This window comes from Lepus europaeus, chromosome 4 (assembly GCF_033115175.1).
Source record: "Lepus europaeus isolate LE1 chromosome 4, mLepTim1.pri, whole genome shotgun sequence".
Taxonomy (NCBI): Eukaryota; Metazoa; Chordata; class Mammalia; order Lagomorpha; family Leporidae; genus Lepus; species Lepus europaeus.
Genome location: NC_084830.1, coordinates 98,805,862 through 98,877,950, shown reverse-complemented (window position 1 = coordinate 98,877,950; position 72,089 = coordinate 98,805,862). Strand labels below are relative to the sequence as shown.

Genomic DNA, 72,089 nt, shown 5'->3' with positions numbered 1-72,089 from the left:
ATTTTATATGGTTGTGCTTAAGTTTACTGGTTAAACAAACTACACCATGTTAGATATTTAAGAGGTGTTTTCAAATACATGATTCTTAAAATTTATAGAAGGCATTGGACCTTCTGGTAAATGTTTTCTTAAGTTGTTATCTAATGGTTGAAACTGTTTGCTAAGTATTCATGTGATATTGCTATTGTCAGCAAGCGATCTAGGACTTGCTCCCTCATTTCTCTATTCTAAGCCCAACTTGTTCTTTCATTTCTCTATTCTCTTCAAGGTAGGAAACTAATTCTATTATGAAGGAATCTGTAGGATGCACAATTTAATCTTTAGACCTTATGAAAGAGATGGCTAACATTTTTCTGTAATAGCATAGCCAAAATAAGAACTTAAATAATAATCTCATAGCTAGATTTCCTTCACCATCAGCGAAGTATCAGTAAGTAGAAAAAACCTCCTATTCAGACCAAAGGGAAAGAAAGTTTTTAAGTTAGAATATAATTTTCCTCATGGGCATTGTCTACCTTAGAAAAACCACTACAGAACATGCCTGTGACTACAGACTTGTAGTTCAGGCCACCAAAGATTAGAGATGGGACTTGGGCACTCCCTTGACTTGCATCCTCTGGTCTGCTTTAACACAAACCAGGAGGAAAAGAAAGCTAGGCATCAGAATCAATGGGTGGCAGGCCTATTAATGGCTGATCTGTATAGTGATCTGCCCTCAAGGAGACCCAACAGGCCAGTCCACTGCAGTGGCTTTCAATGTGGTAAGCCTGGGCTTCAGCAGAAGTCAGCTTGTGAGGAGCCCTGGCAGCTCTGCCAAGAGTTGGATCACTGGAAATGGACCTGCCCTGGAGTCGAAGGATGCCCAGGTCAGAGCCACAGATCTTACTGGCTCTAAGCTGAAAAGCCCTTCACTCAGCCCAACTTCCAAAGTGACCACTGCAGCTGAAGATATGGTCAAGTAGGGTCAGCAACATTGCAGGCAGAACTGTAAATTTCTTGTTAGAGATGCCCCCTGCCTTTACCTGGCCAGCTCTCCTCCCAGGCCAGCTAATTAATGAAAGTCAACAGAGTGCCTTCCCCTAGGAGGTTCACACCTCCCTTAGGATATACCCCATGTGAAGAGATATATAGGTCTGGGCCTCTTAACTTATAAGGCCTAAAGCCCACCAGATTATTATCAAGCCCCTTCTATCAGGTTCTATTTGCCTCTCAATCAGAGAACTTAATTGTAGCTTAGACAGCGCCTTTCTTTGCTTCTCTAATAATGACTCTGTCCTTTGTTCCAGACCCTGTCTAGCATACTTGGGCCTCATTCCTTTGTAATCATAGCCTCTACTCTACCACCAATGGCTCTACTCCCAACCTGTGGGTACTGATGGTCCTCTTCCCCACTTAATGCTGTATAATTGTTCAAACCTGGTAAATGCAGCTCTTAGGATCATTGGTTACTATCCTCACTCTGTCTTTTATGACCTTGTCTAAATATGATCAGAGTCGGCAAACTTGGAAGGCTTCCATAGCCTTGGCAACTCATGTCGACAGCCTAGGGTGGTTACTGGCACCATAAATTAGAGTGTCAATTTGTTGGGTCAACAACAGGAGTCACTGTGCACTTGCTCCTCATGTGGGATCTCTGTCCTTAATGTGCTGTACATTTTGATTTAATGCTATAACTTGTACTCAAACAGTATGTTTCACTTTGTGTTTCTATGTGGGTGCAAACTGTTGCAACGTTTATACTAAATTGATCTTATGTATATAAAGAGAATTGAAAATGAATCTTGATGTGAATGGAAGGCGAGAGGGAGTTGAAGAGGTGAGGGTTGCGGGTGGGAGGGAAGTTATGGGAGGGGGAAGCCATTATAATCCATAGGCTGTACACTGGAAATTTATATTCATTAAATGAAAGTTAAAAAATTAACCAATTTTAAGTTAAAGACATATTGTGAATAAAAATGTTAGGAATAAGCAGAAAAAATGTAGGATATTGAAGTCCCCATCTATTGTGGAATTGTCAGGTTTTTCTTCAATTCTATGAGTTTTTGTTTAATATATTCCAATCCTATGTTAATAGAATTATGCTTATTTTAGATTATTATATCTTCTTGGTGGATATTTTTTTAAAAAATATTTATTTATTTACTTCTTTGAAAGGCAGCTACAGGGGAAGGGTAGAGAGACAGTGAGAATCTTTTCCATCTGCTGGTTCACTTCTCAAGTAGCCTTAATGACCGGGGCGGGGCCATGCAGAAGCCAGGAGCCAGGAACTCCATCTTGGTCTCCTACATGGGTGAAAAGGGCCCAAGTCCTTGGTCCTTCCTCCACTGCCTTCGTAGGCACATTAGCAGCAAGCTAATCTGGGACTCAAACTGGCTCTCTGATCTGGGGTGTGGATGTTGCAGGTAGAAGCTTAAGCCACTGCAACATAATGCCATTTTTTAAAAGACATTTATTTATTTGAAAGGCAGAGTTACAGAGAGGCAGAGGCAGAGAGGAAGAGAGAGCAGTCTTTCATCCTCTGGTTCACTCCCCAGATGGCCACAACAGCCAGAGGTAGGCCGATCTGAAGCCAGGATCCAGGAGCTTCCTCTGGTTCTCTCACACAGGTAACAGGGGCCCAAGGACTTTCCCAGGCCGTAGCAGAGAGCTATGTATGGGATGCCAGCACTGTAGGCGTTGACTTTACTCCCTATACCACAATGCCCGCTCTAGTGCCCCCTCACTTAATTATAATTTGCCCTTTCTTGTCTCACATAACAGTTGTTATTTTCAGGTTGGTTTTATGTAATACTGATGTAGCCACCCCTGGTCTCTCTTGGTTGCTATTTGCATGGATTATCTTTTCCATCCTTTCACTTTCAATTTTTTTTTGTGTTTTTTGGACTTAAAGTGACTGTTATAGACAGAATATATTTGATTCATGCTCTTTTAATACACTCTTGTGTCTCGTCTCTGCCTTTGGAATGGAAAGTTTAATACATTTATATTTAATTACGGATTATGATGTCTGTCATTTTATCTGTATATTTATACCTTTTTTCCCTTAATTTCTCCATTACTTCATTTTTTGTGTGAAAATTTATTCTCTAGTGTGCTGTTTTAAATCCTTGTTTCTTTTTCTTTTTCTCTTTTAGTTTTTTTTCTCTTAGCTGTTTACCTGGATTTTACAATTTATAATAACATAGTCTGAATTAATACCAACTTAACTGAAGTAACATACAAAAATTCTGACCTTGTAGAGCTCCAGATCTTTAGTTCCTATATTTTCACCTTTATGCATCATGAACCCATTATCACAGAGACGTAATTGCTGTTTTATGAATTTCCTTTTAAATAACATGAGGAAGAAAGACTTATAAACTGATAATTGCGACATTGCTTGCTTTTATATTTATATTCATATACTTGCCATTCTTTTTTATGCGTATGGATTTATGTTATCTAATTGCTATACATTTCATCCTGATAAAGTTTCTTTAGCATTTCGTGTAGGATATTTGTACTACTTATGAACTTGGTCAGCTTTTGTTTATCCAGGCATATCTTAATTTCTGTTTTATTCCTTCAGGATAGTTTTATTCAATATAGAATTCATGGTGGACCTTTCCCTCCAAGCACTTTACATGCAAGTATGTTATCCCAGTGCTTACTGGCCTCCATAGTTTCTGATCAGAAACCTATTGTCAGTCTTTAATGAGTATCCCTTTCATGTGACAAGTCACTTCTTTCTTGCTCCTTTCAAGATTCTGTCTTGGGCAGTCCTTCTTAGTGTGGATCTTTTTGTGTTTTATTTTGGTTAGTTTTTATCGAGCTTTTTGCATATTTATATTAATTTCTTTTATCAGAATTGTCAGCCATTTCTTCATATATTCTCTCTTCCCGCTTCTTCTCTCTTTTTGATCTAGCACTTTTATTATGTTGGTGTACTTGGTGTTATGTGGGTCTCAAGTTCTGTTTATTTCTCTTCACTCCTTTTCCTGTCTGCTTCCTTAGGAGAGATAATCTCAGTTGAATCTGTCTCCAAATCCACTGATTCTTCTTTCTTCAAATCTGCTGTCAAATCTGTCAGTGAATTTTCCTCTAGAATTTACATGTGGCTCATTTTTTTTTTTTATTTTTGACAGGCAGAGTGGACAGTGAGAGAGAGAGACAGAGAGAAAGGTCTTCCTTTGCCGTTGGTTCACCCTCCAATGGCCGCCGCGGTAGGCGCGCTGCGGCTGGCGCACCGTGCTGATCCGATGGCAGGAGCCAGGTGCTTCTCCTGGTCTCCCATGGGGTGCAGGGCCCAAGCACTTGGGCCATCCTCCACTGCACTCCCTGGCCACGGCAGAGAGCTGGCCTGGAAGAGGGGCAGCCGGGACAGAACCGGTGCCCCGACCGGGACTAGAACCCGGTGTGCCGGCGCTGCAAAGCGGAGGATTAGCCTAGTGAGCCACAGCGCCGGCCTGTGGCTCATTTTTTAAAATTTCTTTATTGATAGTTTATTTTGCAAATTGCTATTCCAGCTTCCTAGTTTTTAGTTCTTTGTGGTTTTATTTAATTCTTTGAGTATATTTAATATCATTTATTTAATACCTTTGTAAAGATTGGTATCTGGATTTTCTCTTTTATATAGGCTGTATTATCCTATTTCTTTGCATGTCTTCAAAAATTATATTGAGAACTAGATTCGGATATTACAGTGTGACAACTCTGGAAATTACATTCTCCATTTCCATGAGGTTTGCTGTTGCTGTTTGTAGTGTGATATTTTAGTGACCTTCCTGAACTATATTTTGAAATCTCCATTTTCTGTATTGCCACTGACATCTTTAACTTAGTGGTCCTTTAACTTAGTGGTTAATTAGTGCATTAATAGAATTTCTTGAAATGCCTGAAGACAGAAAAAAGAGAGAGTGGAGGGGAGGGAAGGAAAGAAGAAAAGAAGAAAAGAAAGAAAAAAAAGCAAATACAGAAAGGTAGAGGGAAAAATCTGAGGGAAAATAATACCTTCCCCATTTGCAGATTGGCTCTGTGTACAGGTGTGTTTTTCACATGTAGCCAGGATGTTTGTAACTGTCTTAACTTTGACTTCTTGCTTGCATGCATGGATCCTTAATGTCAGCCAGAGTTGAGTGCTTCAGATATTCTTAAGTCTTCTATGAGTTTTCTAGGTCATTCCTGTGGCCTTTTGATTCCTTTGTATATAAAGGAACTTTTATAAGCTTTTTTTTTACCTCATATCTCCTTTCCCAGTTTGTTCCTTTTATTGTATTTCATTCTGTGTATCTTGTCCTGACTGTTGTCCATTGCTCTAGGCTGCTGTGTCCCATACTTGCTCTTATAGATGTGTTGAGTAAATGCTGCATAAGAATTGTCACAGCTCTGGGATGGCTCAAGTTTTCTGAAAAGAAGTCAGACTCATGCCACAGTTTTTCAGGGAGTTACAAGACAGGTCCAAACGGAACAGCTCTTTGAGAATGAAGCACATGTTGATTCCCCCTAGAAGTAGCAACCTGCGCCAGGAGTGTGAGCTGCTATCCTCATGTAGGTGGGTAGTTTAAAACAGCACACCACAATGTTTTCTGAATGCAGTGTAGCAGGTGTTTCCTTCACTAGACTGCCTTGCATTGCTGGAAGTTCTTGACTTAATTTTAGACTTTCCCCATTTTGAAGTGAATATGTGATTCTTGCCCTATTCTACTCACAGGGTTACTGTGAGACTTTACTGAAAGAAATTAAAGTGATTTTTAGAATTACATTTTCATGTTGTATATACTGCCTATGTATTCTCCCATTGATTTCTCTTATTACTCTTGTACCTTTTTTGTGTATTTATTTGTGTGTGTGTGTTGACATCCAGTAATTGTGTTGATTTATTGTGGGCAGGGCTTATCATGTATCTTTTTGTTTCCTGTGTCTAAGCTATTGCAAGTTCTAGTTTGCTGAAATTAGTTTTTAATAATAAGAATGCATGGATTTCAAAAATTTTTGCCTCAAGGTAAACTTATGTTTGAATTCCATTGTCCATGTACTCTTTTTATTAATACAAAGAGAACGGATTTCTCCTATTTCATAGGTACATTTCTAAATAATTGTACTTCTCTCCCTCCCTCTCCTTCCCAGTATCTCTCCTTCCCTCCCATCTTTTCATTAATTTTTGTGAAAATGTGATTTCAACCCAATCTTAATTCACCACTAACCATAATATTCAACAATTAAAAAGTAGGAAGACAGGGCTAGCATTGTGCCATAATTGATTGAGTTGACACCTGCAATGCTGGGATCCCATATGCTCCACTTCTGATCCAATTCTCTGCTAATGTGCCTGGGAAAGCAGTAAAGGGTGGCCCAAGTCCCTCGGCTTCTGCACCCATATAGGAGACAATGATGAAGTTCCTGGTTCCTGGTTGCAGTCTGGCCCAGCCCCCGGCCTTTGCAGCCATTTGGGGATTGAACCAGTGGATGGAATAGATGGAAGTTTTCACTGTTCCTCCCCAACTCCCATAATTCCTCTTTTTAAATAGACATTTATAAATAATAAATAGAAAATAAGAAGTAGGAAGACCACAGTTCCACAGGAGTGTAAACAAGTGCTAAAAGCAACAATAATATCACAAGATATCTGTTTTGTTCTTGTATATATATTTTTGTATTCTGTATTAACTGCCATATATCAAAGAAAATATGATATTTGTCTTTTTGAGACTGGCTTATTTCATTTAGCATAATGGTTTCCAGTTGCATATATTTTGTTGCAAAAGACAGGATTTCATTCTTTTTTTATGGGCAAATGTGTATATATACCATATTGTGTATATACCATGTTTTCTTTATCCAGGCATCAGTTGATGGACATCTGTGTTGATTCTATATGTTAGCTATTGTGAATTCAGCTGCAATAAAGGTAGGGGTACAGATAACTCTTTCATATGCTGATATCATTTTGTTTGGGTAAATCTCAAATTGGGATAGCTGGGTCACTTGTAGATCAATTTTCAGATTTCTGAGGCATCTCCATGTCTTCTATTTTGAAATAGCTGACTAGGGTCTGGTGCTGTGGCGTAGTGGGTAAAGCCACTGCCTGCAGTGCCAGCATCCCATATGATTGCAGGTTCGAGTCCCAGCTGCTCCACTTCCTATCCAGCTCTCTGCTATGGCCTGGGAAAGCAGTAGAAGATGGTCCAAGTCCTTGGGCCCCTGCACCTCTGGGAGACCCAGAAGAAGCTCCTGGCTCCTGGCTCCTGGCTTCGGATCGGCACAGCTCTGGCCATTGTGGCCAACTGGGGAGTGAATGAGAGGATCAAAGTTCTCTCTCTCTCTCTCTCTCTCTCTCTCTCCTTTTCTCTCTACCTCTCCGTCTCTCTCTGTGTAACTCTGACTTTCAAGTAAAAATAAATAAATATTAAAAATAGCTAACTGGTAAAAAGTACTGAAATTCCATTAGCTTTTAGTATGAGAGCAGGTGCCTTTTGTTGTATAGATTGAGAACTTCTGTGCCTTATGGAGCCTCATTAGTGGTGAGCACCTGTTAGACTTGCATGTTTGTTGTGATACTGTTCCACAGTGTTTCCTAACAACATCAATCCATTAATGGCAGTTTTCTGATAGGTTGAACTAAAAGGACATGGAAAGGGGTGTCTTTCTCATTTGTGTAAAATTGTAGCCATATTAAGGATAAGGTCCTTGGGTTTAGACCAACCTGGTTTTGGATCTTATGGTAGTCATTTATAGATATATGGCATTACATGGTCTCTTCTTAATTTGTCTACAAAATGGGATTAATCATATTCATTATATTATAATGTAATGTATAGGACCTGGATGAGATAATGTGTATGATATGTTTGCTACAGTGTCTGGCACCTTCAGGTGCTCAGTGAATAATATGAATCATCATGCTTACTTTCACTGGAGCTGGTTACACTTTAGTAGCATATGATTAGATATGTTTCAAATGACTTGTAATTAGGGTAAAGATTTAATTGAAATACCAGCTTATCATATATTTTTTAAACTGATTGCTGTTAAGTTAAGGACTGCCTTGTTTTCTTCACACTTCCCTCCTCTGAGGTTAGCAGTGAACCACTAGCATAGATTTGGTCAGATAACTTAGAGGAAGTGAGAACAAATATTTGAATCTGTGACCTTTGAAGGGATTTTGATGGTGCTTGCTAGTGTGATCTTTGTATGGATTAAGTCATAGCCTCAGTTCATAGGTTGCTGTGCATCAACTATTTAACAGTGGGGAATCAGGAATGGGAAAGAACCAAGATGAATTCATTGTTCAGTTTTTTTTAATTATTTTTTTGAAAGGCAGAGCAACAGAGAGAGAAGGAGAGACAGAGACAGAGAAAGAGGTCTTTCACCTGCTGATTCACTCCCAAAATGGCCACAACACCTAAGGTTGGGCCAGACCGAAGCCAGGAGTCAGGAACTCCATCCAGGTCTCATGTGGGTGGCAGGTTCAACAACTTGGGCCATTTTCCGCTGCCTTCCTGGTTGCTTTAGCAGGAAGTTAGATCACAATTGGAGCAGCTAGGACTTGAACCAGCCTTCTGATACAGGATGCTGACATTGCAAGCAGCAGCTTAACCTGCTGCACCATAACACCGGCCCTCATTGTTCACATTTGAGTGGAAAATGATGAATAAAACTGGACCATGATTGTGATGTATTAGTGGTTTCCATTCATTTTTGAGTTTTAAAATCCTGGATTGAGTGAGAGTGGGGTTTGCAGGGTGATTGCAGGGTGATTGTAGCAAGCCTGGTATGGGCAGTTTTTGTACCATAGGGATTTTTCATTTCATGGCGAAAAAGAAGCGTCCAACTAATGGCATCCTGATCAGGAGTGCAGGTACAGCGGAAAATATTTCTGCCACTTTTCCTTTCAAGTGATGAAAATAAAACAGATCACCAAATTTCTGACATTGTTACATTAAAAAGCTCCAGATTGTTGAGAAGAGTGAAAACGGAGAGCCAAGTTAACAGATGCAGGATCCTAGTATCAAAATCTTTTAGTTGAGCTGTATTGAAGTAGTCCGGGTTGTTTGAACATTGCCTAGGTATTTGATGGTCCCCAAATTAGGTAATTATCCTATTGTAAATCCAAGCAGAATTGCATACTTCAGGATTTACTACTTAGGATATAATAATCTTCATTTTGAAATTATATGAAAGTTATATAAAATATGACAGCTGTTTCCTTATTTTCTCTGAGAGCAAAAGAACAACTTTAAATACATTTAAGCTGTTAGACCCTTCAGAGTTTTTCAGCTGAACACTTTGAAGCATTGGAATGGTTATGCCCTTTCCTTAAACTCTTCCCTGAGAGGAAAAGGTAGCATGGAGATAGCATAGATGTGGGCCTGAGATAGCATAGATGTGGGCCTATATAGTTAGAGTGATTATTTATGTTGCCTCTAACTTTATTCCACTAATGCTAAAATTACTTACGTATCAATCAGTAAACCAGGAAGTTCTGGAAGCTAGAACTTTTAGAACTTGCCGCATGTAGAACATACGTTATACATGAAATCCTGATTTCAGGAGGAAGAAGACAACAGAGGAAAGCAACATTTTACAAGATAACAGGGGTGGTGCTATTGAAAGTTAATTTGTGTCTTATTTCCAAGTGAATGTGTCAAAGAAAGCCACTAAGGCTAAGGTAATACAGAAGGTATCCCAGAGGGGGGATTGCTGAGGATTACATCATAGTGAGACTGAGGGAAGTTGAAATGACAGCCTGGGCAGAAAGCCAGATGTGGGCTAAGGAAATTTTTTTTTAACTTTTATTTAATGAATATAAATTTCCAGTGTACAGCTTATGGATTACAATGGCTTCCCCCTCCCATAACTTCCCTCCCAACCGCAACCCTCCCCTCTCCCGCTCCCTCTCACCTTCCATTCACATCAAGATTCATTTGCAATTCTCTTTATATACAGAAGATCAATTTAGTATAAACGTTGCAACAGTTTATACCCACATAGAAACACAAAGTGAAACATACTGTTTGAGTACAAGTTATAGCATTAAATCAAAATGTACAGCACATTAAGGACAGAGATCCCACATGAGGAGCAAGTGCACAGTGACTCCTGTTGTTGACCCAACAAATTGACACTCTAGCTTATGGTGCCAGTAACCACCCTAGGCTCTATCATGAGTTGCCAAGGCTATGGAAGCCTACCAAGTTCGCTGACTCTGATCATATTTAGACAAGGTCATAAAAGACAGGGTGAGGATAGTAACCAATGATCCTAAGAGCGGCATTTACCAGGTTTGAACAATTATACAGCATTAAGTGGGGAAGAGGACCATCAGTACACACAGGTTGGGAGTAGAGCCATTGGTGGTAGAGTAGAGGTTATGATTACAAAGGAATGAGGCCCAAGTATGCTAGACAGGGTCTGGAACAAAGGACAGAGTCATTATTAGAGAAGCAAAGAAAGGCGCTGTCTAAGCTACAATTAAGTTCTCTGATTGAGAGGCAAATAGAACCTGATAGAAGGGGCTTGATAATAATCTGGTGGGCTTTAGGCCTTGTAAGTTAAGAGGCCCAGACCTATCTATTTCTTCACATGGGGTATATCCTAAGGGAGGTGTGAACCTCCTAGGGGAAGGCACTCTGTTGACTTTGATGACTTGGCTGGCCTGGGAGGAAAGCTGGCCAGGTAAAGGCAGGGGGCATCTCTAACAAGAAATTTACAGTTCTGCCTGCAATGTTGCTGACCCTACTTGACCATATCTTCAGCTGCAGTGGTCACTTTGGAAGTTGGGCTGAGTGAAGGGCTTTTCAGCTTAGAGCCAGTAAGATCTGTGGCTCTGACCTGGGCATCCTTCGACTCCAGGGCAGGTCCATTTCCAGTGATCCAACTCTTGGCAGAGCTGCCAGGGCTCCTCACAAGCTGACTTCTGCTGAAGCCCAGGCTTACCACATTGAAAGCCACTGCAGTGGACTGGCCTGTTGGGTCTCCTTGAGGGCAGATCACTATACAGATCAGCCATTAATAGGCCTGCCACCCATTGCTTCTGATGCCTAGCTTTCTTTTCCTCCTGGTTTGTGTTAAAGCAGACAAGAGGATGCAAGTCAAGGGAGTGCCCAAGTCCCATCTCTAATCTTCGGTGGCCTGAACTACAAGTCTGTAGTCACAGGCATGTTCTGTAGTGGTTTTTCTAAGGTACACAATGCCCATGAGGAAAATTATATTCTCACTTAAAAACATTCTTTCCCTTTGGTCTGAAAGGGAGGTTTTTTCTACTTACTGTGTACTTTGCTGATGGCGAAGTGAATCTAGCTATGAGATTATTATTTAAGCTCTTATTTTGGCTATGCTATTACAGAAAAATGTTAGCCATCTCTTTTATAAGGTCTAAAGATTAAATTGTGCATCCTACAGATTCCTTCATAATAGAATTAGTTTCCTACCTTGAAGAGAATAGAGAAATGAAAGAACAAGTTGGGCTTAGAATAGAGAAATGAGGGAGCAAGTCCTAGATCGCTTGCTGACAATAGCAATATCACATGAATACTTAGCAAACAGTTTCAACCATTAGATAACAACTTAAGAAAACATTTACCAGAAGGTCCAATGCCTTCTATAAATTTTAAGAATCATGTATTTGAAAAAACCTCTTAAATATCTAACATGGTGTAGTTTGTTTAACCAGTAAACTTAAGCACAACCATATAAAATGTTTTTAGTTTCTTTCTACCAACAAGTATAAAACATATGATACACAGATTCAGGTCACACAAATTAAAATGTATCTTTGATTGATTTTAGCAGCTTACATTTATGGACAATCTTATCTATAAGCCAATTAAAATAAAACTGTTAATCATAAAATTTCCCCATGTGCATATACAATATGTACACATATATAAGTTAGCATAATAGACCAATATAGCAATTTTAATAATAGCTTTTAAAATCTTTAACTCTTTTTGTAGATTGCCAATTGATTTGAATAGCTTTTTGTTTTTAGTAATCTCAGTTAACCATACTTTCTCTCAGTTGGTACTGTTAATACATTATTGGCTTCATCTGTTTACAGAGCCATCCCAAAGTACTGAATACAATGGATGTGGCTGAAAAAATTCCATATAGGAACCTATCGGAGGACAGCTAAACACAGAACCAACAACGCTTTAGTTTTATGAGCAGCAAATCATATATAACTGTGGATGAGAAAAGACTTTAAGTTGCCATGTTTAAAACTATAAACTCATCAACCAACAAGAGGCACTTGCTTACTTCACAGTATTTTTGAAAGCACCTGTAGGATTTTACAAGTATTTAAGCCTTTAGGCCTCTGGGGCTTTCTCATTAAGATAACTATCATGTCTAGTAACACAAGATCATTAGACTTTTTAATTCTCAAACATTTGTATTAATAGCATTTTCCATTATAGAAACTTAAAATTTGGTACCACGTCACATCTTGACAGTACTTTTAATATATTCCAAATAGCCTGATTAGTTGGTGTCTCTATAAGATGAGAGACATAGGTCCTTCGATTTTTTCAGTTGGGACCAAACTGGAAAAACCAAAGTCCAAGATTTACTGGAAATTTTAGAGTCCAGATTGTTTGGAACTTTGATTTTTTGAATGCCTGTCAAGAATGCCAAGAAGGCTCAAAATCCAAAATATCTGGTTGAAATAAGATTCCTTAAAATCATGACATAACATAGACCCAATTTAATCATTGTTACAAGGTGATTATTCAAATCTTTGAAAATAATCACATATTTAAGGGGAGAGCGGCAAGATGGCAGAATAGGAAGGGAGCACACTATTAGTCCGGGGGAGAGACAGTTTAATAAAAGTGGAGATACTGCAGATTTAGGGAAGAGTAGGGGAAGAAACAGCAGAGGAAACTCTTCCGGAACTAGTGATTCACAGTGGACCTGCATGGAGAGCATGGGAGCCCAAGTGCGGGACACCAGTGGCAGACTCAACACACCAGCGCTGGAACGTGAGGTGAGCCAAACCTCCATAGCCCGAGACACCAGCACGCAAGCAGAAAGAGGAGACTAGATGGAACGAGGCTTGAAACACCATGGGGAAATGTTCACCAGGATAACTAGAAGTGAGAGGGGTAAAAAAAAAAGTGACCAATACGGACACAAGTTTCTCTCTCTCCGCTCACCTCTCAGAGGTGAGCAAGACAAAGAGCATGCGCCATTTTGGACATACGTCATAAGCAGGGCGACCTCAGGTCTGCAGCGGCCCTGAGCCTAGCAGAAAAACCTGACTCTGGGGGAGGGGTGAAATAACAGGAGATTAGGATCTAACTTGGCAACCCAGTGGGAGACTGTAGGAGAATTGGAGCCCACACGGAGGGCAGCACAGATTCCCTGTGTTGTCCTTGGGAAAGAGCTTCTGATCTCTGGCTCCTGTGGGTATATCATTTGCCTGCTAACTACCTCCAATTACGTTCAGCTGTGTGGAATTACTTCCCTTTTGAATCAAAAAAAAAAAGAAAGAAAGAGATTTACCACACCTAACCTAGGAGTGTCATCTTTGACATACCCTCAGCCCTGAGGAACCAAACAGAGCTCTCAGTCCACACTCATCTCAAGCCTCTAAAGCTCCACCGAAAGGAGACAGTCCACTTAATATAGAGCCATAGTGTAACAAGAAAAAACACCACAGTGAAGAAACCAAATATCTCCAACATGCCAAACAACAAACACAAAAACCGAGGTAACAAGAACAAGGAAGACACTATGAAGCCCCCAAATGAAAAAGACACCCCAATTCAAGATTATGAAGATGATGAGTTCGAAGAAATGCAAGAAGCGGATCTCAAAAAATTGATAAGAACATTAAGAAGTTCTCAAAAACAAATTCTTGAACTACAGAAATCCTTAATGGACAAGATAGAAAATCTCTCTCGTGAAAATGAAATATTAAGGAGGAATCAAAATGAAATGAAACAACTAGTGGAACAAGAAACTGTGATAGTGATGAGAAATCATAATGAAATGAAGAATTCAATAGATCAAATGACAAACACATTAGAGAGCCTTAAAAACAGAATGGGCGAAGCAGAAGAGAGAATATCAGACTTAGAAGACAGAGAACAGGAAAGGAAACAGGCAAACCAAAGAAAAGAAGAGGAAATTAAAAATCTAAAAAATATTGTCGGGAATCTACAGGATACTATTAAAAAACCCAACATTCGGGTTCTAGGAGTTCCTGAAGGCATGGAGAGGGAGAAAGGATTAGAAGGCATTTGCAGTGAGATACTAGCAGAAAATTTCCCAGGTTTGGAGAAGGACAGAGGCATCCTAGTACAGGAAGCTCATAGAACCCCTAGTAAACATGACCAAAAGAGATCCTCACCACGACATGTTGTAATCAAACTCACCACAGTGAAACATAAAGAAAAGATTCTAAAATGTGCAAGAGAGAAATGTCAGATTACTCTCAGAGGATCTCCAATTAGACTCACAGCAGACTTCTCATCAGAAACCCTACAAGCTAGAAGGGAATGGCGAGACATAGCCCAGGTACTAAGAGAGAAAAACTGCCAGCCCAGAATATTATATCCTGCAAAGCTCTCATTTGTGAATGAAGGAGATATAAAGACTTTTCATAGCAAACAGAAATTGAAAGAATTTGTTGCCACTCGTCCTGCCCTGCAAAAGATGCTTAAAGATGTGTTACACACAGAAACACAGAAACATTGTCACCAATATGAAAGAAGGTATTGGAAGGAAACCTCACAGCACAAGATCACAGGAAGCTCAATTTGACTTTGACATAGAATTAAACTCTGATGCTCTGTTAAAGCAATGTGTTAAAGTAATCTATTATGTTCTCTTGATGTCTGTTAAATTCTAATAGTTCAAAAACAGCTGAATTTTTATTAAGAGCTATGGGTTATTGAAATATGTGCTTATTTTCAAAGATTTGAATAATCACCTTGTAACAAGATCAAATTTGGTCTATGTTATGTCATGATTTTAAGGAATCTTATTTCAACCAGATATTTTGGATTTTGAGCCTTCTTGGCATTCTTGACAGGCATTCAAAAAATCAAAGTTCCAAACAATCTGGACTCTAAAATTTCCAGGAAATCCTGGACTTTGGTTTTTCCAGTTTGGGCCCAACTGAAAAAATCGAAGGTCCTATGTCTCTCCTCTTAAAGAGACACCAACTAATCAGGCTATTTGGATTATATTAAAAGTACTGTCAAGATGTGATGTGGTACCAAATTTTAAGTTTCTATAATGGAAAATGCTATTAATACAAATGTTTGAGAATTAAAAAGTCTAATGATCTTGTGTTACTAGACATGATAGTTATCTTAATGAGAAAGCCCCAGAGGCCTAAAGGCTTAAATACTTGTAAAATCCTACAGGTGCTTTCAAAAATACTGTGAAGTAAGCAAGTGCCTCTTGTTGGTTGATGAGTTTATAGTTTTAAACATGGCAACTTAAAGTCTTTTCTCATCCACAGTTATATATGATTTGCTGCTCATAAAACTAAAGCGTTGTTGGTTCTGTGTTTAGCTGTCCTCCGATAGGTTCCTATGGACTTTTTTCATCACTTCCCTTGTATTCAGTACTTTGGGATGGCTCTGTAAACAGATGAAGCCAATAATGTATTAACAGTACCAACTGAGAGAAAGTACGGTTATCTGAGGTTACTAAAAAAGCTATTCAAATCAATTGGCAATCTACAAAAAAGAGTTAAAGATTTTAAAAGCTATTATTAAAATTGCTATATTGGTCTATTATGCTAACTTATATATGTGTACATATTGTATGTCCACATGGGGAAATTTTATGATTAACAGTTTTATTTTAATTGGCTTATAGATAAGATTGTCCATAAATGTAAGCTGCTAAAATCAATCAAAGATACATTTTAATTTGTGTGACCTGAATCTGTGTATCATATGTTTTATACTTGTTGGTAGAAAGAAACTAAAAGCATTTTATATGGTTGTGCTTAAGTTTACTGGTTAAACAAACTACACCATGTTAGATATTTAAGAGGTGTTTCCAAATACATGATTCTTAAAATTTATAGAAGGCATTGGACCTTCTGGTAAATGTTTTCTTAAGTTGTTATCTAATGGTTGAAACTGTTTGCTAAGTATTCATGTGATATTGCTATTGTCAGCAAGCGATCTAGGACTTGCTCCCTCATTTCTCTATTCTAAGCCCAACTTGTTCTTTCATTTCTCTATTCTCTTCAAGGTAGGAAACTAATTCTATTATGAAGGAATCTGTAGGATGCACAATTTAATCTTTAGACCTTATAAAAGAGATGGCTAACATTTTTCTGTAATAGCATAGCCAAAATAAGAACTTAAATAATAATCTCATAGCTAGATTCACTTCGCCATCAGCGAAGTAAACAGTAAGTAGAAAAAACCTCCCTTTCAGACCAAAGGGAAAGAAAGTTTTTAAGTGAGAATATAATTTTCCTCATGGGCATTGTGTACCTTAGAAAAACCACTACAGAACATGCCTGTGACTACAGACTTGTAGTTCAGGCCACCGAAGATTAGAGATGGGACTTGGGCACTCCCTTGACTTGCATCCTCTTGTCTGCTTTAACACAAACCAGGAGGAAAAGAAAGCTAGGCATCAGAAGCAATGGGTGGCAGGCCTATTAATGGCTGATCTGTATAGTGATCTGCCCTCAAGGAGACCCAACAGGCCAGTCCACTGCAGTGGCTTTCAATGTGGTAAGCCTGGGCTTCAGCAGAAGTCAGCTTGTGAAGAGCCCTGGCAGCTCTGCCAAGAGTTGGATCACTGGAAATGGACCTGCCCTGGAGTCGAAGGATGCCCAGGTCAGAGCCACAGATCTTATTGGCTCTAAGCTGAAAAGCCCTTCACTCAGCCCAACTTCCAAAGTGACCACTGCAGCTGAGGTTATGGTCAAGTAGGGTCAGCAACATTACAGGCAGAACTGTAAATTTCTTGTTAGAGATGCCCCCTGCCTTTACCTGGCCAGCTTTCCTCCCAGGCCAGCCAAGTAATGAAAGTCAACAGAGTGCCTTCCCCTAGGAGGTTCACACCTCCCTTAGGCTATACCGCATATGAAGAGATATATAGGTATGGGCCTCTTAACTTACAAGGCCTAAAGCCAACCAGATTATTATCAAGCCCCTTCTACCAGGTTCTATTTGCCTCTGAATCAGAGAACTTAATTTTAGCTATTCAGCTCCTTTCTTAGCTCCTCTAATAATGACTCTGTCCTTTGTTCCAGACCCTGTCTAGCACACTTGGGCCTCATTCCTTTGTAATCATAACCTCTACTCTACCTCCAATGGCTCTACTCCCAACCTGTGGGTACTGATGGTCCTCTTCCCCACTTAATGCTGTATAATTGTTCAAACCTGGTAAATGCCACTCTTAGGATCCTCACCCTGTCTTTTATGACCTTGTCTAAATATGATCAGAGTCGGCAAACTTGGAAGGCTTCCGTAGCCTTGGCAACTCTTGATGACAGCCTAGGGTGAGTACTGTTGCCATAAACTAGAGTGTCAATTTGTTGGGTCAACAACAGGAGTCACTGTGCATTTGCTCCTCATGTGGGATCTCTGTCCTTAATGTGCTGTACATTTTGATTTGATGCTATAACTAGTACTTAAACAGTATGTTTCACTTTGTGTTGCTATGTGGGTGAAAACTGTTGAAATCTTTATACTAAATTGATCTTCTGTATATAAAGAGAATTGAAAATTAATCTTGATGGAAATGGAAGGGGAGAGGGAGCGGGAGAGGGGAGGGTTGCAGGTGGGAGGGAAGTTATGGGAGGGGGAAGCCATTGTAATCCATAAGCTGTACACTGGAAATTTATATTCATTAAATAAAAGTTAAAAAAATCACATATTTAAATAACCCAGAGCTCTTAATAAAAATTCAGCTGTTTTTGAACTATTAGAATTTAACAGACATCAAGAGAACATAATAGATTACTTTAACACATTGCTTTAACAGAGCATCAGAGTTTAATTCTATGTCAAAGACAAATTGAGCTTCCTGTGATCTTTTGCTGTGAGGTTTCCTTCCTTTACCTTCTTTCATATTGATGACCATGTTTCTGTGTTTCTGTGTGTAACACATCTTTAAGCATCTTTTGCAGGGCAGGACGAGTGGCAACAAATTCTTTCAATTTCTGTTTGCTATGAAAAGTCTTTATATCTCCTTCATTCACAAATGAGAGCTTTGCAGGATAGAATATTCTGGGCTGGCAGTTTTTCTCTCTTAGTACCTGGGCTATGTCTCGCCATTCCCTTCTAGCTTGTAGGGTTTCTGATGAGAAGTCTGCTGTGAGTCTAATTGGAGATCCTCTGAGAGTAATCTGACATTTCTCTCTTGCACATTTTAGGATCTTTTCTTTATGTTTCACTGTGGTGAGTTTGATTACAACATGTCGTGGTGAGGATCTCTTTTGGTCATGTTTACTAGGGGTTCTATGAGCTTCCTGTACTAGGATGCCTCTGTCCTTCTCCAAACCTGGGAAATTTTCTGCTAGTATCTCACTGTAAATGCCTGCTAATCCTTTCTCCCTCTCCATGCCTTCAGGAACTCCTAGAACCCGAATGTTGGGTTTTTTAATAGTATCCTGTAGATTCCCGACAATATTTTTTAGATTTCTAATTTCCTCTTCTTTTCTTTGGTTTGCCTGTATGAAAATGTTTTTGAACAGTAGTGTTTAGTATTTGTTCTGTCCCATTGTTATGGTTTTCTCCTTCAGGATCTGGGACTCAAATCAATTCTCCCACTTGGGTGGCACAGACCCCACTGCTTGAGGCATAACCTGTGCATTTTCAAGAAGCTGGTGTTGGAATTGGAGCCAAGGGTGGAACACGGGCACTCTGGTCTGATATGGGATGGTTTTCCCAACTGGTTGCTTAACCTCTGTGCCAAATGCCCATCCCCTGTATTTATTTTAATGTCATCTTTTCCTGAATTTGAGAAGGATTACAGACTTAGGGTATCTTGTGTACCTTATTGTTGCTGTTTTTTCCTTGCTGTTTGCGAAAACATGTCCACTTGTTTATATGTAGATACTCCCTGTCACCTGGTACAGGTGCGGTTCTTAGGCTGAGGTCTGCTCTGCTTCCCTGTGAGCCCTGGATGGCTAGGATCACAGGGCCGGCTTTCCCCCCTGGCTCCCCTCAGCTTCCTTCCTTGCAGATCCTGTTATTGTGTGAGACTTCACAGGGTTGGTAGTTTGTACTCACCTGCTTGATTTTGGAGTTTGTTGACTACTTGCAGGTGCTGTCTACATGCTTTTGGTTTTGTTGATCCAGGTGCTCTATCTTTATGTGAAGATTCAGAGAGTTACAAAAATGGCGCCTTTGCTGCTGTTACTGGATTACCAAATTGTCTGCTGTCATTTTCACATCTACTTAATGGAATTGACTTAGTTTTTTTTTCCTCTTAAAAATCACCTCAGAGAAAGAAGAATCGGGGTATAGAGTATCCATCCTTCCCAGGAGACGGGCCACTGCAGTGCAGAGGAGCAGGTATCAGGGCTGGAGCAGCAGCTGTCTCCCTCTTGGAATCATGGCGCAGGTGTGGAGAAGGAAATCAGGATACTTCTGGAACTCCGGTAAAGTAGCTATTGAAATAATATCCCTGAAATACTGAAAAAGAAATCCTGGATTCCTGCACATTTAGGCCATTGCAATTACATTTCTTTGGGATTCCCTTCTTTATTTTCTTTCAATGACACTGTAATTAATGCATAATTCCCTCCCCTCATTCCTTGAATTCCTTTAACAATTGTGGCAGATCAGTATTACTGCTTTATGTCATGCAGAACCTTTCTGCTTATTTGTAACTGAGATTACATTCGAGAATGTTCTCAGAAGTTGAAGCCATTTTGTGCACGCTAGTCTTCACAAGAACTATATTGATGAAATGACCAGATTATTCTGTGTTTTTTTTTCAAATTTATTTATTTATTTGGAAGACAGAGTTACAGAGAGGCAGAGGCAGAAAGAGAGAGTTCTGTCATACATTAGCACACTCCCCATATGGCTGGAGCTGAGCCATTCCAAAGCTAGAAGCCTGGAGCTTCTTCCAGATATTTCATGTGGGTACAAGGACCCAAGGATTTGAGCCATCCTCTGTTGCTCTCCTAGGCACATTTGCAGGGAGCTAATTTTGAAGTGGAGCAGCCAGAACTTGAACCCACACCCATATATGATGCTAGCACTGTAGGTGGTGGCTTTTACCTGCTACACCATTGTGCTGGACCTGGAATATTCTTCATTTTCTTTGTAAATTTATTTAAGGTGTACAAACTTCATGCATTTCACATATAGAAATTTAGGAACATAGTGATTCTTCCCACCCTACCCTCCTTCCTGCTTGCACTCCCATCATTCTTCCTCCTTTCTCTCATATACCCACTCTTAATTTTTAGAAAGAAATCTGTTTTCAGTTTCTTTTATATTCATAAAATTAACTCTACAGTAAGTAAAGAGTTCAACAAATATTATAAGGGGCAAAAAAAAGCAAAAAAACTGTTTCTCAGCCGTAGAAAGACCTGTAAACAAGGATATTCACAATATTTTTAGTAGCGATCTACTGTTAATTTTTGTCTATGTGGCAATGTACAGTCCTCATAGAGAATTTCTGTCATAAACTCTCAAGATAATTTGGGTACAGTAATTAAGATCTTCTAGGTAGTCAGTGTTGTAAAAATGAAGTTATTAACATGAATATTAACATGAAATGTTTCTATCAGTCTACTCTGTTTAGATTGTTGAAAATATAAAAAAATTATAAGTATATAAGGAGTATGTGCCTTAATAATCCTTAAATTGGTGCATATAAGTATAGGAAAACAATAATGTGTTAAAGGAGTGTGTAATTTAAGATTTGGATTATTATAAAAATCAGATTTTTTGCTCTTGTCACGTAAATTCCATCACTATTCTTATTTTGCCTGCAGTCATTGTTGACAGCTGAAAAGAAGACCATTACAGAAAAGTATCTTGAATTATCCCCTAGACCCAAGGAAGGTAATATCACTTTGATGATTTCTTGACACAGAAGGTACAGAATGATACCCATTTATGGTTGTTTTTCCTTTCTTTTAAAAATTACTAACAAGGTTTGGATAGACTGTATTTATTGTTAAAATAATTACAACAGTGTAAAAGGGTATTTTTGAGACCTCTTACCTCTGTCTTTGTCACCATATGCCCATTTTTCCTGTCCTTATGGATAAAAGCTTTTTCTGTGTGTCCTTCACTTCTATCCCAGAGCCCAGACTCATTACCCCAGGGTTTAAAAGCAGATATGGCTTGGGAAATGTAAGCTTATGAACTGTGTTACATAAGAACTGTACTGATTCAGGTTATGAAGTTTTTGGTGAATTCATTAGGAAAGTCTTTCCAGCTACAAATGGTAGGAAACTCTTGTTTCCCCCTAGTGTCTGAACAAATGAGGTTGACTGTATCTCCTGCAAGAAGACAGGCAGAAGGCCAGTCTTTTTTCCAAGTTGTACAGTCATAGTGTGGGCTTGGTCTTCATGGCTGTGAGGTGGTAACTAAATTCTCCAGGCTGAATCCATGGTGGGAGTGTAGGTGCTGAAGATTTTCTCCAAGTGAGCATTGCGTTTCCTTTGGAAAAGAATGCCTCTCGAACCTGTTACATGGGGTCACTACCAGTAAAGACAGGGAGTGAAATCAGAAATTTTTTATAGAGGTATGTTGTTGCCCAGATGAAATTGGTATTTATTAATAATAAAGAAGAGAGAGCGTGGATATCAGGTAGGCTGCTAGATCTGCTGCTGTGGGCAAGTAAGAACAGTGGGAACTTGAACTTCAGAGGTCCTGGTGTGTCCTGAGTATAATCTTGGGAAAACAAACTAAATACCCTGAGCTTCAATTTTTGTGACACAGAAATGGGTGTAGTTGTGTGTGCTTCATTGTGTTATTAAAGTAAGTGAGTTCAACAAAAATATAAAATACCTTGTTCAAACGTGTACTCTTAAGTACTAAATTGATGGCAGCAGCTTTAAGTCTGATGGTATTGAGAGCTAAATGAGAGCCTGCCTTGTGCAAAGTGACATAACTTTCTGTGACTAAGAGATCAAATATCCTAACTGTATTTTTTTAACTTTTATTTAATGAATATAAATTTCCAGTATACAGCTTATGGATTACAATGGCTTCCCCTTCCCATAATTTCCCTCCCACCCGCAACCCTCCCCTCTCCCGCTCCCTCTCCCTTTCCATTCACATCAAGATTCATTTTCAATTCTATTTATATACAGAAGATCAATTTAGTATAAATACTTCAACAGTTTGCACCCACATAGAAACACAAAGTGAAACATACTGTTTGAGTACTAGTTATAGCATTAAATCAAAATGTACAGTACATTAAGGACAGAGATCCCACATCAGGAGCAAGCGCACAGTGGCTCCTGTTGTTGACCCAACAAATTGACACTCTAGTTTATGGCGCCAGTAACCACCCTAGGCTGTCGTCATGAGTTGCCAAGGCTATGGAAGCCTTCCAAGTTCCCCGACTCTGATCATATTTAGACAAGGTCATAAAAGACAGGGTGAGGATAGTAACCAATGATCCTAAGAGTGGCCTTAACCAGGTCTGAACAATTATACAGCATTAAGTGGGGAAGAGGACCATCAGTACACACAGGTTGGGAGTAGAGCCATTGGTGGTAGAGTAGAGGTTATGATTACAAAGGAATGAGGCCCAAGTGGACTAGACAGGGTCTAGAACAAAGGACAGAGTCATTCTTAGAGGAGCTAAGAAAGGTGCTGTCTAAGCTACAAGTAATTTTTCTGATTGAGTTATTTCACTAATATTTAAGGAGATATCCTATGCCACTAAAGATATATATTTTTCTAAAATGTTTCTTTCAGTGCATAAAACACTATATTATAAAATAAGGCAGCATACATCTTTTTGTAATACTAGTCTACGAGGTGAATTTCAGGCTTTTATTTTTCTTCTTATTAGTGCCAAATACTATGATATTCAAAGATCAATTTATTTTTGATTTGTCAATCTTCATAACATATGGAGAAAACAGCATTTTTCTGTATATATGTATGACTTTGCGTGTTTTTTTTTTTTGAAATTTAAAGTAAGTAAAGTTGCTTTGAGAGAGAAAGAAATACTAAATAAGTTGCTACCTATGTTTAATTACTGAAGGATATTTTGGGCTAATTTTCCTGTGCCAGTGCATATTCACACCACTGTGCTGTTCTTTCTACCCTATGGAAGGGCCCTTATGTCCTGGCAGGCTGAAAGGGCTTGTGTGATTGTGCAATCTGTTTGTTTAGCAAGGTTGGGGAACAGCCTAGGAAATTGTTTGGTCTGGCCCTGCCAAGGCAACTGTAGGTGGGAATTAAAATTCAATAAATGTGTAGCAAACTAAGGTGATGATTTTGTATGGTCCATGAATGATGTTATAAGCAGCTAAATGGCCCTTGGCAGCAAAAATGTTCCCCACCCCTGATTTATAGCGCACACAGTTTGTATGGCAAGAAATTATTGTTGCTAATAATTTAATTAAGGCTTAGAAACAGAGATTGAAAGGAAAGGGATTCATGGCATTTTCTAAAGAGGCTCATTTTGAAAATAGTCACTCCTTGAGTATTAGTTAAAGACAGCCTAATAACCAGAATTACAGGATTCTGTATCACATGTAGGGTGAGCAAGTAACGTTTTCATTGGAACATACTTGGGAATTGTGTGTGAGGTCAGAGACAGGTCTCCATGTCTCTGTTTTCTCAGCTGTGCAGCACTGGAACAGAGACCACAGAAGAAGGAAGGAAGGAGAGGAGACAGAAGGGAAGAGAGTAAGAAGAGCCAGCACATGAATGCTGGAAAAGGATCTTGCCTGAAGGCTCAAAGAAGAAGGAAGAAGATAAACACTTGGGCTAATGAAGAATCTGGACCCTTTATAGATAGGGATTTTCTTTAAAAGGCAGAGCATCAAACAACAACAAAAGAGGGTATTTACCAGGAAAAGTGAAAATAGGAAAAATAGAAAAATAAAAGGAATTCTTATTTAATTTTTTCCCTAAAATTCCTTGTGTGTTATTTTCAGAAATCTTTGTGGGTTGAGGTCAGAACTTCCTGCCATTTGAAGACATTACTATGTTGTTACTGTTGCTTATTGACATGCTTTTCTCCCCCATGAACCATTGGGGTAGAACTATGATGGCTTGCTTCTCGGTTGCTCTTCTTTGTGTGTTGGGCAGAAGAGTTTCCACCAGTTGCTGGTTGTGGTAGTGATGTTCCATAGACACAGTGGCTTAATTAACAGAAACCTACATCTCACAGTTCCAGAGACCAAAGTGCAATCCAAAGTGGAAATGTGGCAGAATCTATTTCGGGCCTCCCTCCTTGACTTGTGGACATCTTCTCCTGTGTCTTTTCACATTGTTCTCCCTCTGTGCATATCTGTCTATTTCTAAATTTCCCCTCATTTTAAGGTGGGCTAGGGCCCACCCTGATGGTCTCACTAACAATTACCTCTAATGAGATCCCATCTCCAAATGAAGGCACAGTCTGAGGCACAGAATGCTAGGACCTCAGTGAATGCATTGGAGGGAACACATTTCAGCCTATGTGCTAGCACAATGGCTGGTACTCAGTGGGCAGGCAGAAATGTTTATAAATGTGTTATAACTGTGGTCATAATCCAGCCAAATGTCCTTCCTAGAATTCCACTGGAATTGGCCTTGCTCTCAAGGGCACACAAGTCCTTTTCAGACAGCAGAATGAGTTACTGACTAATAAATTGTTGGCATGGTGTTAACTATTTGATTTATACAGTTAAGTGCTTGTAACTTATGGGTTTATAAGTCTAGAGTCTTGGTCTGTGAAAATTTGAATGGCACAGCTATTATAAATCTGATCTCATTTAGTCGATGGTGTAGAAGTGCAGTCAGTTACATATTTTCTTAGAGTCCCACACTGAACCCGTGGTGAAAGAGACAGCAGGTCTTGAGCCACCTTAGGGGCTTTGCATAATGGTTAACAAAATGGACTCAGAAGGTACATCACACCACAGGAAGCATTGCAGTTGAGAACTGCTTTTTAACTCATGTCTCACAGTCTTGAAGCCATGACAATAAAGGTTGTTAAGTTAAATAAAAAGAGCAAAACTATAGCCAAAATTATACACCACACACACACACACACACACATACCAACCCTGTTTAAAACTCTGAAAAACTGAAGAAAATATTTTTAACTCATATCATGCACAAAAGCTGATTTTTCTAATAAAGAATCAGTAGAAATCAGTAAGGCGGTGCCTACATGTGTCAGAGATGGAAGAACTACTGGCTTCGATGCTGGCATCCCAAGAATGTTGGTTAGAGTCCCACTTGAGCCACTTCCTATCTGGCTCCCTGCTAATATGCCTGGGAAAGCAGCAGAAGACTACTGAAATCCATGGGAACCTGCCACCCCTGTGGGAGACCTGGAATCAGTTCCAGGCTCCTGATTTTGGCCTGGCCCAGCCCCAGCCATTGCAGACATTTGGGGACTGAACCTGGGGATGGAAGATCTCTTTCCTTCTCTCTTTCTCCACCTCTCTATCTATAACTCTGCCTTTCAAATAAATAAATAAATAAATAAATAAATAAATAAATCTTTTTAAAAAAGGAAGAAACTAGGGGGGATAGAGAGCTATTATAAAAATAAAGATTGTGAATAGACTATTTTCAGAAAAGCAAATGGAAGTGATTTTCACCATGTGAAGAAATGCTCAGCTTCAGCTTAATAGGAGAATTGCACAACAAAACTGTGCTGAGAGACCATATTTTGTTTCTGATCAGATCATCAGAAATCTTTCATTTCTGTTCATGTTCTGTTCATGTTTGATGAATTTCAAACCACATTTCAATTTGCTATAAATAAGATGAAAAATTAGACATTTATAATTCATGTTTTAGGGATGGGCATTGTGATGCAGGCATCCCATATGAGCACCAGTTCAAGTCTGCTCCAATCTAGCTTCCTGCTAATGTGCTTGGGAAAATACTTGTGTCCTTCTGACATGGTTTTGAAGTTTTTTTTTAAATTGTATATACTATACAAATGCTACTGTCTTTTTTAAAGATTTATTTTATTTACTTGAAAGAGTTACAGAGAGAGGTAGAGACAGAGAGAGAGAGAGAGAGAGAGAGAGAGAGAGAGAGAGAGAGAATCTTCCATCCTCTGGTCCACTCTGCAGATGGCTGCAACGGCCAAAGCTGCACCGATCTGAAGCCAGGAGCCAGGAACTTCTTCCGGGTCTCACACGCTGATGCAGGGGCCCAAGGACTTGGGCCATCCTCCACTGCTTTCCCAAGCCAAAGCAGAGATCTGGATCGGAAGAGAAGCAGCTAGACTAGAACAGGTGCCCATACGGGATACCAGCGCTTCAGGCCAGGGCGTTAACCCACTGTGCCACAGCGCAGGCCCCTGAAGTTTTCATCACTTAGATTTTTCATATCTTTTAAGTTTCCTGTATGTATTTTATTTTTTGCTACTGTTTTAAATTTGATTTCTGTGTTTCCTGCTACCTATGTGGAAGTTTCTTATTGTTGATAGTAGTGTTTCAATTGGCCTCTTGAATTTTTTATTAAAAATTTATTTATTTGTTTGAAAGTCAGAGCCTCTGAGTGGGAGGAAGGGGGAGAGAGAGAAAGAGAAAGATCAAACTTTCATCTGTTGGTTTACTCCCCGGATGGCTGGAATGGCCAGGGTTGAGCCAGGCTAAAGCCAATAGCAATGAGATTCTTCCAGAACTCCCATGTGAGTTTAGGGCCCAAGCACTTGGGCCATCTTCTGCTTTTCCCAGACCATTAGCAGGGAACTGGATTGGAAGTGGAGCAGCAAGGACACAGACTGACACCCAAGCGGCAGCTTTACCTGCTGTGCCTGAACACTGGCCCTGGTGTCTCGAATTTTGTATGATTCTTATGCTCTACAAATAGGGACAACTTTACTTCCTTTTTTATTTACTTTTGAGATGAATAATACTGAAAGAGGTGGAAAAGGTTTTTTCCAAGTAAGTACAATGCTTAGTTTCATCAGATAGGCTCTGTAAATAGTATTGAATGTATCTGTTTAACATGCCAGCCTAAGTTTTATCTTCCTGTAAAACATGAAATTTTAAAATAGATTTATTTATTTGAATGTCAGAGTTAGAGCGAGAGCGAGAGTGAGAGAGACACAGAGAGTCAGAGAGATCAATCTTCCATCCGCCTATTCACACCCCAAATGACCAAAATGTCTGGGGCTGGGGCAGACTGAAGCCATGAACCCAAGTACTTGGGTTCCATATGGGTAGCAGGGACCCAAGTACTTGGGGCATCCTCCAGTATTTTCCCAAGCACATTAGCAGGAAGCTAGATTGGAGCAGACTTGAGCTGGTGCTCATATTGGATGCCTGCATCACAATGCCTGTCCCTAAAACATGAATTATAAATGTCTAATTTTTCATCTTATTTATAGCATATTGAAATGTGGTTTGAAATTCATCAAATACCATACCATTTGGGGTAAAGCTAATATATATGTAATATCTATAATTAATAATATAAAGAGACAAATTGATTTTTAAAATCTTTTTAAAGATATATTTATTTATTTGAAAATCATGGTTACAGAGAGAGAGGGAAAGAGAGAGAGAGATTCCATCTACTATTTCACTTCCCAGATTTCCACAACTGCCAGGGGCTGGGCCAGGCAGCCAGGAGCCACGAGCTTCATCCAGGTCTCCCACGTGGGTGACAGGGACCTAAGCACCTGGACCATCTTCTGCTGGTTTTCCTAGGCCATTAGCAGGGAGCTGGATCAGAGGTGGCACAGCTGGGATACAAACCGGTACCCAGATGTGATGCCCATGTCACAGGCTGCAGATTTACCCTCTATGCCACAACACTGGCCCCAGAATAATTGATTTTTATTATTTGTTCCTTTCCTCATAAATATTAGGCAAGTTTGCTCTTGGTGCTTAGTGTTGTAGTACAGCAGGCTAAGCTGCTGCATACAATGATGGCATCTCATATTAGAGTGCCCATTCAAGTACTCACTGCACTGCTTTCCATCCAGCTCTCTGCTCATGTTCCTGTGAAAGCAGCAGAAGATGGCCCAAGGAGACCTGGATGGAATTACAGACTCCTTACTTTGGCATGACCCAGCCCAATGGTTGCAGCCATTTTGGTAATAAGTCAGCAGATTGAGGATCTCTTTGTGTCTTTGTCCTTCTCTCTGTCACTCTGTCTGTCAAATACATCTTTAAAAAAAATCTTGCTGTTGACATCTGGTTCTCCTGAGACGGGTAGCCTTATTCCTTCTAAGTGTTCTGCCTATCAAATGGCTAAAACTAGAAAAAAAAGTTAATAATAATAACCACTAAAATACCATGAAGTTGTAAAAAGCTTAGTTCATGATTACATGGCTGGCAGACTGTAAAATCATAGAGCCAAGAACTGGTTTGGCTGTTTTTCATAAGACTGAATATGTAAATTACAATACAACCCATTAATTTCACCCTTGGAAATGTATTCCAGAGAATGAAATCACATTCACATAAAATCCTGGGCATGGATATTCATAAGCAGTTTTATAAGCAGTTCATAGCCATGAACTAGAAACAAGGCAGATATCCTTCAGTGGGTAAATGAATAAACAAACTGTTGTACATCCATATTGTGGAATACTGTTTAGTAAGGAAGAGATTCCATAATATGATTTCCTTTATATACCATTCTTATAGAGACAAAGTTACAGAAATGTAAAATCTGCACAAGAGTTGATATGTGTGTGAAATGAGGAGCTGGTGTGTCTGTAAAAAGGGTATATAAAGCAGCTTGTGGTGGTGGAATTTTTTTAGATTTATTTTATTTATTTGAAAGAGATACAGAGAGAGGTAGAGAGAGAGAGAGAGAGAGAGAGAGAGAGAGGTCTTCCATCTGCTGGTTCACTCCCCAAAGGGCTGCAATGGCCACAGCTGAGCCGATCTGAAGCCAGGAGCCAGGAGCTTTTTCCTGGTCCCCCATGTGAGTTCAGAGGCCTAAGGATTTGGGTAGTTCCCTTCTGCCTTACCAGGCACATTAGCAGAGAGCTAGATGGGAAATGGAACTGCTGGGACCCACTATGCCACAGTGCCAACCCTGGTAGAGTTGTTTTGATCTTGGCAGTGTCCTGGTTGTAATGTTGGTCTTCAGTTTTGCAAGATCCTGTCATTGGAAGTACTAGGTGAAGGATACAATGGCTCTCAAGTATTACAACTATATATAAATTTATTATCTCAGAATAAAAGTTTAATTATAAATACAAAACTTTGCTGTTAAATGTTTTAAGTACCTTGCTGCTACCAGGTGTCATTCCTGCTGCCATAGCAGAGGCAGCACACAGAAGCATTGCTATTATGGTAAGTGTTGATTTTGTGTTTTTCTTTGTGTCAAGTTGTTTTCTTTTGGTTTCATCAGATATTCTAGCAAGTTATATAATTGTTGTTTGAAGTCTCGTTTTTTTCAGGTTCTTCTTCAGGTTCTTTTTTTTTTTTGGTGTTCCAGTCATTTACTTTGTTTTTGATGATCTATCAACCAATACTATTTTTTTTCTTGTAATTTTGCCTTAATTCACAGAATCCTGGTGAGGTTATCCTTAAAACTTTAGGCAAGAAGATTTTATTTTTAAAGATTTTATTTATTTATATGAGACATAGAGTTACAGACAGTGAGAGGGAGAGACAGAGAGAAATGTCTTCCTTCTGTTGGTTCACTTCCCAAATGGCTGCAACGGCTGGAGCTGTGGCGATCCGAAGCCAGGAGCCAGGTGCTTCTTCCCAGTCTCCCATGTGGGTGCAGGGGCCCAAGCACTTGGGCCATCTTCTACTGCTTTCCCAGGCCATAGCAGAGAGCTGGATTGGAAGAGGAGCAGCTGAGACTGGAACCGGCGCCCATATGGGATGCCAGCGCCGCAGGTGGAGGATTAACCCACTGTGCCACGGCGCCAGCCCCTAGACAAGAAGATTTTACATAAGACATTGATTTCAGTATTGCCAGAGTTTTGTACATTGCTATTTGGGCAAATAACATTTTAAAATCTCCGTTTGATAAATAACCATAGTGGTTGACACACTTATGTATTTTCTTTATCAGAAACTGCCACACCTAAGAGTACCAGTGGGCTTACTGACATAACTTGGAGTTCCAGTGGAAATGATCTGTCAAATGAAAGTAAGACACTTTCTAAATCACAGTATGATGGTGGATACGGCCCTAGAACATATAGGCTTTGTAACAGGAATATTTTACATTCAGACTTTAGGACCAGTAAATGGTAAATGGCTAATTTTGTAAGAAATTCAGTTTTTGTCAAACATTCAATTCATTATTGGCTGCAGTTTGCATTCCTTTCTAATATTTATTGTTGGTTATAATTTTTTCTGAGTTCTAACCTCTATGGCAAGCCTTTAGAAATGTTTTCTTATTTAGTATTTCTTTTTTTTTTTGACAGGTAGAGTGGACAGTGAGAGAGAGACAGAGAAAGGTCTTCCTTTTGCCGTTGGTTCACCCTCCAATGGCCGCCGCGGTAGGTGCGCTGCAGCCGGCGCACTGTGCTGAGCCAATGGCAGGAGCCAGGTGCTTCTCCTGGTCTCCCATGGGGTGCAGGGCCCAAGGACTTGGGCCATCCTCCACTGCACTCCCTGGCCACAGCAGAGAGCTGGCCTGGAAGAGGGGCAACCAGGACAGAATCCGGCGCCCTGACTGGGACTAGAACCTGGTGTGCCGGCGCCGCAAGGCAGAGGATTAGCCTATTGAGCCGTGGCGCAGGCCTAGTATTTCTAAATAAGGTGGAATGAGAAGGCCATGCCAAGATGGCCGCTGGCAAGTGAGCGTCAGTTACTCAGGAATGGCTTTGAAACCCCTGGCAATGGAGCCTGTCTGGCAACAGGATGTGATTGTATGGCTTTGAAAACCACATGGCAAAAGGAGTCTGCCTGGCAACAGGCTGTGACTGGATAGCTTTGTATACTGCCTGGCAACAGGCTGTGATTGGTTAGGGCATAAACCGCCCCTTGACTGGATTGGCTGTCTTGGCTATATAAGCTGTTTTACCAACTGCAATAAACGAATCTGCAGGCTGCTTGCCTCAGGCCTGCTTTCATCCTGCTCCCAGGAGTCTATGTGGTGACTCCGTGCCTCTTGCCCCCACCATGCTCCTCCTCTCAGAATGAATCCTCTCAGAAGAAATCAACTGCAACATTGTAGCTCTACAAGATAGGATGACATAGGTATTCTTTGTAACAACATAAGTTTGGGTCTTTAAACTTTGTTGGGATTCTGTTTTGGATCCCTTTGACTTCAAAGCCAGTTCTCTGAACTCCTACAGAATCTTACACCCACACTACTGCCTAGCTAACTTGTGGTTATTGGATCAATACTATAACAATGAATATGTGATTGAAGTGTAACTTTTACCAGTTTTGTTTGCTGTTAGAATTTTGTGTTGCCTCATGTTTTAGACAGTTGGAAATAGGGTTTCTCAGTCTTGGCACTGTTATTGCTTGGGTCCAGATGCCTCTGTTGTGAGGAGGAGGACGTTCCTGTGTGTTGCAGAACATTTTGCAGCTTCTCCAACCTTTACCCAGTAGATTACAGTGACGCCACCAGTCCCCGTGGACACAACCAAACAGGTCTTCTAAGGTTAGGCATCCCCTGAAGGACACACCCCAGTTGATAGACAACATAGACTAGAATTAGAGAAATCATGTAGTTTTTTTTTAAAGAAGCCTTTTATTTAATGAATACAAATTTCATAAGTACAATTTTAGGAATATAGTGGCTCTTCCCCCACACCCGCCCTCCCACCGCTACTCAACATCCCACCTCCTTCTCCCTCACCTATCCCATTCTTCATTAAGATTTGTTTTAATTAACTTTATGTACAGAAGACCAATTCTATAGTAAGTAAAGATTTCAACAATTTGCACCACACACGCAAAGCTCTGATGGTGCTTGTGTTCCTTTGTCTTCTTGCTATGAGCATTCAGCAACCAGGAGAATTTCTCTTGCATTTCCTTGCATGCCTCCATGACTAAACGCCATGTTGGATATAGGGAGTAATTGCTATTGTGTATCTGCTTCTCTCAGTGGTGGCCTGAACTTTGGGTTTCATAATCATTATAGTGGGCTTGGACTGCGTCTTCTGGAATATCAGTAGCAGATTAAAGAAGACTTTTTGTCTTATCTCATTTTAACTTTACTCTCTTCCTTTTTTTTTGACAGGCAGAGTGGACAGTGAGAGAGAGAGACAGAGAGAAAGGTCTTCCTTTTGCCGTTGGTTCACCCTCCAATGGCCGCCGTGGTAGGCGCGCTGCGTGGCCGGCGCACCGCGCTGATCCGATGGCAGGAGCCAGGTACTTCTCCTGGTCTCCCATGGGGTGCAGGGCCCAAGCACTTGGGCCATCCTCCACTGCACTCCCTGGCCACAGCAGAGAGCTGGCCTGGAAGAGGGGCAACCGGGACAGGATCGGTGCCCCGACCGGGACTAGAACCCGGTGTGCCGGCGCCGCAAGGCGGAGGATTAGCCTAGTGAGCCGCGGCGCCGGCTCCTTTTTGTTAAGATTTATTTATTTATTTGAAAGTCAGAATTAAAGAGCAGAAAAGAGAGGGAGATCTTCAATCTGCTGGTTCACTCCCCCAGATGGTCACAATGGTGAGGAGTGAGCCAGGGGCTTCAACTGGATCTCCCACATGGGTGACAGGGGCCAAAACACTTGGGCCATCTTCTGTTGCTTTTCACATATGCATTAGCAGGAACTGGATCAGAAGTGAAGCAGCCAGGACATGAACCAAGGCAAGATGGGATGCTGGCATTGCAGGTGGTAGCTTTACCCATTACACCACAGCACCAGCCCTTAAATTTTTTTTAAGTTTTAAATTTACTTCAGGCATTAAAGATAATGTGTTATTTTTAATGTTACTTCATTGCATTTCAGAAGAATTTTTTTTGCTATCAGACTGAAGTAGGACCATGTTATTTTTTTGATATTTCTGTGCTGCTGCAGTAGCTCTTAGGGAGCACTTAGGTGTTGGTGTGCAGAAAATGTTTATGTGATATGCTAGACCTCAGAGACTAATCCATCTTTAATAATGATATTTGTTTCTTTAAGCAGACTGCGTTAAAATCAAGACATTTGGCTTTTTAAGATGAACATAATTTTAATTTTCCACCTTAAAATTTTGCAAAAGTAGCATCCAATTAATAATGCTTTGATTTGATCTAAAAACTGAATTTATGCCAGTGCTGCCATAGCTCAATAGGCTAATCTTCCACCTGTGGCACCGGCACACCTGGTTCTAGTCCCGGTCGGGGCACCAGATTCTGTCCCGGTTGCCCCTCTTCCAAACCAGCTCTCTGCTGTGGCCTGGGAGTGCAGTGGAGGATGGCCCAAGTGCTTGGGCCCTGCACCCCATGGTAGACCAGGAGAAGCACTTGGCTCCTGGCTTTGGATCAGTGCAGTGCACCGGCTGTAGCGTGCTGGCCTCAGCAGCCATTGGAGGGTGAACCAATGGCAAAGGAGGACTTTTCTCTCTGTCTCTCTCACTGTCCACTCTGCCTGTCAAAAAAACAAAACAAAACAAAAAACTGAATTTACTTTTATGGTTTCCTTACTTTAATGGTTCCCTTATAGAAGAAATTAATGTATAGAAAAATTTGAGTGGAAAATAATGTTTGAAAAAAAATTTTTTTTTGCCCTGGAGAACTGGCTAAGTAAACACTGGTTCACTGACACAGTGGAATTCTATATTGTAGAAGGGAATGAGGGTATTCCCTGCTTACTGATAAGGAAAAAAATCTTAATTATAGTGAAGTGAAAAAGATTATGGTTTGTAAGAAAGGAGGAAAAATAAAGCATGCACAATTACTTATATTTACTGAAACAGGCAATGGAAACTCTGCAAAGATATAAAACAGATAGTTAATGTAGTTAACTTAGATTGGGGTGGAGGTAAGAAATGGGAGAAAAAAGTGACTAGAAATAAGGCTAGGAATATATTTTCCCAGACTTAATGTATTTTTAAAATTTATTCAGAAATGGGGATATAGTAACTACTGATAATAAAAATAGATTTAAAACTTTTAAAGATTTGAAATTAAGCAAGTTACAATTATATTTTTTAGATGAATTATATTTCCTTGACTGGGAGCTTGACAGTGACAGGGGAGGTGCTGGTGAATGTTAACGAATTTGAAGATGGCGTGAGTGCAACAGATATCTCAGACTGCACTTCTTGTGCAAGTAGCCAGTCTTTGACGAGTGATGACAGGCTCTCTGAGTTTCCAAAGGTAAGAATGAATCATTTAAGAAACTTGTATTCTTTTATAACCTATGTTAATCAATGTTAATCAAGGCCTTTTGGTGTTTCTCCCACCGTTCCTTCTCAGGGATCATCCTTTTCACTCTTAGATCTTTCTTCTGAGCGCCACACCTTGGTCCTTAAATCACATGCTGGTGCTGTGCTTCTCAACATGGGGAAATATGGAGCTCTCCTCCCCCTAACTCTCCACTGCCAACTAGGCAATGAACTTTGGCTGTCCCTCCAGTGCCCTAGTACAGATATGTCAGGGTGTGGTTAGTTTAGTATGCAGCATTTAGCTCATTGTGAGTAAGGAATATTGATAACCAAGAACCATGTTAATTATCAGTATTTTCTTTAACAACTATTTGTGTTTCTCAGACAATTACTTGGATTTTAAAAAATGTATTTGTTTGAAAGGCAAAGAGACACAGAGATTGCCCATCCACTGAGTTCATCCCCCAAATGCTCACAACAGCCAAAGGCTGAGTCAGGCTGAAGCCAGGAGCCTAGAACTCCATCTGAGTCTTCACTTGTGTGCCAGGGACCCAAGTACTTGAGGCTTTTCCTACCACCTCTCTGGGTTCACATGAGCAGGAAGCTGGAATCAGAATTGGATCCAGGACTCAAACACAAGCACTCTAAAATGGAATGTATGCATCCCCAAGTGGCATCTTAAGCAATCCATGAAATATCTGCTCCCCATATTGACTCTTTGCTTAGGTAATTTTACTGAACATTAATGGAATCCTAATATGTCATCATTGTCTAACTCTGTCATGATCATTTCTATACTTAGCAGACTTTCTGTCAGTTTTATTTTCTTGGTGAATGTTTCCCTACAACCTCCTAGTTACTCCAATTTAGATTCAAGATCCTCTTCTCTTTGTGATGTTGTCACTGTGGGGGTCTCTGTTGCCCATCATTCTATGAATTGCAATCTTGTTTCCTACATGGTGCTTCTTTATCTTGCATTTCTTGTTTTCCTCTTTCTTGGTTTTCACCATGTTTTGGTTGAATGCATCTTCTGTTAGCTTCTGAGAAATGATGCATAGAAGTTTTTTTGATGCTTGGTATGTCTAAATATGCTTTTATCTTACTGTACTTTGACACATTATTGAAAATTTGTATAGAATCTTAGTTTCAAAATAACTTTTTCTCAAGTTTTAAAGGCATTGCTTCATTGTCTTTTAGCTCAAGAGTTTTTGCCAGTCATGCTGAAGCTTCTCATTTATGATTTTTTAAGATTCTTTTTTCCCTCTCTGTGAGTATGCCTTTCAAATAAATAAATAAATTTTTAAAAATAATATAAGTGCATTTAAAAAATTCATGAAAAACAGAATGAAAAAATAGTTATTTTCATGCAAAAATTTTTGAATTTTGCCAGATTTTTTTAGAAACCTTTTATTTAATGAGTACAAATTTCATAAATTTCACAGCTTTAGGAATATAGTGATTCTTACCACCATACCTGCCCTCCCATCCCCACTTCCACTACATTTCCTTCTCCCTTTCCCATTTCCAGTCCCATTCTCCATTCAGATTCATTTTAAATTAACTTTATACACTGAATACCAACTCTATACAATAAAAGATTTCAAAAATTTCCATACACGCACACAAAATATATAAAAAAACTATTTGAAAGCAAGTTTTACAGTTAATTCTCATAGTAAAATTGATTGAGGACAGAGGTCCTGCATGGGGAGTAAGTACACAGTGACTTCTATTGTTAATTTAACAATTAACACTCTTATGTATGACATCAGTGATCACACTTGGCTTTTAACATAAGCCTCCAAGATATGGAAGCCTTTTGAGTCCACAATCTATTTCAGTATTTAAACAAGGCCAAAAGCAAAGTGGAAGTTCTCTCCTCCCTTCACAGAAAAGTACATCCTACTTTGGTGGCCATTCTTTCCACTGGGGTCTCACTCACATAAATCCTTCATGGAGGACATTTTTTTGCTCACAGTGTTTTGGCTATCCATGCCTGAAATGCTCTCATGGGATTTTCAGCCAGACCAGAATGCCTTAAGGGCTAATTCTGAGTTCAGAGTGCTATTTAGACTGATTGTCATTCTATGAGTCAGCTGTGTTTACTGCTTCTCATGTTGAAACCTTCACTTTTTTAAAAATTCTATCTATTTCATTACCAGACACTTGATCTTATGTATATAATCTGTTTAACATTCAGTTCTATCTATATGGTCAATTTTATACTTAATATCACTTTAACACTTAAAATTGCATTATTACCATGGGATCCAGAGTCCCATGGGAAATTTTTAGCTTACCCTTTGAGGTAATTCCATAGGAATGTATGCAGAACAATACAGCTTTACAATTACAAGCTTCCTCCTTCCTCTCTTATTCTCACTCTTATTTTTTACTGGAATCTATTTTCAATTGACTTTATACCAATATGATTAATTCTGTGTTTTTTTAAAAAATTTTAAACATTTAAATAATAAATATAAATTTCCAAATTACAACTTTTGGATTATAGCGGCTTGTTCCCCCCAAACCACCCTCCCACCCACAAACATCCCATCTCCCACTCCCTCTCCCATCCCATTCTTCTCAAGATTCATTTTCAATTATCTTTATATACAGATCAATTTAGTATATACTAAGTAATGATTTCAACAGTTTGCACCCACACAGACACACAAAGTATAAAGTACTGTTTGAGTACTAATTATACCATTAATTCACATAGTACAACACATTAAGGACAGAGATCCTACATGGGGAGTAAGTGCACAGTGACTCCTGTTATTGATTTAATAATTGACATTCTTATTTATGACATCAGTAATCACCCGAGCTCTTGTCATGAGCTGCTAAGGCTATGGAAGCCTCTTGAGTTAGCCAACTCTGATCTTATTTAGAAAAGGCCAAAGTCAAAGTGGAAGTTCTCTCTTCCCTTCAGAGAAAGGTACCTCCTTCTTTGATAGCCCATACTTTCCGCTGGGATCTCACTCACAGAGATCTTTCATTTAGGTCATTTTTTTGCCACAGTGTCTTGGCTTTCCATGCCTGAAATACTCTCATGGGCTTTTAAGCCAGATCCAAATGCCTTAAGGACTGAATCTGAGGCCAGAGTGCTGTCTAGGACATCTGCCATTCTATGAGTCTGCTGTGTATCCTGCTTCCCATGTTGGATTGTTCTCTCCTTTTTAATTCTATCAGTTAGTATTAGCAGACCCTAGTCTTGTTTATGTGATCCCTTTGACACTTAATCCTACCATTATGATCAATTCTGAACTGACACTGATCACTTTGACTAGTGAGATAGCCTTGGTACATGCCACCTTGATGAGATTGAATTGGAATCCCCTGGCACGTTTCTAACTCTACCATTAGGGGAGGGATAGTTTGACTTCTTCCTTCCCAATTTGTATCCCTTTAATTTCTTTTTCTTGCCTGATGGCTCTGGCTAAAGCTTCCAGTACTATATTGAATAGCATTGGTTAGAGTGGGCATCCCTGTCTGGTACCAGATCTCAGCAGAAATGCTTCCAACTTTTCCCCATTCAATGGGATGCTGGTCATGGGTTTTTCATAAATTGCTTTCATTGTATTGAGGAATGTTCCTTCTATACCCAATTTGCTTAGAGTTTTCATCATGAAAGGGTGTTGAATTTTATTGAATGCTTTCTCTGCATCTATTGAGATAATCATATGGTTTTTCTTCTGCAGTTTGTTAATGTGGTATATCACATTCATTGATTTGCAAACACTGAACCATCCCTGGGATAAATTCCACTTGGTCTGTGTGGATGATCTTTCTGATGTGTTGTTGCCAGAATTTTATTGAAGATTTTGTGTCTATGTTCATCAGGGAATTTGATCTGTAATTCTCTTTCTCTGCTGCATCTTTTTCAGGCTTAGGAATTAAGGTGATGCTGGCTTCATAGAAAGAATTTGGGAGGATTCCATCTTTTTCGATTGTTCTGAATAGTTTGAGAAGAATTGGAGTTAGTTCTTCTTTAAATGTCTGGTAGAATTCAACAGTGAATCCATCTGGTCCTGGGCTTTTCTTTGTTGGGAAGGCCTTTATTACTGTTTCAATTTCTGTCTCAGTTATGGGTCTGTTTAGGTTTTCTGTGTCTTCCTGGTTCAATTTAGGTAGATTGCATGTGTCCAGGAATATATCCATTTCTGATAAGTTTCCCTGTTTGCTGGCATACAAGTCCTTGTAGTAATTTCTGATGACTCTTTTTATTTCTGTGGTGTCTGTTGTTAACATTCCCTTTTTCGTCTCTGATTTTATTGATTTGAGTCTTTTCTTTTTTTAGTTAGTTGGGCCAATGGGGTGTCAATTTTGTTTATTTTTTCAAAAAAACAGCTCCTCGTTTGGCTGATCTTTTGTAATGTTTTTTTTTTTATTCAATCCTGTTGTTTCTTCTCGAATTTTAATTATTCCTCTTCTCCTACTAATTTTGGGTCTTCTGTGCTACAGTTTTCCTAGATCCTTGAGATGCATTGATAGTTCATTTATTTGGTGCCTTTCTAATTTCTTGATGTAGGCACCTATTGCTATAAACTTTCCTCTTAACATTGCTTTTGCTGTATCCCATAAGCTTTGATATGTTGGGTTGTTATCCTCATTTACTTCCAGAAAGCTTTTGATTTCTCTTTTGATTTCTTATATGACCCAGCATTCATTCAGGAGCATATTGTTCAGTCTCCATGTGTTTGCATATGCTCTAGGGATTCCTGAGTTGCTAATTTCCATCTCCCTTCAGCCTGGTGGTCTGAGAAGATGCATGTTATGATTTTGATTGTTTTGAATTTGCTGGGACTTGCTTTATAGAGTAGTATGTGGTCAATCCTAGAGTAGGTTCCATGTACTGCTGAGAAGAATGTGTATTCTTTCAGTGTGGGTTGAAAAGTTCTGTAGATATCTGCTAGATCCATTTGGGCTATAGTGTCGATTAAATCTGCTCTTTCCTTGTTGATCTTCTGTCTGGTTAATCTGTCTATTTCTGAAAGTGGAGTATTGAAGTCCCCCAATACTATTGTATTGGAGTCTAAGTCTCCCTTTAAGTCACTTAACAAATCTTTTAAGTAAACTGGTTCCCTGTAATTAGGTGCATATACATTTATAATAGTCACATCATGCTGTTGAATTGATCCTTTAATCATTATATAGTGCCCCTCTTTGTCTCTCTTAACAGTTTTTGTGTTAAAGTTTGTTTTGTCTGGTACTAAGATGGCTACGGCAGCTCTTTTTTGGTTTCTGTTGGCATGGAATATCTTTTTCCAACCTTCCACTTTCAGTCTGAATGCATCTTTGTTTGGAAAGATGTGTTTCTTGTAAGCAGCAAATAGATGGGCTTTGATGTTGAATCCATTCAGCCAGTCTGTGCCTTTTAACTGGGGAGTTGAGGCCATTTACATTTAATGTGACTATTGATAAGTAGTGACTTTACCCTGCCATTTTTCCAGATATTTCTAATACATGCTTTGAACTTCCTGTGATCTTTTACTGCGAGATTTTCTTCCTTTACCTTCTTTCATATTGATGGCCATGTCTATGTTTCTGTGTGTAACCCATCTTTACGCATCTTTTGCAGGGCTGGACGAGTGGTGACAAATTCTTTCAATTTCTGTTTGCTATGGAAAGTCTTTCACCTTCATTCACAAATCATAGCTTTGCAGGACAGAATATTCTGGGCTGGCTGTTTTTTTCTCTTAGTACTTGGGCTTTATCTTGCCATTCCCTCCTAGCCTGTAGGGTTTCTGATGAGAAGTCTGCTGTGAGTCTAATTGGAGATCCTCTGAGAGTAATCTGACGTTTCTCTCTTGCATATTTTAGAATCTTTTCTTTATGTTTCACTGTGGTGAGTTTGATTACAATGTGTCATGGTGAGGATCTCTTTCATTCATGTTTATTGGGGATTCTACGTGCTTCTTGTACTTGAGTGTCTCTTTCCTTCTCCAAACCTCGGAAGGTCTGCTAGTATCTCACTAAAAAGGCCTTCTAATCCTTTCTCTCTCTCTCCATGCCTTCAGGAACTCCTAGAACCTGAATGTTGAGTTTTTTTTAATAGTATTCTTTAGATTCCCAACAATATTTTTTAGATTTCTACTTTCCTCTTCTTTTCTTTGGTTTTACTGTATACTTTCCTGTGCACTGTCTTCTAAGTCAGATATTCTCTCTTCTGCTTTATTAATTCTGTTTTTAAGGCTTTCAAATGTGTTTTTTCATTTGTTCTATTGAATTTTTCATTTCATTTTGATTTCTCTTCAATGTATCAATTTCATGTTCTACTAAATTCCTCATTTTATTTTGATTCCTCCTTAAGATTTCATTTTCTCGAGAGAGATTTTCTGTTCTGTCCTGTATTGATTTCTGTAGTTCAAGAATTTGTTTTTGATAACTTCTAAATGTTATAAATTTTTTGAAATCCATATCTTGCATTTCTTCTGTCTCATCATCTTCATAATCTTTTATTGGAGTGTCATGTTCATTTGGGAGCGTCATGATGTCTTCCTTGTTCTTGTTTCCTCGGTTTCTGTGTTTGTTGTTTGGTACTGTGGATATATTCTTTGGTTTCTTCTTTTTTTCTCACTGTGGTAGCTTTTCTCATTATACTATGACTATAGATTGAGTAGACTGTCTGCTTTTGGTGAATATCTAGAGGCTTGTGGTGAGCGTGGCCAGAGAGCTCTGTTCAGTTCCTCAGAGTTAATGGTTTGCCAAAGGTGACACACCCAGGTTTAGCATGGTAAATCTCTCTCCCTCTCTCTCTCTCTCTCTCTCTCTCTCTCTCTCTCTCTCAGAAGGGAAGTAATTCCACTCAGCTGAGATCTTCTCCTTGATGACAATAAGTGCCTGAACACTAGCCCCAGTGGGTATAATATTTGTCTGCTCTGTCCCAAAGACCACACAAAATTTCTATGCAGTCCTCAATGTAAGCTCAGATTCCCCTGCAATGTCTCTCACCATGTAGCCAAAGCCACCCAAGTTTGTGGTGTCTCCCAGCGAGACTACTCACATCTCAGCCATGCAGTGAATTCTCCCACACACCCTCAGTTTTTTTTTTCTTCACAATCCGGGTTCATAAGCTCCACACAATCAGTAGGTCTTAGTCTCCTGTTATTTCTCCCTACTAGAGTCAGGTTGTTCTGCTTGGCTGAGGGTGGGCGCAGCCCTGAGCTGGCACAGCTTTTACGTATGTCCAAAATGGCACCTTCTCTATTGTCTTGCTCGGCTTTATAAGGTGAGTGGAGAGGGAAAATCCTGTCCATACTGGTCCCTTTTATTTTTTTTTCTCTCCTCTAGTTAGGCTGGTGTACTTTCCCCCATGGGGCTTCAAGCCTCATTTCCTCTAGGCTTTTCCTGCCACGTTTCCGCCAGTGTCTCAGGCTACTGTAGTTTTGCCTCACCTCCCTTTCCAGCACTGGTGTGTAGACTTGGCATCTGGGGTCCTGAGCCTTGGGCGCCTGTGCCCTCCACATAGGTCTACCTTGTGCCAATAATTCTGGAAATTTTCCTCTGCAGTTTTTCCCCTAACTCTTCCCTGTGACTACAGTGTCTCCACTTTTACTAAATTATCTTTTCCTAGACTATCAGTGAGCTTCCTCCATATTCCTCTATTTTGGAGCCCTTCTACACATGTAAACTTAATACCTGAATTTAAATGGTTAATATAAAGATTAATGAAAAATAGCAAATGGACACATTTACAATCATATTCCATGACATTAAGACCATAACAGAAACAACATTTTTGAGTGTCTAACTACAAGAATATAAGGATTTTAAATCAGTTTATTATAAGTACTACTAATTAGGTACAGAGACAAATGGACAGCATTTTCACTAGTAAACAGAAGAAATACATTATGTTCCAAAAATAGAAAAAATTAAATGTCAAGTCTTTAGGCATCACAATGTTGTTAACTCCATAACGACAAAATTTCAGCAGGTATTAATTACCTAGATACTGAAATGATAGTACAGCATGAATTGCAAACAAGAAATGATATCCAGCTATACTCAAATTTCATTTTTTCCTTATTGTGAATTACATGAAAAGTTCAGATTATGTTTACAGAGTCAGAGATATGCTAAGAAGCAGGTATAGTGACTAAAGCCAAAAGACCTAAGCTCAGATAACAAATTCAAGAGTCCAATCTTACTATTACAGAAAAACAGAAATTCTGACTGCGTCACTGACATGGAGTATATCCTTTTAGAAATGTGCACAAAAATAAAATGTATTTTAAGTATGAATAATCATCTTCTACAAATTGTGATTACCACAGGTTGTTCTTGGGATGCTCCAAATGATGAAATTTGGGGTATCTTATAAGATCCCAGTTGTATGCAGCATAAAACCTGGGTGTAACATTTAAGTCACATCATGAAGGACAAAAGGAATTATCCATAAGGTGTCTGAAGAAAGCATATGCACAAACTTTGCACATTGTAGGTATTCAGAATGCTACAAAATGATGATGAGCAAAAGGGATTCTATTATGTACTTTTGTGGAAAGAAAAAAGATTACATAGTGTAAAAAGCATATTTGAATAAGACCCAACTATAAGGTAAGCAGTAGAAAAGTTTCAAGCTAAGAGTCAGTGTATGGGTTACCCATTAAATTAAACTGAGGTGATGACAGGACTAGTGAATTAGAAAACTGAGCAAAATGAATATAGTAATGAGGGGGAGATTTTTAACTATAAATATTGTTATATATAAAGTAAACTAGCTTGAGGAGTAAAACACACCAAAATGTTTTCTGGAACATATGAAATGAATGAGTAATAAAATACATGGTGATACATAAATGTCTAAAACTTATAATCGGACAGAAATACGTGAATTTAAACATCCAGTGTTTCAAAAAGAAATAAATAAACAGAGTTTACAAAAGTAATAGTCGAACACCATAAAAGCAAGGAAAAACCCTTATAGGAAAACATTTAGAAGGGGGGAAAAATAGACACAGCCCAGAAAGGTGAGACCCCAAACATTTGTACTTCTATTTGCCTTAAAGGCCCTAGCCTCCCATTGCCATGCCAATTCCTATGTACTTATCAATTCTGGACCCAATAACATTAGTTTCTTTCAACTTTCAAATCTGAAACTTCCTGCTCTTGACTTTCATGGGAACTTCTGATCCTTTGATGATGGTATAATAATACTAAAATAATATAATTAGTTGTGCAATTATCTGTTTATCATTGGTTCCACCTCTGTGCTGTAAGTTGGTGCCGCATCTAGCATCTTCACTTTTACATTCCTTGCACTTAACACAGGGTCATCCACATATGAAGTCTTCAAATGATTTATATATATATATATAAATAATCATTATGAAAAAGAAATAGCTGGCCAAGGTTGCATAGCTAATATGTGTTCAAAATTAGAACCCACATCTGAAAGACCATGCTTTCTCTACTATGCCATCACTACTAAAGTAATAAGGAATTATCTATTAACATCCACACTCACCAAAAAAGGAAGTATCTTTAAGGAAGATGAATCTGTGCAGGAATAGCTTCTTGCATCCTCTCCAGTTTCATAGCCTCCTCAACAAACACTCAATGCCAAACACCAAAATGAGTAAGGAAATCCTTATTTTAACATGTTCCTCATCAAGCTTTTTGGCTCACTTGTTTTCTGCAGATGTCCGTGGACTTCACTCTTCTTGATCAACAGGACCCCATGACGGGGTAGGACAAGTCTTGAGAGCACCTCTGCCTCATCTCCAATACAACTCTTTTTTTTATTTTTTAACTTTTATTTAATGAATATAAATTTCCAGTGTACAGCTTATGGATTACAATGGCTTCCCCCCCCCATAACTTCCCTCCCACCCGCAACCCTCCCCTTTCCCGCTCCCTCTCCCCTTCCATTTGCATCAAGATTCATTTTCAATTCTCTTTATATACAGAAGATCAATTTAGTATAAAGATTTCAACAGTTTGCACCCACATAGAAACACAAAGTGAAACATACTGTTTGAGTACTAGTTATAGCATTAAATCAAAATGTACAGCACATTAAGGACAGAGATCCCACATGAGGAGCAAGTGCACAGTGGCTCCTGTTGTTGACCCAACAAATTGACACTCTAGTTTATGGCGCCAGTAACCATCCTAGGCTCTCGTCATGAGTTGCCAAGGCTATGGAAGCCTTCCAAGTTTGCCGACTCTGATCATATTTAGACAGGGTCATAAAAGACAGAGTGAGGATAGTAACCGATGATCCTAAGAGTGGCATTTACCAGGTTTGAACAATTATACAGCATTAAGTGGGGAAGAGGACCATCAGTACACACAGGTTGGGAGTAGAGCCATTGGTGGTAGAGTAGAGGTTATGATTACAAAGGAATGAGGCCCGGTCCCATGGGGAAGAAATGTTGGACATCTACTAGTTTATATTCTTTTTAAGTCTAGTAGCAAACAGTTCTCTGAACTACAAAGTGATATTTAATGTGTGTGGGGGGGTGGGGAGGAACTGCCAAGGTACAAGATGAGAATGAAACACGGACTTAGCTCAGTTGCTAAGATGCCCATATCACAGTTCCTGCATTCAATACCTGGCTCCAGCTCCTGATTTTAGCTTCTTGCTAATGCGGACCCCAAGAGGCAGTGGTGATGACTCAAATAATTAGTTCCCTGCTATCCACATGGAGACCTGAGTGGAGTTCCCACCTTCAATCCGGCCCCAGCCCAAGCCATTTTAGACATGTGGAAAGTGAACCAAGAGATAGAAGCTTTCATCTTTATCTCTCTCCCCATCTCTCTGCCTCTCCCAGAAGAATAGAAAACATGAGCCATTCATTTATTATCTGAGGGTAGGAAATGCAGACAGGCTTCCCAACTGTGATTCACAATTCATGCATCATAAAAGAAAAGATTGATTAATGCAACTACATAAACACTCTAATTTGTGCATGATAAATCCAGATAAAGCACAAGTAAAGACAAATAGCAAAATATATTTAAAGTGTACTTGGAAGTCATAATATATCAAAACAATCAATCCCTAATGTACAGATTATTCTTGGAGACTAGGGGGACATGACCAAAAAAAAATGGAAAATGGACAAAGTACAAGGACAGTTCACCAAAAAGAGGAACACAAATGGCTTTTGCTCATATGGAAAAGGTGACATCTTACTTCTAATAAGGGAAATTCACCAGAATGCAAATACATAATAGCACATATTGGAGTAAGACACTGACATATATTGTGAATGGGTGTGACAAATGATACAACTTCTATCAAGTGAAACTTGGCAGTATTATTCAAAATGATGAGTGTGTATGCCAATGCAAGCTAAAAGTGCCACTTCTGGAGGCCAACCTCACAGATTTAGCTGCACACATGTTATCTTCGTCTGTTTGTGTTTGTCTGGCAGAATGACTGAGACTGGATAATCAATTAAGATAAGAAATTTATTGTTCTTTCTCACAGTTTTGGAGGCTGGGAAGTCTAAGATCAGGGCATCAGAATTAATTGTGTGGTGAGGGCCTTCCTCCTCCCATGGCAGAAGACAGAATGGCAAGAGAGTAAGCTAGCTGAACACCATGTGAAATCTCTTTTATTAGGCCCTTAATCCCATTAATGAGGAAGGAGCTCTTACAGCCTAATTACCTCTTAGAGGCCACACATCTTAATTCTGACATATTGTTAGCAACTGGATTTTGGAGATGACACACTCAAACCATAGCACAGATGATATTATATGTGTAGAAGAATATTTACTGAAAGCATTGTTTACAATAACAAATGAGTAGAACAACCAAGTTACATAGAGGGGACTATTAAATAGCCCCTGGACAGCCTACATAACAATATTCAGGGGGAACATTGGAAAACTAGGAGTCATAGTGTTTTTGCCATTCTAGTGAAAGAAAAGAGGGAAAGTACATATAATGCTTACAAATATATTGTTTGTATCTGCATAAAAAATGCAAGACACCTACAAAAATAAATATGTGTAAAAGTGGGTACCTGGCAGAGGAGAGGAACTAAGTGGTTGGAATGAGAGTAATAAGACTTCTCCATGTCTACCATTATATATCCTTTAAATTTTTGTACCTTCTGTACACATATTTTAAAGAACAGACTAAAATTACGAAAAAATGTGCTCTCTAGAATAATTATTTCTGTACAATTCTTCTTTAAGAAATATTTATTTATGTGTTTATGAGGCAGAGGAATAGAGACAAAGAAAAAGATACAGAGACAGAGATTTTTACCATTCACTGATTAACTCCTTGAATGGCCACAAATCCAGGGCTGGACCAGGTTTAAATGTGTAGTAGAATTCAGCAGTGGAACTGTTGGGTCCTGGGCTTTTCTTTGTCGAGAGGGTATTTATTACTGATTAAATTTCCATCTTGGCACTGGGTCTGTTTAGGTTTTCTGTGTCTTCATGGCTCAAAATAGGTAGGTTGTATTGTTACAGGAAACTATCTGTTTCTTCCAGATTTCCCAGTTTTTTTGTATACAGCTCTTTGTAGTAATTTCTGATGTTTCTTTTTATTTCTGTGGTGTCTGTTGTTTCATATCCTGCTTCATCTCCAATTTTACTAATTTGGATCTTCTCCTTTTTTTGATTAGTTGGACCAGGGTGTGTCAATTTTGTTTATTTTTTCAAAACACCTTGGGGCCAGCACTGTGGCATAGCCAATAAAGCCTCCATCTACATTGCCGACATCCCATCTGGGCGCTTATATGAGTCTCGTCTGCTCCACTTCCGATCCAGCTCTCTGCTATTGCCTGGGAAAGCAGAAGATGGCTCATGTTCTTGGGCCCCTGTACCCGTGTGGGAGACTCAGAAGAAGCTCCTGGCTCCTGACTTCTGATCGGCACAGCTCTAGCCATTGCAGCCATCTGGGGAGTGAACCTTTGGATAGAAGACATTTCTCCCTCTCTACTTCTGTCTATCTGTAACTCTGTCTTTCAGATAATTAAATAAGTCTTTTAAAAAAGAGAACAGCTCTTGGTGTTGCTGATCTTTTGTATTTTTTTTTGTTCCAATTTTCTATTTCTTCTCTGATTTAATAATTTCTTTTCTCCTACTAGTTTTGGGTTTGGTTTGCTGTTGTTTTTCTAGATCTTTGAGATGGAATGATAGCTCATTTATTTGGTGCTTTTCCAATTTCTTGATATAGGCACCAATTGTTATAAACTTTCCTCTTAACGCTGCTTTTGCTGTATCCCATAAGTTTTGATATGTTGTATTGCCACCTTCATTAGTTTCCAGAAATTTTTTTGATTTCTCTTTTGAATTCTTCTATGACCCAGTGTTCATTCAGGAGCATGTTGTTCAGTCTCCATGTGTTTGCATATGCTCTAGGGATTCCTGAGTTGCTAATTTCCAGCTCCATTCCCTGGTTGTCTGAGAAGATGCATGGTATGATTTTATTTTTTGGAATTTGCTGGGACTTGCTTTATGGCCTAGTATGTGGTCAATCCTAGAGAAAGTTCCAAGTACTGCTGAGAAGAATGGGTATTCTGCAACGATGAAAAGTTCTGTAGATATCTATTAGATCCATTTGGTCTATAGCATTGATTAACTCTGTTGTTTCCTTGCTGATTTTTTGTCTGTTTTCTTGCTAATTTTCTGTTTTCCATTGCTGGAAGTTGAGTATTGAAAGCCCTCATTACTACTGTATTTGAGTCTGTGTCTCCCTTTAGATACCTTAATATTTCTTCTAAATAGCCAGGTGCCCTGTAATTAGGTGCATAGACATTTATAATAGTCACATCTTCCAGTTGAATTGATCCCTTAATCATTACATAGTGTCCTTTGTCACTTTTAACAGTTTTTTTTTTTGTTAACGTCTATTTTGTCTGATATTAGCATGGCTACATCAGCTCTTTTTTGTTTATGGTAGTGTGGAATATCTTTTTCCATCATTTCACTTTCAGTCTGCATGTATCTTTGTTGGTGAGATGTGTTTCTTGTAGGCAGCAAATAGATGAGTTTTGTTTTTTAATCCATTCCGCCAGTCTGTGTGTTTTAACTGGGGAGTTGAGGCCATTTACATTCAAGGTGACTATTGATAAGCAACGACTTTGCCATGCCATTTTTTCTTTTTCTTTTTCTTTTTTTTTCAAAGTGGAAGTTTTCTCCTCCCTTCAGAAAAAGGCACCTCCCTCTTTTTTTTTAAGGGAAAGGGTTTATTGGGGAACACCCAACAGTCTGGAGTGAAGGGGAGGCGAAGGGAAAGAGAGAGAAAGAGAGTATAAGAGAGAAACAGAGAGGAGAGGAGCTAAAAGAGAGGAGAGAGCAGAGAGGAGAGAGAAGAGAGATGAGAGGAGCCAAGAGGGGCCAAGAGAGTGCAGGAGAGAAGGGCCAAGAGAGAAGAATCAAGAGAGCAGGAGGGAAGAGCTGAGAGAGCACGTGTTCAGGAACAGGCCCTTTTAAAACTTCGCCTGAGGCAGGCAGGGAAGCAGGAGCAGCGAATCACATTAGGATGGGGGGTGGAGCCTGGCTCAGCTGCCTGGGCCATGTGGCCACCTGGCTAAAACTGCCTCAGTTTCCTAACATTCCCCCCTTTTGTTTTTTATAAAGCAGGAGTTGTATGGGATTACATTCATCCCAAAAGTCCAGGAGGGGTAGAGGGATGATGATCTGTCTTTAGAGCTACTTCCTGCTGACATGGGATGACGAGGTACTCTTTGCTGGCATATGGCGATGTCTCAGGCCGCTGTCTCCTGGGTGAGGAGCCGAGTATATCCTTGTAGCAGCATTGGTTGACCATATGGTTGTTGAAGGCCTTTGTTCGTTCCATTATCACCTGCTGTAAACACTTAGACACTGTAGTATAAAAGACAGGGTGAGAATAGTAACCAATGATCCTAAGAGTGGCATTAACCATGTAATGAGAGGATTTCATAGAGGAGATGAAATGGGGGGGGGGTGTCTCTGGACCCTTGTGGGGACAGTTTGATGGATATGGCTTAAAGCTGATTCCAGCCAAGACTGGGAAAAAAGTCACTCATCTTTTGTAGGTAGAGGGGTTTGTCTGTAGAGAAATTCTGAACAATTATACAGCATTAAGTGGGGAAGAGGACCATCAGTACCCACAGGTTGGGAGTAGAGCCATTGGAGGTAGAGTAGAGGTTATGATTACAAAGGAATGAGGCCCAAGTGCGCCAGACAGGGTCTAGAACAAAGGACAGAGTCATTATTAGAGGAGCTAAGAAAGGTGCTGTCTAAGCTACAATTAAGTTTTCTGATAGGCAAATAGAACCTGATAGAAGGGGCTTGATAATAATCTGTTGGGCTTTAGGCCTTGTAAGTTAAGAGGCCCAGACCTATCTATCTCTTCACATGGGGTACATCCTAAGGGAGGTGTGAACCTCCTGGGGGAAGGCACCCTGTTGACTTTCATGACTTAGCTGGCCTGGGAGGAGAGCTGGTCAGGTAAAAGCAGGTAGCATCTCTAACAAGAAATTTACAGTTCTGCCTGCAATATTGCTGACCTTACTTGGCTGTCCCCTCAGCTGCGGTGGTCACTTTTGGAAGCTGGGCTGAGTGAAAGGCTTTTCAGCTTAGAGCCAATAGGATCTGTTCAATCCTCTGAATGGTATACTTTAAAGATGATCTTTGGGTATTTGAATTATATCTCAAGAAAACAGTAATAAAAAAGTTTGACCAAGCACTGGCAGCATCAGCATCATCGCTAATAGAATATCCTCAGAGAATCTCTATTCAAGTACATGAGATGCTTCAATGCAGATATATAGTGAATAATTTGAAAATAGAAGAGATAGCATTGATGTGTATGAGATGGGAAAGAATAAATTGTGATGAGAGAGCACTCCCTCAGTGTTGACTGTAGCAGACTAAATTCATGTGTGCTTATAGGGGAATGACCTCCAAATACCTAATGTAGTGGAAAGTCATTAAGGCAGATAAGGGTGCACACACCTAATTTCATTTCAATAGAATTGCCAACAAGATTAGTCACACATACTGGTTATGGATAAATACAATTAAAACAGAAAAGGGATTGGAAGGATACATTTATCAATGGCAATGTACATCTGGGCGATAACAAAGGGTTGGAATGGGCCTGGGATGACAGTAAAAGAGATTCTGCTCTTGATTTTAGGATTAAAGTTAATTTTTTGGGTGTCCTGTGTTTTTACTTGATACATTTGGCAGTCCCACTCTGGAATAATCACTAACAATAGTTTGCTACTGCCCTGGGGAAGTGGAGGAGAAAAAAGTTTCAGGCAGATCACCCGCAAATCATAGTGTAGGGCAGAACTGGTTCCAATCTTTCAAAATGAAAACCTGAAACTCTGAAGGGCCAGCTAAACTCTCACTGTGAGGAGTGAGGACTGAGTGGGGCTGGGTGGAGAGTGAAGCCCTCAGGAGTTAGGAATGTGGACAAAAAGATCATCCCCCTGTTCTGTCTTTCACCGTAAACCATCCTAAGTGTTGTGAGCCCCAGTGTACCTGTGCATTCAAGGATCACAGTAGGGAAGACATCACCACTAAATGCACCAGGAACCCAAGACTGCTGATGAAATATTAGGTTTTAGGTCAGACATGTGCAGGGAAGACAAGGGGTGAACTGAGAGTAGGAAGCCAGCAACAGAGACACAAGGGCTATACTGCACACAAATAACATGGTTTCTGGAAAGAAATCACTTTTATCTAGCATCTTTTCTCATCTTTAGCACAACATCTGATTATTGGAGTATTGTTGTTTTATGAGTGATAATTTATGTTATTTTTAGTAGTGAATGCATAAGTACCATTGCATTTTATTTAGAATTAAGAATATAATTATAGGTCTCTCTCCCTTCACAGTCAGTTCCTAAAGCTCTCCTTGGCAAGCATGGCCTATGGGGGAAGCCAGGCTGCCAGAAGTCTCAGCATCACAGTTGTTTTACTTAATGTGGCTTCCTGTAAAGGATTTGTAGAAGATTCGGGTTTATCATTTAAAGGCAATTGAAAAGATGGCATTTGGCATGTAGATTTTTTGGACCAAAGTTGGAAATTTGGAATGAATGAATGAAGCTGACCTTGAGATGAATATTATTGATTCTCCAGTTAAAGTTGGGAAGATGGATGCTACCTCACTTTCTAATTAATAAGGGACTTGAGGGGCTGGCGCTTTGGTGTAGTAGGTAAAGCCACCACCTGCAGTGCCGGCATCCCATATGGCTTCATCCCATATGGTTCGAGTCCTGGCTGCTCCACTTCCAATCCAGCTCTCTGCTATGGCCTGGGAGAGCAGTGGAGCTCCTGGCATAGGATCGGCACAGCTCCGGCTGTTGCAAACATTTGGGGAGTGAACCAACAGATGGAAGACCTCTCTCTGCCTCTGCCTCTTCCTCTCTGTAACTCTGCCCTTCAAATAATAAAATAAATAAAATTTTTAAAAAATAAAGAGGGACTTGGTGGCTGGCACCGTGGCTTAACAGGCTAATCCTCCCCCTTGCGGCACCGGCACACCAGGTTCTAGTCCCGGTTGGGGTGCCGGATTCTATCCCGGTTGCCCCTCTTCCAGGCCAGCTCTCTGCTATGGCCCGGGAAGGCAGTGGAGGATGGCCCAAGTGCTTGGGCCCTGCACCCGCATGGGAGACTAGGAGAAGCACCTGGCTCCTGGCTTCAGATCTGCGAGATGCGCCAGCCGCAGTGGCCATTAGAGGGTGAACCAACGGCAAAAATGAAGACCTTTCTCTCTCTCTCTCTCACTATCCACTCTGCCTGTCAAAAAAAAGAGGGACTTCGTATGTAATTACATAGTACCATGATCTAAAGATGATGGTGTTGAATTTGGTCACAGAGTATCTGGGGCTCTAATCTGGCTACTTCTGGGTCAGCAAATGTTTGAACATGAGCAGGAAGAGATATCGTGTGTTTTTCATTTAGAGAGGTGGAGATTCATCTTTCAAAGAGAAATATATCAATGACACTTTAGAATTGATTGTATATGCATACTTTTCCCCCAGGCCTGTGACAAAGTAGTTTCTTCTTTTTCTTATTGTAGAGTTAACTTTATGATCATTAAGAAAACTGAAAGTAGATCTTTGTAACAATCAAGAGTGGGACTGAGGGGGGAAGTAGGGTTGGAAAGTGGGTGGGAGGGAGGATAGGGTAGGAAGTAATACTATGTTCCTAAATCTGTATATATGAAATACATGAAACTTACATAACTTAAATAAAAAAAATAAAAAACACTAAAAAAAAGTAGTTCCTGGGTATATGACACTAAAAGAGATGTCTGTTGTGCTTGTTTTCCAAGATGAACTCACTTTATTTATGATGAGTATGAGAATCATGATCTGTGATAATGGATCAACTGGGAGAAGTTTCAGAATTACATTACTGTGGTTGGCTTACTTTTATGTGAACCTGGATTCGCAGGAAAGCTTGTGGCTATTGCAGCTATTGAGAACAATACATCAGTTGGAAATACCAGTTGAAATTGAAGTCAATTCTTTAGAAATTCATTAGAAATTACAAAGACCATCTCCTTAAGGATTTTCAGTTTGGCAACATGGATAGAAATGAATGAAATGAATCTACCATGTCTATATTCAAGATCTGACTGCTCATAGGATGCTTTCTTTTTTGCCTGCCATTGGATGTCAGCAGTAACACATGTGATGGAATCTACACAGCAGATCCTGATGGAAGTCACATAAAGGAGTGGTAAAAAAATGTTTAAAGTGAAATTGAAAGTCAAGAACATGTAGAAGAAAACAAGGAATAACAGTAGCCAAGCACTGCAGAATCTCTAGTGCCAACTGTGCAGGAGCCCAAGGATGTATTACAAAGGAAGATTGAGATGTTACTATACACAATATTTGAGAGCATTTCAAATTATTAGAGTTTATTTCTTAATGTTAGATATTTTATTATGATCTTTACCAAAGAGAACATATTCCTTGTATTTTGCTAATATTGACTGCATAGGTTAAAACAGTCTTTTCATAAATAGAGAAATGTTTGGAACAAAGAAATGGATGGATTGTCTAAAAGAAACTAAATTACATCACACCATCAGATTTACCTTATAGATGCTATCATAAAGCATCCATTGTTTTTGCATGTTTCTCTTTCTGAATATTCTATAACAAAGTTAAGGTTCTTTAGCAGAATATGTAAACTGGTCATTCAGTAGATGATACATGTTTCATAATACATCTGCATCCTACAATCCTTTCTAATATGTGTTGGATATGATGTATATGCACAAAATAAAGTCTTTGAGCTTGGGCTGTGGTGCAGTAGGTGAAAGCCCTGGACTGCAGCGCCTGCATCCCATATGGGCACCTGTTTGAGTTCCAGCTTCTCCACTACCAATCCAGCTCCCTTCAATGTGTCTGGGAAAGCAGCAGAGGATGGCCATGTCCTTGGGCTCCTGCACCCATGTGGTGACCTGGAAGAAGCTCTTTGCTCCTGGCTTCAGGTATGCTCAGCTAAAGCAGTTGTAGCCTTTTGGGGAGTGAACCAGCACATGGAAGATTTCTCTCTCTCTCTCTCTCTCTCTCTCTCTCTCTCCACTTTCTTTCTGTCTCTGTCTCTACCTCTCGCTGCAACTTGTCTTTCAAATAAATAAAATAAATCTTAAAAAATAGGACTTTAGGTGCAGGCATTGTGGTATAGTGTGTTAAACAGTCTTTTGGATGCCAGAATCCCATATGGGGACTGGTTCTTATCCATCTGTTCCACTTCTAATCAGCTTCCTGCTAATGGTGTTGGAAAGCAATGAAAGATGCCCAAGTGTTAGGGCCACTGCCATTCATGTGGGAGGCCCTTGGAGTTTCAGGTTCGTGGCTTGTAGCCATTTGAAGAGTGAACCAGTATAGATTCTCTCTCTGTAACTTTGCTTTTCAAGTAAATTTTTTTTTTAAAAAAAGGCACTTTAAATAAAAAGTCACTTTTTCTGAATATCAAATAATATTATGAGGCAAAAAATAATTTGGTTTTACTTGGCATAGTAATTTTTTTTTGACAGGCAGAGTTAGACAGTGAGAGATAGAGATAGAGAGAAAGGTCTTCCTTTTCCATTGATTCACCCCACAATGGCTGCTATAGCCGGCGCTGCACCTATCTGAAGCCAGGAGCCGGGTGCTTCTTTCTGATCTCCCTTTCTGGTGCAGGGCTCAAGCACTTGGGCCATCCTCCAGTGCCTTCCCGGGCCACAGCAGAGAGCTGGAATGGAAGAGGGGCAACCAGGACAGAATCCAGCACCCCAATCGGGACTAGAACCCGGGGTGCCGGCGCCACAGGCGGAGGATTAGCCTAATGAGCTGCGGCGCCGGCCCTTGGCATAGTAATTTAATCTTATTATTTGCTATTTTAAAGGAGAAGAAAAGTCATCTTTTTTTTTTTAAAAAAAAGCTTTTTTAAAAAAATTTGTTTATTTGACAGGCAGAGTTACAGATAGTGAGAGAGACAGAGAGAAAGGTCCTCCCTCCACTGGGTCACTTCCCAAATGGACGCAATGGCCAGAGCTACGCTGATCTGAAGCCAGGAGCCAGATGCTTCCTCCTGGTCTCCCATGCGGGTGCAGGAGCCCAAGCACCTGGGCCATCCTTCACCGCCTTCCGGGGCCACAGTAGAGAGCTGGACCAGAGAGGAGCAACTGGGACTAGAACCCGGCATCCGTATGGGATGCCGGCACCACAGGCAGAGGATCAACCGAGTGTGCCATCGCGCCGGCCCCAGAAAAGTTATCTTTTAACTTTGCAGTCCAGTGTATTGTTGTAAAATATTTGCATTGGCATATATTGTGGTAGAAAAAAAGTGTTGTGATCGACCTTTCTGAAATAAACGTGATTCTCTGAAAACAGTGGTTTCAGCCATGCCCTGAAACACTCTTCAACAGGTGTCTATCATGTATTGTTGTGCTCATAAGGAGCAGTAAAGGACATAATTTGCATATCAAATGACCTCCATTCTGAATTCTGTCATTCTCTTCAGTGAGTGACGTTTCATTTGTCTACAATGAAATCATATGATCTATCACAAACAATGTGTAGCATTAGGTATTTCTTAAGTAATAGTTTGATAGGTATATTATAGATTAGTGCTATTTCTGAGACCTTTATCTCAGCTAAGTTTAGAACTTTTATTATGTAACCATTATTTGAGTGATTATTCATCGAATAGTTCTTCACTGTACGTGGTTCTGTTGAACATTTGAAGAAACGCAATTTATGATCCTGACACTGGAGTTATTTGGGGCTTTGGTACCAATGGCTTCCTTTGGTTTCATCTGATGCATTTGATCAGAACTAAAGGAAAATTTCTGTGTCTTATGTACTAAGGAATGACTAGTAATTGTCATTTAATTAATAATTAAATATACATTCTTATATTCGGTATCTCATTATTATTTTATTTTTATTAATGAAAAAAATTTACAACCATAGGGAATTTCAGGAAATGCTAGAATATAATGTTCTTAAATGGGAACTTGAGATAAATATTGTTAATTTAGTAAGTAGATCCCTCTTCAGAGAGTAATTAGGGTTCATTGGGAAGACAAATAATAATGCTTCAAATTCTCAAGCTTATTTTTGCAATAATGAAAAACTTAGATAGCACAGAAGCCCCATTGGAATCTCAGGCTAGTAAGCAAGAGAATTGAGCTCATAGTTACAAAAATTTTACTAATTTTTTCTTTATTTTAATGTTTAGGTGTTGGTTAACTTTTTAGTCATCATCTATCAATGAAACAGTTCAACACAGAAAAACAAATGATTACATGCCGTGTGTATTAGCAAGCAAAATCCAGTGGTCTTCCTTTCTATTCTGTGCTGTCATTCTAAATAAATCAGTGTCTTAGTTCTCTGTTATCAATTTCACAAACTACCATTGCCTCATTTTTTTTTCCTGCTTTAAAAATAATTGTGGGGGGCAGAGAAATGTGTGTGTTGCTTGTAACTGAATACTGTTATTTACTTTTGCATTAAAATTTTGTTTTGCTTGTTTCTATTTGAAATATGTTTATTTACATTGTCAGTGTGCTCACAAAATAGATTTTAAAATTTCTTCGCTGATACAACTTTCTCTAATAAGCTGTGATACTGGAGCTTTACTATGAATGCTACTTTCTTTTCAAGAACAAGTAGTTTCAAATGAAGGCAGATATTTTGATAATTGAGTCTTGTAAAACTTTAACAGTATTGTAATTTGGTGGTGAATAGTAGCAAAACTATGTACGGATAATGTGGTCTTTCTGGAAGCTGGGGTTTTGCTGTTTCAGTTGCAATGAAATTCCACTTCCAACTTCTAAAATCCAGAATTCTAGATCCTGGCTTTGCTGAATGTGGTGCTCACACAATAGTCAAGGGTACTTCAAAGAGAGAAAGTGTATGTTTTTTTAAAAATTTATTTATTTATTTGAAAGAGTTACACAGAGAGAGGAGAGGCAGAGAGAGGTCTTCCATCCATTGGTTCACTCCCCAATTGGCTGCAACAGCCGGAGCTGCACCGATCCGAAGCCAGTAGCCAGGAGCTTCTTACAGGTCTCTCAAGCTGGTGCAGGGGCCCAAGGACTTGGACCATCTTTTTCTGCTTTCCTAGGCCATAACAGAGAGCTTGATCAGAAGAGGAGCTTCTGGGACTAGAACCGGTGCCCATATGGGATGCCGGCGCTTCAGGCCAGGGTGTTAACCCTCTGCACCACAGCGCCGGCCCTCAAAGTGTATGTTTTTATCAAGTACTCTGCACACATTATAGCTTACAGTCCTTTTAGGTTGTTTCATTGTATAAATAATTTCTTTTAGTGTTTGAGGTATGTTAGTCCTGGAATCTTCATTTTCCTCCTCACACACAGTATTTCACGGTATCTAGAATAGAAATAACATTTTAAAGTGCCATATGTCTAGAGACATATGAAAAGATAAATATTAGCCTTTAAAACATCTAGCTATATTGTTTTGTTTAGTGGACTTCTTTTTTTTTAACTTTTATTTAATGAATATAAATTTCCAAAGTACAGCTTATGGATTACAATGGCTCCCCCCCCCAACTTCCCTCCCACCCGCAACCCTCCCCTTTCCCGCTCCCTTTCCCTTTCCATTCACATCAAGATTCATTTTCAATTCTCTTTATATAAAGAAGATCAGTTTAGTATATATTAAGTAAAAATTTCAACAGTTTGCACCCACACAGAAACACAAAGTGAAAAATACTGTTTGAGTACTAGTTATAGCATTAAATCACAATGTACAGCACATTAAGGACAGGGATCATACATGAGGAGTAAGTGCACAGTGACTCCTGTTGTTGACTTAACAAAATGACAATCTTGTTTATGGCATCTTGTCATGAGTTGCCAAAGCTATGGAAGCCTTTTGAGTTCACTGACTCTTGTTCTTAATGATATTTCTTGTGCTTTGGGGATTTTTTGGTTTTGGTTTTATAAAGAGTACATTTTCATCATTGCATCATATGACATGGAGATAAGACAGAAGGAAATTTCACTGAACTTTCAGATGAAGAAATTGTTAAATAAACCCATGTGAGATATTAAGAGTTGTTGTAGGATCAGGTTTTCTGTTACATTTTTATAAATACATCTATATTTTTCTGAATGTGCTCAAGTCCAGGAGAAGGCATACATTAATTTTCTACTTTGGGCTGATCTATAAAGTTTTTTGAAAGTCTGTTTTGTTAGCATTTTGAGTTCATGATATCCATCGTTATGGCCCCAATTATAAATCTTTGTTTTTCTAAAATACATTAAAATAGAACTGTTCTGTTTTACGTTATTAGTATGTTGATCATATACATTAATTTTATTATAAACTTTCAATTCTATGATACATGACTGGGCCATGACAGTAGGGAAATCATCATGAGAATTTCAGGTGCTTATGTGAGGGAAGCAGATTGATAAAGTGTCCGTTGGTGGCAACATGAATGAAATCACTAGAAAACTGAGGAAAGTAAATATTTCTCACATAAAGACTAATTCCCTGCAAAGATCTTGATGAAATGAATAAATTCCAGAAGAGTAGTTAGGGTAGGCATTTGATACTATGGAGATTACTGTAAGGGGCACTGGAAGCACAGAGCTGCTGATAAGGATGTTTGTAATCTCACTCTAACTTCAGCTAATGTAGGATAAGTGTCACAGTGCAGGTAGGAGACAGAAAGCCCTAGCAGGGCCTGATTATAAATCATATACCTTGAATTTGGGATACTCTAAAATGCTCTCTGAAAGTACATTTTTAAAAATATTGATTTTATTTATTTGAAAGAGAGAAAGAGAGAGAGAGAGAGGGAGGGAGAGAGAGAGAGAGAGAGAGAGAGAGAGAGAGAGAGAGAGAGAGAGAGAGATCTGAATAGTGAATGTAACAGGAGTGGCACAGTAAGTTAAAGCCCCAGCCTGCAGCGCTGGCATTCTTTATGGGCGCCAGTTCAAGTCCCAGCTGCTCCACTTCCTATCCAGCTCTCTGCTATGGCTTGGTAAATAAGTAGAAGATGTCTCAAGTCCATGGACCCCTGCACCCCTGTGGGAGACCTGGAAGAAGCTCCTGGCTTCGGATCGGCCCAGCACTGGCCATCCCAGCTATCTGGGAAGTGAACCAGTGGAAGGGAAGACCTCTCTCTCTTTGTCTCTACCTCTCTCTGTAACTTATTCTTTCAAATAAATAAAATAAATATTTAAAAAAAGAAACATAGCAAGGAGTGGAGAATGTGTCCTCTCTTTGGGTCCCCTCATCAGGCCCACTGAGGTACAGACTTCCCCACACTTCCCCCCATAATACACAAGTGCAGAGTTCTGACATGAAAGATTTTAAGGAAGATTAAGAGCGCCATAATGTCTGGAAAATTAATAGAGATTTGCTGTGATTAACTTTCTTGATGTTCTGATGCCCAGGTTGCCCCAATGGACAATGTCTGTCATTTTGTTCTTGTTGGTTCACAACAGTATCCTAATTCTGGGGTCTATTCCATTTTAAGGGCTCAACTATTAGAAATCACTCTTCTTAATCAATTTAGACCATATAAACAGGAAATGTGCAACTTAGTAAACTGAGTTATTAATCAACAACATTTGGAGGCAGTCTAGGATTTCTATATTGTATGAAAGCATGTTCTGCAGAGTCAGTTTCACTTCTTCTCTGGTTTGCTATTCTTCCTGCTACTTCATTGCCTGCCTGGGACTTTCAGGACTGCATTGAGTAGAGTAGTGCACCTGGGAGTCCTCACCGTGTACCCAATCGTGGTGGAAAATGATCCACATTTTCACCATCAACTGTCAGGGTCTGTGGGTCTGTCATTTGTAGTCTTTATTGGTACTCAGTGCTTTCTTTCTACAACTGATTTGTTGACAGGGTTTACAATGAAATATTTAATCTCTACACAGCTTTTTGGGCATCTGTGAATGCTTTTTTGTCATTCATTTTGTTAAGGTAGTATATTATATTATTGAGTTGATGTAAACAGTGGCTATAGATATAGGGAAGAGAGAAAAATGCATTGGAGAAGCACATTAAATAGATTCAAATTAGGCCTCACATTGAAGAGCAGAGAGATCAAGTCACCATGCACAAGGCTAAGACAAGGTGGGGTTGGGAACTCCACTGTCCATTCCCAGAGCACATACTCATGCTAAACTTCACTGAGCTCTAAGGTTCTCTGACCCTGCTGGCCCACGAACTCAGTCACAATCACATTCACTATGGCTTTGAGGGTGTTTTGGCCTTCTAGTACACAAGATCCAGTAGGTTGGACAGGTTGTAGTTGCAGTGGCAGCATGAGTCCAAGAGCCTATCCTAAGTTCTCCCTCCCAGGGCCTGCCCAGTAACTGCAGTCCTGGAGACACAGTGGTCCCCATGTAACAGGACCTGCAGCTGACCAGGGAGTCACGGACACTGCTCTCTTCAGCTGCACAACAATGGGAGCAACCCCAACACTTCCAATGCCCACCCAGTTAAGATTATTGTTGCCAATCAGTAACTTCAGGATAACATATCCTGCATCCTTTTCCTGGTTCATTTTCATACATGTTTGCATGTGCACACACACAAACTCAAACTATATCACAAGATGGAACCCTACATGTCTAGATCTTTTGTAATTATGGATTCCTTTTCTTCAATAGCAGAGTTGATCAAAGAGAAAAAAGAATCAGTGTGCTAGGAGAAAGGCTTTTTTAAAAAAGCAGAGTTTGAGAAGGAATAAGAAATCCACTGGAATGGATAAAATTTACAGGAAATTTGGGATTGCATGAAAATAGAAAATATCTGAGTCACTGGAGCTTAAGAGGGACTTGAGAATGCCAAGAGAAGGTGGAAAGCACATTGAAAGATAATAATAACAGAAAAAAATCCCAAACCTAGAAAAAGATACAACTGTGCAGGCACAGGAAAGTCAAAGGTTATCAGCCAGGTTCAACTCAAACAAGGCTACTCCAAGAAATTTGATAAGGAAGCTCTACAAGTTTAAAGAGAAGAATCTTGAAGCTTCCAGAGAGAAGCAAATAACACACAAAGTATTTTCAATTCTGCTGACTTCTCACCAGAAACTTGCAGCCCAGGAAGGAGTGGGATGACAGTTTTACTTTACTGAAAGGGAAAAGATGCCAGCTCTGTAAATCCTTTACAGATGAGGACAAGATAAAGACACTCCCAGATAATTAAAACTGAATTTGTCACCACCAGACATGTCAGATAAGAAATAATAAGTGGACTTCTTGAAACAGAAAGACAAAGATTCTGATGAGTAAAAAGAAAATATCATAAAATAGAAAATATCTGAAAATATACAAGAGTCTGAAATGCTCTAATATTTTAACATATCACATAAACCATTCATTTTCATAATGTGAAGACTAAAAAATAATAATATTTATATGAAAATGTTAAGAGACAAGCAATACAGGAAAATAAAGTGAAATGTCAAACTTTCAATATGTTGGGGAGAAACAGAATATAGCTGTAGAGTTTTTTACTAACTGCATTTTTTAAAAAGATTTTATTTATTTATTTGAGAGGTAGAGTTATAGAGTTACAGACAGTGAGAGGGAGAGACAGAGAGAAAGGTCTTCCTTCTGCTGGTTCACTCACCAAATGGCCGCAATGGCCAGAGCTGTGCCGATCTGAAGCCAAGAGCCAGGAGCTTCCTCTGGGTCTCCCACGCGGGTGCAGGGGCCCAAGGACTTGGGCCATCCTCTACTGATTTCCCAGGCCACAGCAGAGAGCAGGACTGGAAGAGGTGCAGCCGGGACTAGAACCAGCGCCCATATGGGATGCTGGCACTGCAGGTGGAGGATTAACCTACTGAGCCATGGCGCTGACCCACTAGCTGTATTTCTTATGCTTTTCTTTTTGTTTATTTTTTTCTGTATTTTTAAAATCAATGTTATGTTGCTATCATTTCAAAGTAGCTTGCTAAAACCAGAAGAAGGAGCTGGCACTGTGGCATAGCAGGTAAAGCTGCCAGATGTTGTGCCAGCATTCCATATGGGCGCAGGTTCAAGTCCTGGCCGCTCTTCTGATCCAGCTATCTGCTATGGCCTGGAAAAGCAGTAGAAGATGGCCTAAGTCCTTGGTTATCTGCACCCATGTGGGAGACCTGGAAGAGGCTTCTGTTTCCTGGCTTTGAATCGGCACAGCTCTAGCCATTGTGGCCATCTGGGGAGTGAACCCTCGGATTGAAGACCTCTTTCTCCCTCTTTCCATCTCTCTCTGCCTCTGACTCTCTGTAACTCTGCCTTTCAAATAATTAAATAAATCTTTAAAGCAACCAAAATATTTTTCTAAACCTCATGGTAATCACAAAATAAAAACCTATAATAAACTCCCCAAAACATTAAGCAAGAAAACCAAGTATAGACTAAGAGAAACTTAATTAACCAAGAGAAGGAAAAATTAAGAAAGGAATGAGAAAAAAAACCTACATAGAAAACAAATATCAAAATGGAAGCAGTAAGACTTTACTTATCAATAACTACCTTAAAAGTAAATGCATTAAATTTCCCGATTAAATGACCTAGAGTGATTAAATGGATGAAAAACCTAACTACATGTTGCTTACAATAAACTCATTCACCAAAAAGGACACAGAATCTGAAAGTGAAAAAATGAAATAAGATATTTCTTTTTTAATTTTTTTTAAAATTTTTAACAGGCAGAGTGGACAGTAGAGGAAGACAGAGAGAAAGGTCTTCCTTTGCTGTTGGTTCACCCTCCAATGGCCGCCACGGTAGGCACGCTGCAGCTGGCGCACCGCGCTGTTCCGATGGCAGGAGCCAGGCACTTATCCTGGTCTCCCATGGGGTGCAGGGCCCAAGCACTTGGGCCATCCTCCACTGCACTCCCTGGCCACAGCAGAGAGCTGGCCTGGAAGAGGGGCAACTGGGACAGGATCTGTGCCCCGACCAGAACTAGAACCTGGTGTGCTGGCGCCACAAGGCGGAGGAATACCCTGTTAAGCTACGGAACCGGACTTCTTTTTTAACTTTTATTTAATGAATATAAATTCCAATGTACAGCTTATGGATCACAATGGTTTCCCCTCCCATAACTTCCCTCCCACCCGCAACCCTCCCCTCTCCTGTGCCATCTCCCCTTCCATTAACATCAAGATTCATTTTCAATTCTCTTTATACACAGAAGATCAATTGAGTATACATTAAGTAAAGATTTCAACAGTTTACACCCACATAGAAACACAAAGTGAAACATACTGTTTGAGTACTAGTTATAGCATTAAATCACAATGTACAGCACATTAAGGACAGAGATCCCACATGAGGAGCAAGTGCACAGTGGCTACTGTTGTTAACCCAACAAATTGACACTCTAGTTTATGGCGCCAGTAACCACCCTAGGCTCTCATCATGAGTTGCCAAGGCTATGGAAGCCTTCCAAGTTCGCCGACTCTGATTATATTTAGACAAGGTCATAAAAGATAGGGTGAGGATAGTAACCAATGATCCTAAGAGTGGCATTAACCAGGTCTGAACAATTATACAGCATTAAGTGGGGAAGAGGACCATCAGTACCCACAGGTTGGGAGTAGAGCCATTGGAGGTAGAGTAGATGTTATGATTACAAAGGAATGAGGCCCAAGTGCGCTAGACAGGGTCTAGAACAAAGGACAGAGTCATTCTTAGAGGAGCTAAGAAAGGCGCTGTCTAAGCTACAATTAAGTTTTCTGATTGAGAGGCAAATAGAACCTGACAGAAGGGGCTTGATAATAATCTGGTGGGCTTTAGGCCTTGTAAGTTAAGAGGCCCAGACCTATCTATCTCTTCACATGGGATACATCCTAAGAGAGGTGTGAACCTCCTAGGGGAAGGCACTCTGTTGACTTTCGTTACTTAGCTGACCTGGGAGGAGAACTGGTCAGGTAAAGGCAGGTAGCATCTCTAACAAGAAATTTACAGTTCTGCCTGCAATGTTGCTGACCCTACTTGACCACCCCTCAGCTGCAGTGGTCACTTTGGAAGTTGGGCTGAGTGAAGGGCTTTTCAGCTTAGAGCCAATAAGATCTGTGGCTCTGACCTGGGCATCCTTCGACTCCAGGGCAGGTCCATTTCCAGTGATCCAACTCTTGGCAGAGCTGCCAGGGCTCTTCACAAGCTGACTTCTGCTGAAGCCCAGGCTTACCACATTGAAAGCCACTGCAGTGGACTGGCCTGTTGGGTCTCCTTGAGGGCAGATTACTGTACAGATCAGCCATTAATAGGCCTGCCACCCATTGCATCTGATGCCTAGCTTTCTTTTCCTCCTGGTTTGTGTTAAAGCAGACCAGAGGATGCAAGTCAAGGGAGTGCCCAAATCCCATATCTAATCTTCGGTGGCCTGAACTATAAGTCTGTAGTCACAGGCATGTTCTGTAGTGGTTTTTCTAAGGTAGACAATGCCCATGAGGAAAATTATATTGTCATTTAAAAACTTTCTTTCCCTTTGGTCTGAAAGGGAGGTTTTTTCTACTTACTGTTTACTTCGCTGATGGCGAAGTAAATCTAGCTATGAGATTATTATTTAAGCTCTTATTATGACTATGCTATTACAGAAAAATGTTAGCCATCTCTTTCATAAGGTCTAAAGATTAAATTGTGCATCCTACAGATTCCTTTATAATAGAATTAGTTTCCTACCTTGAAGAGAATAGAGAAATGAAAGAACAAGTAGGGCTTAGAATAGAGAAATGAGGGAGCAAGTCCTAGATCGCTTGCTGACAATAGAAATATCACATGGATACTTAGCAAACAGTTTCAACCATTAAATAACAACTTAAGAAAGCATTTACCAGAAGGTCCAATGCCTTCTATAAATTTTAAGAATCAAGTATTTGGAAACACCTCTTAAATATCTAACATGGTGTAGTTTGTTTAACGAGTAGACTTAAGCACAACCATATAAAATGTGTTTAGTTTCTTTCTACCAACAAGTATAAAACATATGATGCAGAGATTCAGGTCACACGAATTAAATTGTATCTTGATTAATTTTAGCAGCTTAAATTTATGGACAATCTTATCTATAAGCCAATTAAAATAAAACTGTTAATCATAAAATTTCCCCATGTTGACGTACAATATGTACACACATTAATAGACCAATATAGCAATTTTAATAATATCTTTTAAAATCTTTAACTCTTTTTTGTAAATTGCCATTTGATTTGAATTCTTTTTGTTGTTAGTAACCTCAGTTAACCATACCTTCTCTCAGTTGGTAGTGTTAATACACGATTGGCTTCATCTGTTTACAGAGCCATCCCAAAGTACTGAATACAATAGAAGTGGCTGGAAAAAGTCCATAGGAACCTATAGGAGGACAGCTAAACACAGAACTAACAACACTTTAGTTTTATGAGCAGCACATCATATATGACGGTGGATGACAAAAGACTTTAAGTTGCCATGTTTAAAATTATAAACTCATCAACCAACAAGATGTACTTGCTTACTTCACAGTATTTTTGAAAGCACCTGCAGGATTTTACAAGTATTTAAGACTTTAGGCCTCTGGGGCTTTCTCATTAAGATAACTATCATGTCTAGTAACACAAGATCATTAGACTTTTTAATTCTCAAACATTTGTATTAATAGCATTTTCCATTATAGAAACTTAAAATTTGGTACCACGTCACATCTTGACAGTACTTCTAATATAATCCAAATAGCCTGATTAGTTGGTGTCTCTATAAGATGAGAGACATAGGTCCTTCGATTTTTTCAGTTGGGCCCAAACTGGAAAAACCAAAGTCCAAGTTTTACTGGAAATTTTAGAGTCCAGATTGTTTGGAACTTTGATTTTTTGAGTGCCTGTCAAGAATGCCAAGAAGGCTCAAAATCCAAAATATCTGGTTGAAATAAGATTCCTTAAAATCATGACATAGCATAGACCCAATTTGATCATTGTTACAAGGTGATTATTCAAATCTTTGAAAATAAGCACATATTTCAATAACCCATAGCTCTTAATAAAAATTCAGCTGTTTTTGAACAATTAGAATTTAACAGACATCAAGAGAACATAATAGATTACTTTAGCACATTGCTTTAACAGAGCATCAGAGTTTAATTCTATGTCAAAGACAAATTGAGCTTCCTGTGATCTTTTGCTGTGAAGTTTCCTTCCTTTAACTTCTTTCATATTGATGACCATATTTCTGTGTTTCTGTGTGTAACACATCTTTAAGCATCTTTTGCAGGGCAGGATGAGTGGCAACAAATTCTTTCCATTTCTGTTTGCTATGAAAAGTCTTAATTTCACCTTCATTCACAAATGAGAGCTTTGTAGGATATAATATTCTGGGCTGGCAGTTTTTCTCTCTTAGCACCTGGGCTATGTCTCGCCATTCCCTTCTAGCTTGTAGGGTTTCTGATGAGAAGTCTGCAGTGAGTCTAATTGGAGATCCTCTGAGAGTAATCTGACGTTTCTCTTTTGCACCTTTTAGAATCTTTTCTTTATGTTTCACTGTGGTGAGTTTGATTACAACATGTCGTGGTGAGGATCTCTTTTGGTCATGATTACTAGGGGTTCTATAAGCTTCCTGTACTAGTATGTCTCTGTCCTTCTCCAAACCTGGGAAATTTTCTGCTAGTATCTCACTGAAAATGCCTGCTAATCCTTTTTCCCTCTCCATGCCTTTAGGACCTCCCAGAACCCAAATGTTAGGTTTTTTACTAGTATCCTGTAGATTCCTGACAATATTTTTTAGATTTCTAATTTCCTCTTCTTTTCTCTGGTTTTCATGTTTCCTTTCCTGTTCTCTGTCTTCTAAGTCTGATATTCTCTCTTCTGCTTCACCCATTCTGTTTTTGAGGCTCTCTAATGTGTTTGTCATTTGATCTATTGAATTATTCATTTCATTATGATTTCTCATCACTATCACAGTTTCTTGTTCTACTAGATGTTTCATTTCATTTTGATTCCTCCTTAATATTTCATTTTCATGAGAGAGATTTTCTATCTTGTCCAGTAAGGATTTCTGTAGTTCAAGAATTTGCTTTTGAGAACTTCTTAATGTTCTTATCAATTTTTTGAGATCCGCTTCTTGCATTTCTTCGATCTCTTCATCTTCATAATCTTGAATTAGGGTGTCTTTTTCATTTGGGGGCGTCATAATGTCTTCTTTGTTCTTGTTACCTCACGTTCGTTTGGCATATTGGAGATATTCTTTGGTTTTTCCACTGTGGTTTTTTTTTTATTTTTATATTATGTCTCTAGATTAAGTGGACTGTATGCTTTCGAAGTAGCCTTAGAGCCTTGTGATGAGTGTGGCCTGAGAGCTGTGTTTGGTTCCTCAGTGTTGAGGGTGTGTCAAAGGTGACACTCCCAGGTTAGGCGTGGTAAATATCTCTTTTTTTTCTTTTTTTTTTGATTCAAAAGGGAAGTAATTCCGCTCAGTTGAACTGAATTGGAGGTAGTTAGCAGGCGAATGATATACCCACAGAAGCCAGAGATTGGAAGCTCTTTCCCAAGGACCACACAGGGAATCTGTGCTGCCCTCCGTGTGGGCTCCAATTCTCCTGCTGTCTCCTGCTGGGTTGCCAAGGCTACCGAACTGTAGTGTCTCTGTAGAGCACTGAATTCCATGAGTTCTCTCCCCCACCGTCTCCTTCTTCACAGTCTCATTTCACCAGTACCACACATTCATTAGGTCCTAATTACCTGTTATTTCACCCCCCCCCCAGAGTCAGGTTTTTCTGCTAGGCTCAGGACCAGTGCAGACCTGAGGTCGCCCCGCTTATGATGTATGTTCAAAATGGTGCCTGATCTTTGTTTTGCTTGCCCTTGAGAGGTGAGCGGAGAGAGAGAAACTCGTGTCCGTATCGGTCACTTTTTTTTCCCCCTCTCTCTCTTCTAGTTAGCCTGGTGAACTTTTCCCCACGAAGTTTCAAGCCTCATTCCCTTTAGTCTCCTCTTTCCACTTTCCCGCTGGTGTCTCGGGCTATTGAGGTTCGGCTCACCTCTCGTTCCAGCGCTGGTGTATTGAGTCTGCCGCTGGTGTCCCGAACTGTGGGCTTCCACGCTTTCCACGCAGATCCACTGTGAATCACTGTTTCCGGAAGTTTCTTCTGCTGTTTCTTCCCCTACCCTTTCTTGAACCTGCAGTATCTACACTTTTATTAAACTGTCTCTTCCCGGACTATCAGTGTGCTCCCTTCCTATTCTGCCATCTTGCCGCTCTCAAAATAAGATATTTCTTGCAGATGGAACCAAAAAGAAAGAAAGAACTGCCACTCTTCTATCAGATAAAATAGGTTTTAAAATCAGAAGTGGGGGCCGGCATGGTGGTACAGTAGGTTAATCCTCCGCCTGTGGCGCCGGCATCTCATATATGTGCTGGCTCTAGTCCCAGCTGCTCCTCTTCCAATCTAGCTCTCTGCTATGACCTGGGAAAGCAGTAGAAGATATCTCAAGTCCTTGGGCCCCTGCACCTGCGTGGGTGACCCAGAAGAAGCTCCTGCCTCCTGGCTTCAGATTGGTGCAACTCCATCCATTTTGGCCTTTTGGTGAGTGAACCAATGGATGGAAGACCTTTCTCTGTGTCTCTACCTCTCACTGTCTGTAATTCTACCTCTCAGATAAATAAATAAAATTTTAAAAAAATCAGAAGCAAAAAAGAAAAGAGAGACAAGGAATGTCACTGTATGTAATAAAGGGTTCAACCCAGCAAGAGGAAACAACATTATAAAAATATAATGTTGGAATACCTAAATATTGCTTTATATAAAACAAATATTAATATACCAAATGGGAGAGATTGACTCCAATAGTGTAAAAAAGGGAACTTTAACACATCACTTCTGGAAATGGACAGATCATCTAGACAGAAAAGAAACAGCAGCGTTAAATTGCATCTTTGATCACTGGACCTAAGAGACATCTAAAGAACATTCCAGGCAATAACTGCAGAATATACTTTTTTCTCAACTGCACATGGAACATTTGTAGTATAGATCCAATGGGAAGACACAAACAAGTCTCAATATTTTTTAAAAACACAAGTAAAATTTTTATCACTATACTAATACTGGAAAGGATAATAAGAAAACTTGAAAACTACATAAATATATACAAATTAAATATCTTTAATCCTGAACCACTGGTGAATCAATGAAGAAATTAATGAGTACATTTAAAATGTATTGAAATGGGGGCCGGCGCCATGGCTCACTTGGTTAATCCCCCACCCACGGCACCAGCATCCCATATGGGTGCCAGGTTCTAGTCTCGGTTGCTCCTCTTCCAGTCCAGCTCTCTGCTGTGGCCCAGGAAAGCAGTGGAGGATGGCCCAAGTGTTTGGGCCACTGCACCCTCGTGGGAGACCAGAAAGAAGCACCTGGCTCCTGGCTTCGGCTCTGCGTAGCTCCAGTCATAACAGCCATTTTGGGCGGTGAACCAACAGAAGGAAGACCTTTCTCTCTGTCTCTCTCTCTCTCACTGTCTATCTTTGTCAAATAAATAAAAAAATGCATTGAAATGAATAAAAACAGAAATACCACATAACAACCATGGCAGGATAAAGCAAAAGTAGTACTAAGAAAGAAATTTATAGAAGGCAATGCTCTAATAAAAAAAGCAGAAATATCTTAAGTAAACAATGTATTATTGCATTTCAAGAAAAAAAAGGAACAAATAAACCTGAAATTAGTGGAAGGAAAGGAATAATGGAATTCAGTCTACAAATCAATGCCATAGGGACTAACAACATACAAAAAATTAATGAAATGAAAAGATAAAGAAATTTGGCAAATTTTAGCAAGACTAGAAAAAAGAGAAAAGATTCAAATATATAAAACCAGAGTGATAAAGGAGACATTACAATGAACACCACAGAAATACAAAAGATCACTATAAATTATTACAAACTGCAATATGGCAACAAATTTTGTAGCACAGAATGAATAGAATTCCTGAATGCATACATCTTACTAAGATTGAATAATGATGAAATTGAATGCCTAAACAGATCAATAATGGGTGGCAGGGCCAGCGCTGTGGTGCAGTGGATTAATGCCCTGGCCTGATGCACTGGCAACCCATATAAGCGTGGGTTCGAGACCTGCCTGCTCCACTTCCAATCCAGCTCTCTGCTATGGCTTGGGAAAGCAGTAGAAGATGGTCCAAGTCCTTGGGCTCCTGTGTCCATGTGGAGACCTGGAAGAAGCTTCTGGCTCTTGGCTTTGGATCAGCGTAACTCTGACCACTGTTTCTCATAGTGTCCATTTCACTTCAACAGGTTTCCCCACAAAGGGCAATTTCTAATCACATCCCCTACCCATTAGTTCACACTCCTCACTCTGCTTTAATACTGGATCAGCTTCACTATTAAGAGTCAGGGATGGAGGCCAGCGCTGTGGCATAGTAGGCTAACTCTGCCTGTGGCACTGGCAAACCATATGGGCGCTGGTTCAAGTCCCGGCTGCTCCACTTCCAATCCAGCTCTCTGCTATGGCCTAGGAAAGCAGTAGAAGATGGCCCAGGTCCTTGGGTCCCTTCAAGCACGTGGGAGACCTGGAAGAAGCTCCTGGCTACTGGCTTCAGATTGGTGCAGCTCCAGCTGTTGCAGCCAATTGGGGAGTAAACCATCGGATGGCAGACCTCTCTCTCTCTCTGCCTCTCCTCTCTCTGTGTAACTCTGATTTTCAAATAAATAAATAAATGAATGTTTTAAAAGAATACTGGGTGGCAAGGTTGAATAAGTAATAAAAGTTTTCCATCAAATAAAATCCCAACAGAGGATGGCTTCACAGATGAATTCTACCAATTTTTTTTTAATTTTTAATTTTTATTTTTTTTTTAATTTTGACAGGCAGAGTGGAGTGTGAGAGAGTGAGACAGAGAGAAAGGTCTTCCTTTGCCGTTGGTTCACCCTCCAATGGCCACCACGGCTGGTGCGCTGCGGCCGGCGCACCACGCTGATCCGAAGCCAGGAGCCAGGTGCTTCTCCTGGTCTCCCATGCAGGTGCAGGGCCCAAGCACTTGGGCCATCCTCCACTGCACTCCCGGGCCAGAGCAGAGAGCTGGCCTGGAAGAGGGGCAACCAGGACAGAATCCGGCACCCAGACTGGGACTAGAACCCGGTGTGCTGGCGCGGCAGGCGGAGCATTAGCCTGTTAAACCATGGCACCGGCCCCCAATTTTTTTTTATTTGACAGGTAGAGTTACAGACAGTGAGAAGGAAAGACAGAGAAAAGATTTTTCCTTCCGTTGGTTCACTCCCCAAATGGCTGCCATGGCCAGCACTGTGCTGATCTGAGGCCAGGAGCCAGGTGCTTCTTTCTGGTCTCCCAAGCAAGTGGAGGGGCCCAAGCACTTGGGCCATCCTCCACTGCTTTCCCGGGCCAAAGCAGAGAGCTTGACTGGAAGAGGAGCAACCAGGACTAGAACCCAGTGCCCATATGGGATGCCAGTGCCGCGGGCAGAGGATTAACCAAGTGAGCCATGGCGCCAGCCCCTCTGCCATAATTTTTTTAAAAAAGATTTGTGTATTTACTTGAAAGAGAGAAGGAGAGGCAGAGGCAGAGAGAGAGAGAGAGAGAGAGAGAGAGAGAGAGAGAGAGAGAGATATCGTTTTTCCATCCACTGGTTCACTCCCCAGTTGGCCACAATGGCCGGAGCTGCACCGATCTGAAGCCAGGAGCCAGAGCCTCTTCCAGTTCTCCCATGTGGGTGCAGGGGCCTAAGGACCCAGATCGTTTTCCACTGCTTTCCCAGGCCATAGCAGAGAGCTGGATTGGAAGTGGAGCAGCCGGGTCTCGAACTGGCGCCCATATGGGATGCCAGCATTGCAGGCGGCAGCTTTACCCTCCATGCCACAGCGCTGGCCCCTCTACCATAATTTAAAAAACAATTCATGTCAATACTTCTTGAACTATTACAAAAATACCAGAAGAGGAGGTTCTTTTGAACTCATTATATGAGGTAAATATTATCTTAATGCCAAAACCACACAAGGATACACAAAAAAGAGAAATCTGTAGGCTAATATACTCAATGAAAATACATGAAGAAAATCCTCAAAATAATAGCAAACAGAATCCAATAGCACAGCAAAAAGCATGACACAACACATCAACAGAATGAGGGACAAATTTATATGATCATTCTAATAGTTTCATAAAAAGACTTTGATAAAATTCAACATTCCTTCATTGTTAAATCTCTGAACAAAATAGGTATAGAACAGATTTACCTCAACGCAATAAAGGCCATATATAACAAGCTAGCAGCTAATATCCTGAATGGAGAAAATTATAAAGGCTTTCTCTTTAACCACTAGAACAAGACAACAAGATGCTCACTTTCACCATTTTTA

The 72,089-nt window shown here is 39.8% G+C and overlaps 1 long non-coding RNA gene and 1 pseudogene across 1 annotated transcript; both read left to right on the top strand.

The window, feature by feature from the left end:
• Nucleotides 1–19,440: 19,440 nt before the first annotated feature.
• On the top strand, nucleotides 19,441–30,183 carry LOC133758450 (uncharacterized). The gene is made up of 3 exons (XR_009865799.1): nucleotides 19,441–19,570; nucleotides 20,921–20,990; nucleotides 30,120–30,183. It is a non-coding gene; the product is annotated as an uncharacterized LOC133758450 (long non-coding RNA).
• A 38-nt stretch (nucleotides 30,184–30,221) lies between these two features.
• Nucleotides 30,222–52,850, top strand: LOC133758733 (protein disulfide-isomerase TMX3-like; annotated as a pseudogene).
• The last annotated feature ends 19,239 nt before the right edge of the window (nucleotides 52,851–72,089 follow it).